General features: G+C 32.2%; 4 protein-coding genes across 9 annotated transcripts in view; 2 read left to right on the forward strand and 2 right to left on the reverse strand.

Annotated features, from left to right (window-relative positions):
• Window positions 1-6,205: 6,205 nt before the first annotated feature.
• Window positions 6,206-9,809, reverse strand: LOC126836673 (GRIP1-associated protein 1-like). Of its 2 annotated transcripts, none has more exons than XM_050570274.1 (5): window positions 8,701-9,809; window positions 7,403-7,741; window positions 7,102-7,340; window positions 6,557-6,833; window positions 6,206-6,443 (listed from the first exon to the last, which is right to left on the reverse strand). In XM_050570274.1, the coding sequence occupies exons 1-5, from the start codon at window positions 8,749-8,751 to the stop codon at window positions 6,237-6,239; spliced, it is 1,113 nt and encodes a 370-aa protein (XP_050426231.1). In that variant the 5' UTR covers window positions 8,752-9,809; the 3' UTR covers window positions 6,206-6,236. The 2 variants fall into 2 exon arrangements, with proteins under 2 accessions (XP_050426231.1, XP_050426232.1); XM_050570275.1 differs by lacking the exon at window positions 8,701-9,809 and adding an exon at window positions 8,036-8,102.
• A 1,179-nt stretch (window positions 9,810-10,988) lies between these two features.
• Window positions 10,989-13,481, reverse strand: LOC126836748 (uncharacterized). Its single transcript, XM_050570372.1, has 4 exons — window positions 13,339-13,481; window positions 12,466-12,595; window positions 12,019-12,114; window positions 10,989-11,661 (listed from the first exon to the last, which is right to left on the reverse strand). Exons 1-4 carry the CDS (start codon window positions 13,363-13,365, stop codon window positions 11,333-11,335), a joined length of 582 nt encoding a protein of 193 aa, XP_050426329.1. The 5' UTR covers window positions 13,366-13,481; the 3' UTR covers window positions 10,989-11,332.
• Window positions 13,482-20,876: 7,395 nt separating this feature from the next.
• LOC126836798 (lysosome-associated membrane glycoprotein 5) lies at window positions 20,877-58,834 on the forward strand. Of its 2 annotated transcripts, XM_050570442.1 has the most exons (9): window positions 20,896-20,992; window positions 21,123-21,354; window positions 33,351-33,457; window positions 37,919-38,033; window positions 40,071-40,198; window positions 40,688-40,804; window positions 43,950-44,037; window positions 51,236-51,433; window positions 55,505-58,834. In XM_050570442.1, the coding sequence occupies exons 2-9, from the start codon at window positions 21,309-21,311 to the stop codon at window positions 55,663-55,665; spliced, it is 960 nt and encodes a 319-aa protein (XP_050426399.1). In that variant the 5' UTR covers window positions 20,896-20,992; window positions 21,123-21,308; the 3' UTR covers window positions 55,666-58,834. The 2 variants fall into 2 exon arrangements, with proteins under 2 accessions (XP_050426398.1, XP_050426399.1); XM_050570441.1 differs by having other exon boundaries at window positions 20,877-21,354.
• Window positions 58,835-63,722: 4,888 nt separating this feature from the next.
• Window positions 63,723-72,089, forward strand: part of LOC126836423 (solute carrier family 23 member 2-like) — a 10,049-nt gene continuing 1,682 nt past the window's right edge. The window contains exons 1-12 of one of the 4 annotated variants that reach the window (XM_050569793.1): window positions 63,723-63,741; window positions 65,332-65,428; window positions 66,508-66,624; window positions 66,725-66,882; window positions 66,981-67,186; window positions 69,733-69,859; window positions 69,959-70,079; window positions 70,253-70,394; window positions 70,893-71,006; window positions 71,104-71,243; window positions 71,524-71,671; window positions 72,003-72,082. In XM_050569793.1, the coding sequence (XP_050425750.1) occupies window positions 65,384-65,428; window positions 66,508-66,624; window positions 66,725-66,882; window positions 66,981-67,186; window positions 69,733-69,859; window positions 69,959-70,079; window positions 70,253-70,394; window positions 70,893-71,006; window positions 71,104-71,243; window positions 71,524-71,671; window positions 72,003-72,082 (1,398 nt within the window). In that variant the 5' untranslated portion in view covers window positions 63,723-63,741; window positions 65,332-65,383. Of the gene's footprint in view, window positions 63,742-65,084; window positions 65,104-65,220; window positions 65,429-66,507; window positions 66,625-66,724; window positions 66,883-66,980; window positions 67,187-69,732; window positions 69,860-69,958; window positions 70,080-70,252; window positions 70,395-70,892; window positions 71,007-71,103; window positions 71,244-71,523; window positions 71,672-72,002; window positions 72,083-72,089 lie in introns of those variants that run through there. The other 3 variants (XM_050569794.1, XM_050569795.1, XM_050569792.1) reach the window with 3 other exon arrangements.

Here is a 72,089-nt window from a genome sequence, read left to right on the forward strand (position 1 = left end):
TACGTAAAGGCTTAGTTAATTATTGGTTTAGTTATTCCTTATTTAACGACAGAAATTTTAGTGAACAGAAATGAATTTCGATAAGCGCTAGTTGATTCGAACGCACGATCACAGTAATTTATGAAAATAAAAATGATCAGATATAGACATTTTCATATTTTCAAAAACATGTTGAACATTTCCAAATATTTCTTAACAATGAAAAGTTTCGTTTTTAACATTTTTACTTTTAATATTTTATGAAAAATGTTTAATTTTGAAAACTTTTTACGCTTATATCTTAAGATGCGTTAAATGATGATTTTTTTCTTTAGATAAATACAGAGACGAGTGGCATAGCTCAAGACGTCGCGATGAAAAAAACACTCCAGGGAATCGAGAGCGAGATAAAAATAATGAACGACACGTTGAAGTCGATGCTGCAGACATTTTCCGACGACAAATTCGTCGTACAGTTGCAATTGTCGAATATAATTGACCTACGGGATTTGCTTCAGCCACTGCCATCGGGCGATTTCATTCATAGCACCCAGGGTAAGGCCAACGAGACAGAGAATCCGAAGGAAGCGATAGGACACAAAGACAACCACATTTCGGACGTGGCTAGTCAACATTCAAAAATCAAAAATGACAATTGCCAGTCCCTAAAATCGAATGCCATACAGATTGCCGGCGAGACCCGTTTGCAGACGTCATTCAAATTAACGTTAATGTACTTGATCCAGTCGGCTATCACAAATTCGCTGCTATGTGTTAAAACAGTAGTACAGAAAATAGTGAAAACGATCAAAATTCCAAGTGTATGTGACTCTCCGACCAAACAAGAAGTGAATTGTATGAAATAATTCCCGGACGATCGATATATTTTAATTTACAAAATAAATTCAATGACTAGAATTAGTTTGAAACTAAAATTTAAGATTCAAATCAAAACTATGCGTTATAATATAATAGCCAAAACTGTTTCAAAAATATGTCGATAAGTTTATCGAGTACAAAGTAATAATAAATTCTATACGTACACGTTTTTGGAGAAATTTCCAATAAAAATACTATATGAATATAACATGTTTGATGTTATTTCAAAGTAAAAAAAAATACCAATTTGTTTGAGTGTACAACTTATCATTATATAAATGTGGTACCTTCAAACGAAAGTAATAACATTTAGACATTAAAGAAAAAGTGGAAATACTTACTTCAAACATATTCCAATATTGAAGTGAAATATTCTTCCACCATTTATTGATATTACAATTTCCCTTTATTTTATTACGGAGACTTTCTGTTAGGAATAGACTTATTTCTGAATAAATCGTCAATACATCCGTAGACAAACCTAGCTTAACTATCCAGTTGGATACTTAACTCTTAAGTACCCTGTGTTCTAAATACACCATCTAAAACATCAAAAATACATTTTTTGATATTTGTTGCTCACGTATTTACTCTTGCTTTTATTTTAAATTATTTCAAAAATAAAATAAAAAATGCATAAAATAATGAGTTGAAAATGTTGTAGTCAAGTTTGCTTTTAAACTATATACCTTATGATTAAAAATTGAACGAACAAAATAAACTTAAGACCGTTTATTAACAACCATGTTTTTGTGTGCAGTTTTAGAGCGATTGATTTTATAAATTTTAATGTTATTCCCTTTGGTTCAATTTTGCAAAACAATAAAACGTAGAATTGATAATCCAAGACCTTTTATATTTTCGTGCTATTTTTTTATTTTACTACATACAAAAACGTTTCTTTGTACAGCATATTTTCTATTATATTTGATATAAACTAAACAAAGCATATTTTTCTTGTTATAAGAACGAAACACCATTTTTGAAATCCATAATAATCCAAACAGTAATACATATAAAAAATATTTATACAGTATACTTTTATTGAAAAAACTAATTAATTTCGCAAAATTAAAAAATTTTTTTATATTATGTTTTGGTAAGAAATTAAAACCTAACGCCAATAAAAATATTTCAGTAAAAATTCTTGTTTTAATAATAGTTCTTTCAATAATGTGAGTTATTTGTAAAACATCAAACCACAATTATACTTATAACATTATAATCCGCCAAAATGTTTACAAAACATTTAGAAAATATTTATATTTCCAAAGTGCCGCGTGACACTTATGTAGATCAAATTGCCATGCCGTATTCCTATATTCTTCACTGTCATTTGAAGTTGACATTCTTAATGCGCACAAAGAGCTTAGAGGGTTCGAAGTGACAAATGAATAATAAAAAAATAAAAACCTCAGCGTATCGTTTAAAATATAATACCTGCCTCGTTGTCATTTGGGAAGACCGATTATTAATGTGATTGATCCGCCCTCCAAGTCGGTCTACAGCTAGCTTCCCTCCCCCCTCTGGTAGGGTGACTTTATTGTCGTTATCATCATTTTTATCCAAACTCCTTTTTAGCATAACGACACTCGGTCCCCGATTGATGACCGCCGAGGACAGTGCGGGTAGTTTTCACACCGATTGGTTTTTTTGCCGTTGAGAAAATTCTGTTCAAGTACACCACCCCCGTGAGTCACGTCCACAAATCTGTTGTCTGGAAAGTTTTGTATTAATTTTTTTTTTTATCGTTGGTTTCTTTTTTCTTGTGTACAATATTTTTGTCGTCAAGATAGAAACCCGTTAGGTATATAACATTACACGAGAAACTGACAAACTCCGGTTATTTTTATGTTTTGTATCAATAGCCATCACTATATTATAATGATCGAAACACCAGATGCTTTAGTGAAAAAGTTTGTCATTTTCCAAAAAAGTTGCGTTTTCTTGTGTTGAAAAAAAAACGATAAAGTAAAAATTAAAAAAAATCAGGTTTTTTTCAATAAACTAAAATGAATTAGTGTTTATTCAAAGAAGGTATTAACTTGGATATAATTAGTAGGTAGCCGTATAATAATATAACTACTACAATTGTTAATTCAAATTTGAGTTCCATACAAAATCCCATTTAGGATGAGATTATATTTAGGAATAGAAATTATAAATATATACAATTTTGAATCGTTTAAAGTTTCAAGTTTGTATGAGGTTCGTCTACGTTATTTATAAAATATTGTATGTTTCTTTAAATGCAGGCCAAAAATAACTCCAAAAAAATTAATCCTCAATTAAACCTAGTCACCTTGTTAGAACAAATGAACCTCGGGGCCTTTTTTGTATAGGGTAATGATTTTTCTTGAACTTCCATTAAACCCGCTTTTAGTCACATCAAGATACAAAGTGTACTGAAATGATTGATGGTGTTCAAGAATAACGTCACAATATATTGTATTGGATCCATATAATAACCGCAAGGATTTATTAAACAAGTATTGGAAACATACATGTTTTGAGATTCATTACTGTAAAGTGCATCTTGTGAGACCGTTTGACACAAAAAAAGTAATGCGGAATACATTGGAGAAATTGATATTTTTTAATTTTATATTTTCTTAAGAATTCGTTGAGTTGTATAAATAATTTTTAAAACCAAGATAAACCCCAACAATTATTGGTCGTTTAAAATTTTTGTTTTTAGGACAGAAATTTTATCATCTTCTACTTTTTAAGCACTACGTATTCAAGACCTGAAAACCTTGTGTGCCAACACAACTTTTTACAACAAATCTTACATTTTATATGAATGTTGGGTTTATTAATCAACATTTTGCGATCTAGGAAAAACTACAAATTTAACAAAAACACAGTCTTGAAGGCAGTATAAGTACAGTTCTGTAAACACTAAATGTTGAACACTACTTTATAGAAATCAGTATATGACTATTCGAAGATATTAATAAAACGAGATTTATTTCCATATTAAACCGGTAATTAAAGCTAAAAATACATAGAATTAAAAATACATTTTTTTTATAAAAATACCGAATTAATTAATATTAATGTTGGCCATTTACATTATTTCATAAAATGTACTAATTTTGACCTGCTCGTTTTACTTTTTCTTTTTAAATTTAAATTTGTTCTGTTTGCAAAATAAAATAGACCAACATAAATCGCGCGTTAATGAAACGACTGTTTTTTTTTAATTATAGTCGTCGAGACACCAGATTTCTTTTTTTTTTTTGTGAAACTTTTCTGCAATTGCAGAGTACCTACTTATCAACGGTCTATCTTATAAATGGAATTACTTTTAAAACATATTTTATTAAAAAATTAAAAAAACAAGTCTACGGAGGTTAATAATAAAGAAAAAAAATTTAATTAAACTAAGATTAATCGCTTACTCGGCCGTATTAAAGTTTACAGTGATTATCAACATATTCAATCGGGGACATTCCCTTATCTTTTTTTCTGCTTGCAAACAATACTCCACTAAAGAAAATTAATTCAAGCGCAAATCTTGGTTGTCTCCTAAGCTGGTTATAATATTATGTATAACTTTCACCAAACCCGTCAGCGCATTGTGTATAGTAAAATATTTTGAATTATATGTATATTAATAAAAAAAAAAACCAGAACTCGTACCAAAGCGTATTATGTATTTATAATTAATAGCAATTTATTATTATAAGAGTAATAATAATTTATCAATGGCTGTGTAATAATAAAATATAATAGGGAAAAAAATTCAAGCGATAACTGCTATGTCGGTTGTCAGCACGGTGATGGCGCCTGTGTAATATTTCAAACCCTAACCTCAGCCTTTTTGGCAATATATTACCATTCCTGCACGGTCTCACATCGACCCAGGGCCAGAGATTGATGGTGTTGTCACTTCGTCCGCCCCATTGCTATGGTATCTACGCGACGCATATAGATCACTTATATATATATATAAGTATAAACACCATATTAGCAACGCACACATTTGTCTTGCTCTGCGACTTGCTTCAGAACACAATAACCATTAGTTCACCTGGTTCAATCAAACTGCAATTATCGTTTAAATGCGAAAAATAGGTACATTTTCATTGGGGGGGGGGGGGTCTATATCTATGTTAGTAAAACGATAAAATGCATGTTGTGTGGATTTTAAAAAATATAAACTATATTGTAGTCAGCGAATGGCTAAATTACACTCAATATCATGCTAACTTCAAAATTACAATAATTGCCTTAGTACAAAAATGAAAATAATTTAGGGCAAACATTAAAATATATTTTCCTTAAGTTTTAAGATTGTTTACAAATCTAAAATAGCCAAATTTTAGTTACGCTTTTTCTAGGAGTAAGTTAGGTCGTATAATTTCAAAAAAGGACCAATCGAGCACACATTTTTTTATAATAATATTGCAAACGTTGACAGACAACTTTTTAAAGGCAAAACAGTTTTGTTTCCAGATAAACAAATATGGCTTAAGGTAATTTATTAATTACTACGGCGAGGATTTCGACGCTTTTCAAGTATCAAAAGAAGCATCAAATACAAAACTTAGAAAATAATGCTTCACATTACCTAATATTGTAATATCTATATATTATTACCTAACTATTATTACTTAGCTATATTTGTATGTTGTTTAGTATGATTTACGCTAATGTATATTTTAATATTTAATATATATACTGCAGTGCATAACGTGGTGCCTGCAGTCCGAGGTGTAAATTTCTAGATCTTTAAGAAGAGTTTTACGACGAATGATCACTCGTTACGGACTGTGAAAGCAAAGTGACTATTGCGATTGTATGTGTAAGTTCTTAATGGACCACGAACTTTAAATAGTTTTACAGATTATTTATGTACTCGACGATTGCGAAAAACCATTAAGCCAAACGCATTTCAAAGGCTTCGTTTTCCAACAACATTGCCGCTGACCTAACGAACGGGGATCAGGTACCTGGCTGGAACTATTACTTATTTCACTTAACTTACACATGGAATTTTAATAACAACCCTATAGTCGTGAACTCGGCTTGCCCACAGTAAAAATTCCAATGTAAATGTTAAACTAACAAAATAAAACTCCTTTATGTAAAAAAAAGAAAATACTACCATAAAGATGGATTTTTGACATTGAAATTAGTTGTAGTAAAACATTTTAAAATCAAATACCTAACGTGTTTTTTTTTTTACTTCGGTGCCCCTGATTGTCAACTAGATTAGAAATCTAAGATTATAACGTTTTATTAAGTAAAAACTAATATTAACAAATTGAATATATAAAATTACATAGTTTAAAGCCACATGTTCAATCTAAACTCACAATTGAAAATCACATTAGGAAAATCAAGTATTTTGGATTTTATCAACAACAGTTTTAAATCCCAGAAGAAGAGGCTGACGAAGAACACTTTGATACGCTTTTTTGAGACATCGACGTCTTAAATTTGGCCATAACCGCGTTCTTTCTGTGCTTTGGTTGCCTTTTCTCTAAATTCTCTGGAATAGAAAAAGGATTTTTCGCCCCGGAACACTCATCGAGTTCCAACGAATTATCCGCTTCTTTTGATTCCAATTCGTCCACCTGCGCAATTGTGCCGTTTTATTAGTAAGGTCAATAACTTCATTAGCAATAAAACTTCATATTTTCTATGAGTTCTGGAGGCGGTGAAGCGATCTGCATAGGTTCAACTTTACCTTTAACATGTCTACAATATCTCGATTCGCCCAAGGACGATCCGAAAAATCGGTCGTGTCGTTTTTCATAAGCATTTTTGGCTTTTCAATCACATCCTGGTGTATTTGCCGCATAAGGGTTATCTGCATTTCACTAGTGTGTTCACTGATTTCGGAATCTTCATGTTTTAGTTCCGGTTTGATAGATTTCCTTGGCACGTTGGTCGTTTGTTGTTCGAACGACTCTTCGCCTATGCAGAGCTCAGCATTTCGAATGGACATCAATTCCTTCCTCGCTCTGTTGACAAAATAAAAATTCAAATGAACCTAATGCTTAGGGCTTTATGTATTTGCGTGTGCTAAATCAATACAATTCCGGGAAGCCGGAACACTGCGACAAATTTAATTAAAAATCATAATTGAATGTACAGTCGTTAATTAAAGTGCCAGCAGTCAATCCGGCGCATAACGTTTTTCCTATTATAATTTTTACTGTAAGTTATTAGTTCAACGCCGCACTAAACCGAGTTAACGAAAACAGTCATACTTGGACTTTTGGTCATTACCCAGTGATCGTTACCAGCTTGGTCGTCACGTTATCGGGAGAACAAGTAGATATTCCACGGACGAAACTCCGCCTTCCACCGTAACTCTTGTACTTGAATATTTCCATTTCGGAGTACAGTTTTTCGTACTTGTCCTTCATTCGTTTCAGTTCTGATTGCAACAGTTTCACTCTGTCCGTCTCCTCGACCAGCCGCTCACGATGATTTTTTTTTTGCAATTCAAGAGCTCTGGATAAACTCTAAAAAATAAGAGACTTTCAATTTAGGCAAAAAATCTATAATGAATGCCCTCCGTAATTACCTGACTTTTTTTCTCCAGCTCTTTGATCACCCCAATGGACTCTTCTAGATTGTTGCTGAGTTTCTCGCGTTCTTCCAACTGCTTGTTCTTGGACAAGTCCAGCAGGTGTTTGTGTTCTTTTTGTAAAGCGGCCAATTCGGAGGTTAGATTTTCGTTGATGGCACGGGTTTGTCTTAACTGGCTGTTCAACTCCCGTGTACGTTTTTGCATCATCCGTAAATCGTCTTTGTAGGTACATATGATATGTTGCAGCGTGACGGAAGTGTCACCGTACCTGAGTATAGTTTGTTCGTAACGCCTATGCCATTCTTTTAGTTGCCGGTTTTCTGCTTTCAACTTCTAAATGCGAAAACAAAAAAATCTTAGTAGTAGGTACCGACCAGTCGATAACCATAAATATGCTTGCCGGAATAAAAATAAAATCTTAATTTAATATTAAAGTATTTGTACAACAATTAATAGAAAATTAGGATCACTTTCTGCCAGAAACTATACACATTTATTTTTAATTATTAGAATGATTAGAGCAATTGTTTGGGTCTTTTTATAATTAATCGAACACTTAAGTACAACCGAATCAAGAAAACGATTATAAAAAATATTGTAATGGTATAAAAAAAACCTTAAAATTACCTCACACATTGCAAAAATCAATCAAAATAGTTCAATCATTATTTGGAGGGAAGATGATTGTTTTTTTAAAAGCTTGCGATTTCCAAACTAATTAAAAAAGTCAAGAAAATATTATTAAATTTTTAGCTAATAAAGTGTTGAACTATTTTTTTTTTACGTGAAGGACTAAAATATAATTTTATTTGGTAGATATTTAATTTTTTCACCAACTATGGATATAATATATAAAAGCATTAAAAACATTTTCTTACTAAAATAAAATCGTCCTACATATAACCACTATAGTAATTGAAGAAATTCCATGAATTACCAAAAATGTACGTTCATGTAAAATATTTATTCTTATTTTTTTCAAAACTACAATAACATAAAAAATATAATAATGTAGTATGTAATAAGAATTCATTTTTCACAAATCGTGTGCTGCACAAAATCTCACTTTATACGGATTCAGCAAAAATAATAAAAGTCTTTTAAATCAGATGTATTTTTGTTCTTGTTACAAGAAAAGAGTTCAAAATTGGTTTTACAGCGTGTTATTTATTTATTTACAATGGATAAAATAAAACAATAACAAATTCAATATTATTCTTTATCGCACAACACAAACAAACGTCTTTGAAACATTTCTCACTAAACATATTTTACAACTTTACTCGACTTACTTTGATCCATGAACGCGATTCGACCAAATCCAACCTCTTTGATCGCAACATCTATGAACTTAATCACTGAAATGATTACTAGCTTCGAGGAAATGTCACACGGCACTGAACGATAACAACAGCAAAGAGAGAGAAAACTGTTGATTTCGTTGCTAAGGCTACTATGTCGGTTATTCAAAAGTACAAAGAAAAAGGTATTAAACGAAAATCAATGATACACATTGCACGTGTTTACCCGGTCCGGACAATATCGAAAAATTAAAAGTACAAAACACAGATAGCTTCTGCCTTCCTAAGCTTCAATACCTAACTAACTTGTCTAATCTTTCTGGCTATTCGCGTTCGTCCATTTACTAAAACAACATGCAGCAAAATCGATTACCTACTTAAGTACGTTACTTGATTATTCATCAATGTTAAATCCAATTAAAATTCAAATCTGGCGGCTACCGGTTCCAAATATATTGTCAAGCAGTTATTACTTAACGAGTCTGCAAACTTGTGTTATGTTCCATTCACTTTAGTAGGGAGGTTTGTTTCCCACAGCCAATTGTCACCCTCTTATTTTCCGTGCGTGCACTACAAAAGCTATAAGCCTGTGGGCCGTCCTTCTGAGACGGTTATTTCTGTTAAATACCGAGGAGTTGTGTTGTATTGTTTGAACAACGCAACGGCTTATTTTTACCCATGCATCGAACCGATGCTTTTTCCTCGTTTTTATGTTTAAATTGTATTAAAGCAAAAAGTGAGAATTGTACAAGAATACTAATTTATTGCAGGCTTACACACAATTGCATACAAACACTGTTTATCGCAGTAGGAACAAAATTCAACAAAATAATGTTTAATGCAAATATTACTGTTCGTTTTTATAAATTTTGGCTCTAATTCGATGGACTAAATATTTAAATTAATAATAAACATAAAGTAAAAAATTCACTGTATATTACCTACATATTTTATGTAGTTCCTTTGGCGGAGATCAGGGGAGCGCGACTTGGGATTCTAAAAAAACTTAAAACTAATCCTAAATTTATTTTTATTTCATCAAATCTCTCACAAAAAAATAAATGTAAGTATTTTGAAAAACATTAATTTTAAGGTTTTAAGTATCCCAAGCCCCCCCTACCCTGATTTCTACCGTTGATACATTAACATTTTGTTCTTAGTACTTAAAAAAATGGGTACCTATTGATTGCCCTATTAAACTAAATAACCATTACTAGATACTGTACAGGCATTAAAAGTTAAGACTAAATACAGCGAACCATTAGAGCATAGTAATATTTCATTAAGTTTGTTCTGTATTGTGTACACGTTTTAGAAACTAATTATATATAAACACTTTTAGACGATACAAACTTTTAATGAAACTTCTCCGTTCAAAATATTATACTATGTGCGTGTAACATGGCTTCTAATGTAATTTAGTAACGTTGGAAACACACCTCTTTAATTGGAAGCGTTAAAACTTTTAATTAACATATTCCTTAGATCGTCGTTTAATATCTCCAATTTTAACAGAAAATTATAAACGAGTGAATGGTTTTTGATGACAAAATAATATGGTGAATATTAAAAAAATAAAAAAACATACATAATAAAAAATTTTCAATTACCAAAAACATTTTAAATATTCATTTCCGGTAAATATTAACGTTTCATTATCAATACAATTTAATCAATATTACCAAGTTCATAACTGTCAATATCGATCAGAGGACTAGAAAAGTTTGAATTTTCACAAAAACATTGTTTTAGCCATATAAAACCATACATTAGTGTTTTCAATATAAACTGTAGATTATTATGAATTTTAATCATGCAAATTAACAAAAAATATTCATTAAAATCAAAGCTGAATGAAAAATATTCCAAAACTTCAATATTATTCATATTTTGTAATTTTTTATTTTTATTTTATGATAGATTTTTTTTTAAAAATGTCTTAGTTTATCATTTTTTTAATAATCTGTTTATTAAGTTTTAATTTTTTTTAAGACTTGAAAATAGTAGAATCTATCTTTTTTTTTTGCATGTCTAAATTTTAAAAATCTAATCTATAAACGATCATATTTAGTTTAGCATTATACTGTATTATATATGTTTAGAAATTATTTGTATTCAGTAATGTGAAAAAATTATAAAACATGTTCAGATATTAAAGTATATAATACATTTTCAAAAGTATGAGAAAAATACATAGTAAATTAAAGGTATAATTTTAAAACATTTCAAAAAGAATAAATTTTACCAAAAAAGATATTATTTAAAATAGTAAAACCTTTTACCTAGGTGAAGGTAATGATTATTTATAACATTTTACATGAACGGTAATAGATTTATAATTATAATTACAATAATAATAATGATAATAACAATAATAAAAATAATGGTCATAAAACATTCTTGATACGTGACGTATAATAATTAAACTTTATATTTAAATGTTCAAACACTACAATTCACCTAAATTCCTATGATAGTTCAGAATTTATTCACTGTTATTTATCATTACAATGCACCAGACAAGCAGTTTTGAATTTTAATTACAAATAAGTATTTGAAAAATAAAGATTTATCTAAAATATTTAAAACATTAATTGATTTTTTATTTGGAATACATTTTTAATTACTGAAGTTCAACTGGAATCAGTACTCCGCTACATGAAAGTATAAATTCATCACCTATTTTCACAGATCCGTCTTCTTGAATTAAAACGTTTTCATCTATACGCTGCATTATATCTTTAGTTGCTAAGACATCCTCTCCGTACAATTCAATAAGCCATTTCATGTTATGTTCACAATCTGTTTTAAAATTCTCTGTAATATTTTCGTTTTCGCACGCTTTCTTTGAAACATATATTGCCAAACTTTCATATGAAATTTCGATCTTTTTATTTAAAAGAAAACAAGGATACTGGAACATCAGATCATCTTCATTTACAAGCGTAATGCCTATAAAACAACTTGATATACACTTTTCGCATAAGTTTTATTTCTGGGAAATTGGTTTTTTCTTTAAAATCATTTAGTTTAGGAATTTATTTAGTTAAATGCAAAGTTTATAACAGTTTTTAAGATAACAAAAAACAATTGTTAAATTCACAAAACATACACGTTTTAAAATGTTTTGGTATTTATCTTTAAAAACACTATTAATTAAATTTAAATTTAAATCTATATATTTTTTTACCCGCTACTGTGTACCTAATAAACTAAAACAAATAGTTAACGATTCAAAGAAAAAAATTCAAAATATTACTGGCTCCAAATAATATATTTGTGAATTATATAACACATATACATACTCACCTTTATTTACTAGGTCTTTAAACGCGCTTTTTTCATCGTTAAAACTCTTAACAAAATTTTTTGTTGAATATTCAAAAATATTTAAATTTTTCATATCTAAATAAAAAAATGTTTTTATATGACAATGGATACTTTTGTTAATTATAAGCAGATAAGAAAAATTATTTAAATTATTCTATTTGCTACTTTAAATCAATTGACAAGGAAATTTAATGAACTAGTGAGAACTATTACAAGACATTCGTAGCCATTACAACCAGTTAAGAGTAAAATACAAATATAGCTTAGCCTGTGATTATACATAGTTTTGTTGAAATATACTTAATTTGTAAGTTAAATTGGTGAGAAAGGCAACAATTTATATATTTCGTGTTTACATTATCTCACTAATTATTTTAAAATAACATTTAGGAACAATATTGTGTACCTATTAATAAATAAAAATACCTGTTTCTTGGTTGGCTTCAGTATTTTCATCATCGTTTAAAGACATTGAGGTCGAAGCTAAATCTTGTTTTGAATTTTCAGACAATATCAGTGATGATAATTCAACGACCAACGCTAATACGAGTATAATCTAAAACAAAAAAGAATGTACCCCATTTAAATTTTTTATAAATTTAAAAAATAACGCAAATTTTTCAAATACATAAACTTTGGTAGTATAAACATTAAACACATTTGTGCTCACTTCGCTAATTTTAAAGTATTTTTTAACATTCAACAGCCGCCAAAATGCTTATTAAAAACCGTTATTTTTTTATTAAAAATGTTTTAGCTGCGCCAAGCCAATATTATATAACAAACCAATGTTCTATCTTTTTTGAAAAACGATTTAACGAAATTAAAAAACTTAATAACAAGGCGTTATTACTCTTGCCAACAAGACATATTTCTATACAAAAAACCCATAACTCACAAACAAATTGTAATAATAATACTTGATACTAATGAATTTATAGGAAATTATTAAACTAAAAATAAAATAACATAATAGCAAAATATCATCTAGGTTTGACCAATTTCCATATTTGGGACCCTATGTTTCGAATTGGCCATTAATGAAAAAACATATGCTCTACTAAAACCATATAATTAATTATTTTTTATGAATTAATATAATTTAAAAAAAGACGTTAGGTAGACCTAAGCTAAGATGTGAAGATAGTATGAAGAAAGAAGTTAAAAAGATAGAACCTGATACCAAATGGAGAGAAGCAGCGGAAGACACGGATAGGTGGCAAAGTTTGTGTTTAGCAGTATGGTCTTAAAGGCCAAAACTAAGAAGAAGAAGAAGAATTAGTATAATTGTTTACATACATAAATTGCATATATTGCGGATTTCATTTTGAACACTACACAAAACTTAATGTAAAAAAAAAATCGTTGTAATATCAACGTTATATTAGCTGAAAAGCGGTTGCAATTGTGTTTTCTATAAAATGTTATACGTCGTTTTTCTTTAAATTGTATTTTGTCAATCCGCGTAAACGTAGGAAGTAAACACATAAGTGCAAGCTGTTTCAATATTGTTTTGTACTCCTGTATACGAAAAAGATCTTATATGTTATTTGTTTAGCCATGATAACGTGTCTGAACTCTTAGTATTCATTACATTTTATTTTGTAGCTGCCGGTTTCTACCTATGTACATTTTTAATAATTTAGATACAAATATTATGTCAATCAATTAACGTATGAACACACATTGAAATATAGCACAGATTTTCTAGCACAGTTTTGTATGTTACTAGGTATATAGTGGCTATTAAAAATGTAATCGTACATTTTAGTGATTTTTAAATTAAGTATACATAGAGTACAATAATGTTTTAGCATATTCTAGCTTTTGCGATGACCGGTTTGCCAAAATTCGGTTACGAAAGTCAAATATTTTGTTCAGTGAAAGGTTTTATGGGAATCTAGATTTCGCTTTCATAATAATATGGAATCTATGTTTTTGGGTTGGATACACAAAAACCATTGTTGCCTTCATACAACTACACATATCTGTATACAATATGCTTTATTGTTAACTAAATCAATAAATTATACTTAACATAATTTATAAGACTTTTTCTTTTGTTCATAAATTACACTAAAATCTTTATAATCTTTATACAAATGCATTGCTATTCTTTTTTAAATTAGTTGGTAGTAAAGTTTATAATTGATGATAAAAACCGTAAATGATATTATATTATACGTGTATTTTGTTTAGATTTTTGCGAAAAAGTATAGTCCTCTTTTCAGAAAATATCCCATTCAGGTGTTATTATTAATATACTTAAGGTAATACATTTTAATGATTTTTAATAAAATAAGGACAATTTAAATAAATATTCAATATTTTAATATTCAATTTGTACAAAATACACACGTTTAATACAAAACATTGGTAATAGAATAGCCGTCTTGAAGTAAGTTAGAAGTATCTGTGGCGCAGTTATGATTTTAAATAAAATTGAGCTTTATAATAATATGTTAACAATTACTGGGTGATTATTTTTAAGTAACAAAGCAATTATTTGTAAACATTTGTTTTTATTTTTTGTCTAGTTCTACTTCCGTTTCACCTTTAGAAGATTTAATATCGGTGGTGATTAGGGCCAATAATTTTGCTTTATTAAAAATTGTACATATATATTTTACATAAGCATTATGACCCATACAAATTATACTATTTATTGTGTTAATATTTTTGTAATAATGTGATTAGTAAGTTTTATTTTATAGTATTATAAAAACCAATATAATATTACTAATGTCGAATTGTTAAGACAAACACTCAGAGGAGATTTTTTAACGTTTACATAGTAAAAAAACGTGTTCAATATTTATCCAATTGCAATATAGCTGGTGTTATTGCAAACATCTAAACCGAGACAACAACAATCGTTCGTATTGGGATTTATGAATTTTGTTAGCGCTTATGACGATTTAACATTGGTAACAAATACTTTTTGCGAAAATCACTTCGATGGGATAAAACTGCCTAATTTTTTTTTTATATGAAAATGCCAAAACGATGTACCGTTTGAATTAATTAGTGTGGCTTTTAAACGATCGCCATGTTTTCATAACAGGTTTATTTGTGTTATTAACAACGATAAACGATAATTATTTAAGAATCTCTGAAACGATTTCATTGATAGCACCATATAGGTAGATAGGACACCAAACCACGCTTGTGAGTGAGAGAGTAGCACCTCATAAATACCATCATAGTATAAACCGAGCATTACATGGTACATAAACCCCTATCTACCGATGACACAACCGATGGCTAATCGGTAGGTGTCGCGACCTGCCGACTAAGTATCGCCATCGTCCATGCCTAGTACACTGCTAGATGTCACTACAGCTATATAGATGCGATGTACTGCAATACATAAAACTATAAACTTAGAGCTTAGTTAGGTATAGCGTTTTAAAAAATATTTGACAAGTATAATATCTGAAATCTGTTAGGTTTATGAAAATACTAAGTCCATGTTCTTGAAATTTTAACACATTTATATACTTATATTTTAGAACAATTTTTTTTAACGAATATGTTTGTAGCCTGGACACCATGGCGTTATTGTTGAGCTCAAATTGAAGTTGTATTTCTAAACCACCCAACCCATATAAAATAATATAGTCAGTCTCCCCACGCTCTTGTAGAACTACCTTTAAATCTCATTGGAATTATCTTGTCAAATAAAACACCTGACGCTTCTCTTCGCTTGATCCAATCGTACTTAATTATCTGTTTCGTATGCTCATCAAGGCCACCGTTGTTTTGTACAAAAGATCCTAAATATTTAGAACTGCCAACTTCGCCTACTACGTCACAGCTTGTCATTACTCGGGCAAACTATTAATTATAAATGTAAAAAAAGAATAAATAAAAAAATTCTAATATCTTCTAAGTTATTGACTGGGTCATAGACAACCAACCAGTCTGTTAAAATATACCAACATTTTCCCTTCTAATAATTACAATATATATATATATAGAGAGAGAAGCAACTTTATTTTAAAAAATCAAGCGGGCTGCCTAAAAAATAGGTTGCCATATAAGACACAGCATACTAGATCAATACAATAGTACATAACACAATTTTTCTTTTAACATTGATGGTAATAATAGTAACACAGGTAAACATAGATTCTTTAAGACAAAAATTAATAAATGAGTAATAAGACTAATAATCCAATAAATGGACGATTGAATAAAAGTTAAAAAATACAACATTTACGTAGAATATTAGGTGGAAATAATAATAATAATAATAATAGGTGGAAATTGATAATATACAATGTGTCCTTCAGGACTAAAAGACACATTTTACGCAGTTCGTCGACTGCTAGACCGTTCGCTTTGAAGAAGTTTATAGTTCATTTTTTTTTAAACCAGGAGTAAAAAGCTCATATTTAAAATATAGAAAAATTGCAGTAAAAGTATTTGAAAAATGAGATAAAATTAATTTTTTATCATATTTAGTTAGTCATGGAATATTACTTAAATTCGATGGAGTTAGAGGGGATTGCTCTCCAATTATCAACTTCTTGTTTGATAGATCATACTTAATGTGTTAAAATTAACAATTTATTAATATCACATTCAGTACCATATGGCTCTGTTAGTTCCAATCCTAATGTGTTAAAATTAACAATTTATTAATATCACATTCAGTACCATATGGCTCTGTTAGTTCCAATCTTGATATTGATTTACATAAATGGTTTGTTAAATTTTAATTTTAGTTCTAGTTTTTCTGACAGTATAGGCAACAAATGTATAAAAGGTACATTTTGATTTTTGGTTAAACAAGTATTTAATGATTTTTTTTTTTTTAATCAAGTGCTGTGTAGTAGGTTAACAATTGGCGGGCATGACATTACATTTTTAACGGTATAATTATTTTGGAAGAAATCATTTAGACCTATAACTCTGTCCAGGACTTCCATGGGAATAAAATTTGACAAAAAAGTTTTGCTTTTGTTTCGATGAATTATTACATTTTGCATTGAATTCTGATAATTGTGAACATTTATTAGACTACTATTATTATTTACAATAGAAATGATGAACAAAATTAGATTTCAATATTGCACGTATATATAAATACTTTTAAAATTATAAAAAATAATACAATGTTGTGTTCAATATTTCCTCAGAACTAAGACAAACCTAAGTCCAAAAATTGGCGATTTTCCGGTTATTACAATTTTCAATGACCCATTGATTTATTTAATTTATCTTAAATTAAAGAATATTTTTGGTAGGTACTAGGTCGGTACTATAGGTAAGCAAAAGGCACAGTAGCAAAGATTATGACGATTATATAAAAAAAATAGTTTCACCACAACGCTATAAAGCTAAAATAACGCATTTTATTATACATACTAAATTAAAACTTTCAGCGTAACGATCATAATTACCGAGTTGTTTATGATACTATAGCATTTGCCGGTAGAATATGTCTAATCCAGTTTATTATGTAATCATTTTAGAAAATTAATTCGCTTTTATAGTGTTGATACAAACTTTTATACGCCCGCGGTATTTTCAAAAAGCGACTATTATGTGTATCGTGTCGTATCGTGCTAAGTAAGCTAATTTTGGCGAATAACTCATCGGCCCAAGGCGCCAAAACTTTTATAATAAGATGATGGAAAACATATCTGAATATAAACTCTAACTTGAGCTAAATTAAACAAGCGGTAAATGTCGATATTGAAGTCACATCAGCATTATATATAATAATATATATTGCAGCTTACATTAGAGACAATATTAAGTTTAATAGATACTATCTAAAAAAAAATTACAGAAAACTTGTAACAACATTTATTAAATGTTGCCATTTTTCATATACATGTTTCGGCAGTAGGTATGTGCCCACAAAAAAAGTTTTTAACTAAATATTTCGTTTTGCGTTTAAACATGTTAATAAGGTTCTTTTACCTATTAAAAAAAAATTCAGTTGCGAGACAAGCAACGTTTACGGCCAATTCCCCAAACGTCACTCAGGTTTCATCAGACTACAGATTCTTAGTAGATATAGTAGGTCATTCTGAGTGAATCAGAATCACATTACTAGATATAGCAATAATATGACGTGCTTACAGCGATACATTTTAAGCAAAGCAATATTATTGTTATTTAAAAAAAAAAATTCCACCACTTCTGAGGAAAAAGTCTTGTGTAATTTTTTGGGGGATTTGACAACGTTTATTGGTAGTAATATGATTAAAGAATAGTTCATACAAACTAATGTTATTTTAAACACATTATTGTAAAAACAATAACTTCTCAGCTTCGCCACGAAACTAAAATGTATTCATATATTTGAGCACTTACAGTGGTGGTATATGCATATAATATGAACTGATAATTATATGAATCACTCGAGTTGATCTGTACTATATTCGATTGTAATTATTTAAACATAACAAATTGATATAATATTTTTTGATTATCACTAAACGTTCAATAATTATATTTTGAATTATCCGTTGTGGTTACTACGACAAGATATTACCAGGCCCGATAATAATGCCCAATCGCTTATACATGGACAATAAAATCGACGTTTACTCATTACCTAGGTACTTTGACCGCAATTAAGAGTTCACAGATTATTATAATATACCACCGTTGAACACGCGATAATAATAATAATGGGCCGTCTATTTTGAGGTATTTCGATTAATTCAAAACCTTGCGAGTAATCCAAGTTGTCCAAGCAATCGAGTTGATCCCTCGGGAAATAATTATATCCTTTGGAAAGAGAATGACCGACTGCGGTACTTGACGTCGTATCTTGCAAACATTTTATATTATAATATATATACATATATTATATGGCCAGTAAATAATGCATTAAAATAACTCTAAACCATGTAGAACAAATAAATGTCCAATTTTTTATAGTAAACAATTATTTAACACGTTTCTTCCGTGTGCGGCGTACAACGCCTGAACTAACATTTAGAATTTATGAAAAGTTTTCAACGTCTTCGCTTATCAGTATTTTGACTTATTATCTCCGTATAGAAAGCGTGAAAAGAAATAATAGTCTCTTCGGATTTTGTTTCTGGTTTAATGTTTACTCTTTAAACCAAAGTTAAAAGTACGCTATTTCCACACATACAACAAGCATATATTTATACGGCTAAGTAAACATTTTTTTAGCTTGGCTTAACTTTTGTAGGTACTGTAATAAAAAAAACAATTTTTTTGTGATGTTGTATAGATGTTCAATTTTGGAGGATCTATACTTAGTGGATATTTTTTCTTTATGAATCGAATTATGGCATATTGTCTACAAACTACAGCGATGAGTTTCAGAAACACTGGCCGAATATAAAAATAAGATCCTAGAGGTCTGAGATTTGGAGTATTTCCTGTAATATTTTTAAAAGCTACGACTTTCCAAAAATTCTAAAGGCTTTTGTAATGGGCTTCGGTTGAAAGATAGATATTGATATTTGTCTATGATTCACTTGTCTATTTTTGACGGTCCGCTGTTCATTCGAGTATATATTGTGATTCTAATATGAGCAATGTAATTTTTTCTATCCGATCTACACTGTTATTCAGGTTAAAGATACATATCAAAATATTTGTATTAATTGTTTATAGTAGAAAAAGTAATTTTAATAAAAACGTGTAAATCAAATGGGAAAAATATGGCTCTATAGAAACCACTCTGAGTGCTCCTGGAAGACAGATATTTTAAACTTAGGAAATTTTAGATCTAGAAATTGAATAGAATTAAAAAATACTAAAATTATAAGCTTAAGAGTACCTACTTAAATATTAAAACAAACCGACGATTAGGGCCGTAAATAGGCAATTTTAAAATGTAATATTGTCTTTAAGGGGGCTCCATACAGATGATTTTTTAAGGAGTTTGTAAAGGCAATATTTAAGAAAAAATTGGTTTAAATAAATTTCGACCATGTCAATAAATTTACCGGTTAATTTGTATAAGCTTCAAGATATTATTTTTAATTTAAATCATTTTGTCTATGAATAAAAGCCATTTTAGTTAATACAACATACATTTTTTGTTCCATCGCACAAGCTCAACCAGTGATCCGATAAATAATATGAAAATAAATTTGAATTTGTCATGAAATTTACTTGAGATCGGTCGACATACTTTTTTGATATCTTATTCCTACTATGTATAAAACACGTTTAAACATTTTATAAAATTTCAACATTTTAAAATAACAGTTAAAATTAAAAATTGAAAAAAGTACCTCGACCGATCCTAAGTAAACTTCATGACGAATTTAAATCTGTTTTTAGATTTCTTATCGGATTACTGGTTAGGCCTGTGCGATGGAATGAAAATTATCTGTTTTGACTGAAAAAATGGTCTGTATGGAGCCCCCTTAACGAGAATTTAAAATATATATATTTAAATAAAGGTGATATTATTTAATTCAAAAACATCTTAATTTTACAACACAAATTTTACAGGACAACCGCAAGAAAATAATTATGTGCGTAACGTACCGGCTTTCCGGACCGACCGACCGACCGGCCGGCCGGCACGCGCTCTGTATGGATAACATGGCGCAACACACTCGGGAGATGCCCTTTGGCGGTACACGCGGTGATGGAGAGAGAGCGGTGGCGGCTACGGCGGCGGCTATCTGTGAAAAAGCTTCGGCCGGCGGCACCACCCTTTGCCGTGCGGTGCGATAGAGAGCGCGCGCGCGCCGCTGCCTCCTTCGAATGGCCGCCGCGGTAGGAAGGTAACGCTATGATATTGATTCGACGCGCCGCCGTGCCGCGCCGGCCGCCGGATTGCCCGTGTGTGTGTATATGGGCAACGCGTGCGATTAACGACGGACCGTCGTATCAATCACACCGCGCGCGTCCGCACAATAGCACACGGGCCGACCGCGCCGCGGAATCGTCTCAAGTACACCGGGCGAGTATTTTTTTTTTTCGGCAAATTCAAATAGTAAGGCGAATTTTTTTCCCCCTCTCAAAAATTAATTTCCCGCTAACGGAATCGGTTTGTTGATAATTATCACGTCACGCCGATAACGACAATTAAAAAAAAAATATATATATTAAAAATTAATAAACAGATTCGCTATTATCACCCGCGAGTCGCCGCCGCCGCCATACGGTTTGGCCGTTAAACCGCATAAATTTCAACAGCGGTCATTCGATTCAGTGGTTGGATTTTGAATCCAAGTCCTTTGACAGAACCGACCGACATATTATTCTCGTTGGACACCACCGGAATCTAGAAAAACCGAAAAAGAAAAACAATGTCGTTCGTCCGACGCGATTCCTTGGTCTTCGCACTGTTAGTAGGTAAGTACGATCAAATTTTAATATTGAACTAGAACGATAAATTTGAATATTAGTCGACATTTTAACGGATAATATTATTATAGAGGTTCAAAGTTACCGTTACGTAACGGCCAATATGTATGTGCTTTGCATTGTAATAATTTTGAAATTTACACAAAAAATTTAAGTTTTCGGCTATTCTACAGTCATATGTCAGAATAATTTCAAAAATTTTAACTAGTATTATCACGTACGAATAATAATTTAATTAATATAATAATATTTTAATAAGGTCAATTTTTTTTTTCGTTTTCTAAATTATACCTTCAGCATAAAATTGATAATAAAAGATAAAAGTGTTTATTAACAAAAAATAACATAATCGCAATATCAGTAGAAATGTATCAATGTTATAATTAAACATATCGTGCGGAGAGTACAAGGTACAAATTCCTAAACCTACCTACCTAGGTATGCCTTTTTTTTTTGTACTTATATTACTGAGTGTTAGTTTTTTTTAACATAGGGTACCCACAGAATGTTTCAGTACGTTTAAAATTGAAAATGACCGTGGTTAGCCGACAGAACATTTTTAGTTGGTAATATATTTTTCGAAAAATATAACGTACCTATATAATTCATTCGGCCAAAAGTAAGTGTCTAACCGAACGTTTTAAACGTGCCAACACTGAATTTATTCGTATACCAAGTGGCATATAATAAGTGGATAGACATCCATAGTGGCGACTTTTGTAAAATGTACACTTAGGTCTTAATAACAGATAACCAGTGTCTAGTGCCCCCCCCCCCCCAAATAAGTATCTGGCTACGGCACTAACATATTGAATAAGCAGTGAACGAATACTGTTATAATATGATATTATTGTAAGTTTTATTGTATTATATTGAATGAAATATAAATTGTTTTTAATACAAACGTTTGTTAATCCACACAAAAATATCGGCCGACCTTTGTAACGACTTGGGTACCTAAACGTGTTCGGTCGACACGTTCTGAAAACTTGATTTATGTCAAATTGCTTTAAACGCTTAAATATTAATGAGAAACATTATATCCGCCGTCATCCTTATGAAAATTGTGTTCGGTGCGTTGTTTGATAAATATTTTAAAACGGACACTGGGCTTGGAAACGGTCCCCTGATGGTCCGGGTCAGTGTACCTACCCTACCTAACTACACGGTCAACCAACACGGATTATTACTATTGTAAATTTTTAACGTTTGTAGGCTAGTCACGAACAAATTGCTTCGAAAACTTAATGAAACTACAATGTTCCACTATAGCGTACAAGGCACATACAATAATAAGATAATTTAATAATGTGCCGAGCGTTGAAATTTCCACAAAATTACTTTGTACCTGGTCGCGAAAATAATAACATTATATTCAATTAACTCGAGAAAATCATTTTTAAAAAAATAGTTGTCAAATCTATTCAGCGTTCAAAAATAGACGATTTAAAGTGATTTGACAATTTTCGAATCCCAAAACGCGCTTTCAATGCGGATTTGTGAATAATTTATTTTTACAACTTTTTGACGTATTGTTTGTCAACATTTTGATTTATAGTCGCATAACTCTGAACTTATAGAACGCAAGCTAACGTGTGTTGCGGCGGAGGAGAAAACTTAGTATAAGTTTATAATAGCATTAGAAAATATGTTAAAACGTGGTTGCGCAACGGATTTTTTGCCTAGTAACAGCCGTTCGAAGTTTTTTAAGTGAAAATTGTAAAGTCGTCGACTCTGGGCGATTTTTCAGCAAAAATATTTCTTTTTTTGGACAGTGTACTTTTTTTAAAACTTTTGTTCTTTTTTAATTGTGATGGATAGCTAGCCCCCTTCTATGTATTATCGCCGTAAACCCTAATCGCGGCCGTTGTCATATCGCTGTTTAACAAAAAATAAACTAATTAAAAAACTTCAACGTTTCGGTTTCAGCGAACGAATACACATAAAACAATTTTAAAAACATGTAGGTACGCCCGTTTAATATAATATTGCATTGGCGTAGGTAGGTTGTAAATGCGCCACGTTAGTTTCAACAAAATAACATTTAATCATCACTAATTATCTATTATGTCGGCCGTCTAAAATTTTAACGAAATTCCGTACAACAAGCGAACGGGGAATAGTTAAAAAAAAACATTTTAACTCGGATGTTAATAATCATAATATTTTTTAGCTTCGACGCGATAGCTGATTGTGGTTTTTATGTATTTTTCTTAAGGGGAACAGAAAGCATAAACTTTTTTCAAATAAAAACTAAGACGTGAAGTCATTTTCTGAAGTGTCTATTGAACCGATTTTATCAATTTTTTTTATTATTTTATAGTTTAACATCTATTTTATGGGGACTAAAAAGCCGATTATTTATTTTTTGTTTTCAAAAAAACTGTACGAGTATAAGCATTTATGTTTTTACTTTTTTATAGTTTTTTTCTAATAAATCTGACTAATTTTCTAATTGCTAAATCAAAAATCGGCCTTTCAGCGCTCATAGAACAAATAGTAGGATTCACATAAGAAAAAGAAAAATTGAAATCCGCCCTATGTTAGAAAATGACTTCTACGAAAGTAATTTTTTATCAAACTTTCGCCATAACTCGGATAAAAATAACTTTAAAAGTATTATAGCCAAAAAAAAACTATATAATTTGTCACCTTAAAATTAGTCGGCATATTAAAAAATAACTACTAGATCAATTTTTATCAAATATTGCCTATCCTTTGCCCCTTAATAAATAGTACTTTCCGTTCCCCTCAATAATAATAATAATTTATTATTGCACTTATTTTTACTCGCTCAACGTCACACGGTCGACATGGATGTTGGCGTTTAAGTTTCCCATCTTAAGAGAGTATGGCGAATCGATAATATATTGCCGCTATCGTTTGATTTCCAGACCCACAGTCGTGGCGGTCAGCAAATTTCGAATAAATCAAAGGGCCGAAGGGACGATGATCGGATGGTAAGGAGAGGGGGAGGTTGGTTGAAGGGGTAGACGAACGCCCACTGCGTGCTGTCGTGTGTGGACAAACGGCAAACTCGGCCAGGATAATACCTAATGCAAATAATAAATAATAGCTACAATGTAAGCGTTTGGCGTGTGGGTGACATTTCGGTACCGGTATCGTTGTCGGAACGTTGACGTTTTAATGGATCGCCGGGATCTACATTGCCGGACGTTTCAGAGTCAATATACATTTTTATTATAGAAAATCAATGTCGTCGACCGCTGTTTCAAATCCACTCGGGTATTATTATACACCTGTGACACAATATATAAACTGTCCTCGCCGGAACGACCTGTGTGGGCAGTCCGCCCTCGGTATAGGAATAGGTACCCCCGAAAATAATGACACGTATAATAGAAAACATGTAATATAATATACCTATATATTTGTGTTAATTATTATTATTATGAGGTACCTACTATAATTATTACAGTGACGAGTTGGATATCTATTAATAATGTGGAAACGTGTACACATTCAAAAGGGCGCGTTTTGTTATCGTGTTATGTTATGCTAAATAATAATAAAATGTAATAATAATATATTAACAATTTGTATAATTAAACCGTTTAATCGCGTAACAGACGGCCCGCACAAAAGACCCAATGGACGTATCGCGTGCACGCCGACGGTCTACAACGGTATAGTATTATTACCGTTATTATACCCTTGTACCTATAAGTACAAGAGGTGAGTAATTTACAAGCACCGTCGTACTTAAAAATTAATTTATTTTACACATAGGTACAAACTCTACAGGTCTTTCGGCCGATAAGATTGCTGCAGTAGGTCGAAGGACTTGAATTAGATTGATTATAGGAAGGGGACTAGGAAATGTGGAGCCTCTTCTCCAAGTACAAATGGCCAGCTGAATCTATATCGCTCACCATCTTTGTATTCTCTCCACACATCTTCATGTCTTTTTATTTATTACATCCATCCGCTTTTCCTCGGCCAATTTCTACCTCTAAATCTCTCTTCCGGGACCTCTCTGTTCTATTATTTCACTTTTAAACATGCCCAACAACCATCTCGATCTGGTCTCTCTCATTTCTTTTGATATTTCAACGGTTTCAAAACTTTCTCATTCCTTATTTTTTCTAACTCCACTTGTCCATCTCAATATTCTCAGTTTACCTACTCTGAAAATAAATATAAAAACTTTTCAACAAAAAAATTACCAACTGTGTTTAAATTGACATGACGTTTTTTTTTTTAATATATTTGTACATCTTTTTGATAGTTTTTTAATTTTAGGAGGATATCGATCGGGCACCCCCTCGCCAGGGATACGTCTGTGTCGATGAGAATTATTTATTGCTTAGATATAAAATACTACCAGATAAATTGATAAATATAACCTACCTCTGGTCTAAATAATGTGTTTAATTCCACAGCAAAAAATGTTGGAACAGTATGTCGGGAACTCGAGTCCACCCACAAAACGGCTGTCACGCGTGACCGTAAATTCCGTACGGGAGACCGCAGCAGCATATTTGGACCTCTATGGTTTGACCTGTTGATCGACGGTTATATAATGCTTTTTCGCCACATACCGAGCTCAGGATAGGTTTCCGATCCTCTGTCACACAAGTGGATTTACTGCCCTAATCTTGTTCCTCTATTGGAGTAATTCCCTGTTGCTATTTCGATGTATAATAATTCCTAAAAAGTCCATAGAATCTATAACATAATTCCTCAATGCGTGATTCGTCTAAACGATTTGCCATATCGGTCCATTTCTCAATCATAAGACGCACATTCGTTCTTGTCAAAGGGTGTCGTTTTTAAACCTACCCGTCGCTCTTTACAATTCACTTATACCGAAATAGATTTATGGAAGGGATGTCATTTCGCAAAGTACCTTTTATTCAGCGCTATCGCATCAATCTTATTTAATGCACAACTTTCAATTTCATACACCGCCGTTGATTTTTTTCACATCCAGACCAATATATATTGAAAAATAATTGAAGAGAAAGAAATCCGTAAAAGCATGAAACAGGTTCACTAAAATAATACAAATTTTATTAAACATTTTGCTAGTAAGAAGTGAAAAAAACGTACATAAATGTGTTTGAAAAAGTGCACAAGTTTACATTACAAAAGGGCCGTCGTTAGACGTTTAATTTAGTAGTCCCATAGCACGAGTCACGTTAATAATATTTCCTGTGTACACCATAGGGTTGAAAATTATCTAAATAATTTATCAAGACCGGACGTTAAGTATAATGAAATATTATCAATTAAGCTGCCAGTTAAAGGCTATGTTTTTTAAAACCAATTTAACTATAAGTTAATTGGATAAAACATTGTAAATTTACTTCTTATTGAAATTATTTTGTAGATATTTTTTTATAAAAGCATTACAAATTATTAGTAGAGTTTTGGACGGCCACAGACAACGGTTCGAGGAAAATAAATAATAACCGGCTATTTATTATGACAAATAAATTAAAGACTTAACTCGAGATTGTATTAATTGCTTTTCCGACCGGTTGGTTCAGTTAAATGTATCTTAAAACTTTGTGTTCCGACAATCGTCTGTTAAATGTCGGAAAACGGTCGGCCATGCGAATAAATGTTACTTAGATTTAGTTCGGTCGGTTTTCTCTTCATTGAGCTAAAAACTATATTTTCAAAAACAGTAAGCACCAAATTTTAAAGACCACACGATGGTGGAATGGAATGAAATTTATACAGAACATTCAAGACACAAAAAACTATTCCTTAATCGAATGAATTTTATTTTTTTTGGATCTAAAATTTTTTTTTTAAACAATAATCAAATTTTTTTTCCTCATAATGCATACATAAACTTTTGGAGGCCCAAATGTTGCCATTATTCGTAAGAGAGCTTTTAAAAACAAGCAGATAACTTGGCCTGGCCTTATATTATTTGGATTTGAAGTTAATGTACAATTTTTTTGAAATATAGTGTAAAAGCTTGGTATTGTATAATGTTTTAACATTATACATCAGTTTAAACAAAATTGTTTTAAGTGAATATTCAATTTTTCCAGCCCTCTGATTACCCCTAACCCTTTAAATGACAACGACACACAAGAAGAAAGTTATGACCATATTTTTTAAAAGGTTTTTTTTAAAACTATGTTTTGGTCGTACCTGATTACTGTGGCGATAATGTGGTTATAACGCAAGTATAATACTAATCGGTGTGTACACACTGTACTGTATTGTATTCGACCTTTTTAATATATAATCGTGTACGTTGTGACCGAGTGTGTTATTCCGAGAAACAAGGTAAAAAGGTCCATACCGTCGGTGTAATACACTAAGACCATAACAAATAAAAAAAGCCGTTAACCGGCCAGTAGCTGTGCAACACCGTTGGCTTTATTCAGAGGCGGCTTTGTCAGTCTAAATCGTTTTAAAGGAAACGCCGTTGTATTATCATTGCATTCGGCTAAATAATTGCACGGTGTAACTTGACATAGGTAAAATGCGATTGGGGTCAAAACACGTTGGTGGTGACGGTCAGGAGGGGGGGGGGGTGAGGAGAAGAAAGAATAGCTTTTAAACTTCTTTGCATCACAAAAGAAAAACGCGAGACAAGTTTTATTTATAGGTAAAACCGCTATGAATAACTTCCTCCCTTTTCCGGGTCAAAGTCGATAACGAGCGCAATATAGAAGCGCTGCCGACGATCATAAATAAACGCATTTGTATTATTAAAGTATAGTTGTTACCATTATTTATCCGACTTGTCTGTGGCGTAGCTCGAAATATATTACACTCCCCATAAATAACCAATGCCCGTTAGCTATATTGATTTATTTTTTATTTTTAGCTTACGTTATGGTTTACCTTTATGAAACCTAAATTTATCGGCGTGCACGCCGGTGGTGAAAAAAAAAAAATATTTATAACACAATATTTTTGTGCAGTCGTTTCACTAGTTTTACATTGGTGTGGTTTGTATTTGGGCTATTTTTTGAAAACCCAAAATTGTTGGATAGTTTTGTAGGTACATACTTGATACTTCCGCAAACTATAAATGCCCCTATTTAAATAACCTTAAATAATTAAATATGTAAATTAACCGTGTTTAGAAAATAATCAAAACGATATGGCGATAAAGTATTCAAAAGCTCGTTAGGCTAGCTGGAGGATAAGTATGCAATGTCAACGGCTTAGCACAATGTAATTGACATGGTAAAAATTAAAAAACACTAACAGTGGCGTCATTTCAGTTTTTGAAAGGGTGAGGCTAACGTTTTGACCGGTCCATAAAACTGAAAAAACCCGAAAACCTGAAAAAACGCGAAGCTTCTTATATTGAATTTTTATAAACTTACATTATTTTATGTGGATAATTTTCGGATGTATCCATGTCTTCGATGTTGGTAGGGATTTTGTTTGTACATATATTGTAAAACTAATGAAAATTGTAAAATAGATACAGACAGAAAATATATTATTATTACAAATATTACATTGTATGATTAAAAAAACTTTTTTTTCTCTTACTATCACAGAAGTAAAACACTCGTTCCCCTTGTATTGTTTCAATTTAACCGAGTCTGAATCGTATACGCCTGCGGTACGTTAGAGTGAAGTCGAAACCTTTGCAATTTTAAATTCATGAATTTTACATTTATTTATGTACTTACCGCAAGAGTTTGCAGACTCAATTACCTAAGCATTAGCCTACTCGCCATACTCTGATGAAATTATATGTTAGACCCGTTGCGTACTACGTCAGGCATATTGATGTTTTTAAGTAAATTAAAACTTTGAGTTTGTACTTCCTTAGAATACGGTTTAGTAAATACATTAGTATATAACTTTTAAAAACTGAAAAATTTGTTTACTTTTTTTTTTGAGCTTGCAATAAGCAACGCTTTAGAATCATGTAGCTTCAGCGTTATTTTTCGGCTAACACAATATTATTAAAGGGGTGGGATAGAATACAACAATGTACTGTTTTCAGCTTTTTATGGTCAGCCATCCTTACCCTACACCGAAACGTCTCTCATATCATTGTCAATTACTTCAATCAAAAGAAAAATTCTAGGTCGACCTCCATTTTTTTTCACTACATGTACACGACTCTACCACTTTTGTGTCGTTCTTTTTAGCACATATTCATTTTTGTTTAATTGCGTCTTTGATCTTAAAAATTCCCCGTGCAATTTGCTTTTAATCTTGATAACTACTTGACACTGTTTTTAACTCATTTCGTCATAAAACAGAGCTAATCATTTAATTGTTCAATAACACTAGTTTTCCCTGGTAAAAAAAAACCAACTAACCACTATTTTAAGCTTCGATGCGATTGATACCTGTATTCTATTAACTCGATTTTTCCTAAGTACGAGCTCTATTGTATTTAATATGCCCACCCACATACGGCAAAGGACTATCAGTTGTATGTATTATGTAAATTATATAGGTACTATGTGTATAATGTAGTTTGCAGTTTATGGTAGGTAATTACATTATTTGAAATTCTCTTCAATTCAAAGTGCAAGCTATATTACACAAAATACATTCATTTCGAACAAAAACACTATATTACATGGAATTATTTGCAATTGCATGTACAGTATAACTAACTCCCATAGGACAAAACGTATGTTTACCATTTGGTTCGTTTCTGCATTAAACCGAAATGTATTTACTAACGCTAGACCGTACTCTAAAAGCTCTCGGCGCTATAACCTTAATAATTATTATTACAAAAAAAAATACAATAATTTTATGAAACGATGCAGCGCTTTATTAATGCACTTTGTGTAACAAAGGCGCGAACGAGACGAGGAAAATAAAAAACAGGCCTTTGAATAACGCATTATTGAGCAATAATGCAAATTCAATTACTTTGATTTTTTTTTTGAAGAATCAATTTCATTGCATTTCGCTATTTGCTTTTGGAATTGTATTTCAATGAATTTACGCTTTGCTATCACCACTAACACAAACATCCATTGCTATTATCAGTTTTATTCGTTGATAATTATAAACGCAATAAAACATTTTTGTTAAAAGGCACTCGGGAGGTACTTGTGTAATGCAACTTGCACCCACTTGTCTGATACAAACGGATGTTAATAAAAGCCTATTTTTACTACATAGGGTTTTGTGTGTCATTCCGGGAATTGATGTCGCAATCAAAATAATTATTATGCTCACCACTTGTATCCACAACCTGTATCCATTTGCGTGAATGTTAATTTTTTTATTACAATCGTGAAGTACTTTGGTATACAGTACACGTTATTCTACTTTGTAACAATTTGTATATTATTACACTGATTTCCAACCCCCTTCGCTTTGAGTCTGGCAATAAAATCAGCCCCCGCGCAAATTTAAAGCAAGAAGCTTAAAAAAGAAAATCGAAGACATTTTTTAATGTACCACTTTATTCAGTTAATTTTAATTCAGATTATAGTTTTTGTGGTTTTTAATGTTTATTCTAATTTCATTTTTATCAATAGGTATAGCGGCGACCGCTAATGATTTATATGATAAGTTAGAGAAACGAGAGTAAAATTTTTATAAAACATTAATTACATCATATGCTCCAATATTTAACAATAATCTTAAAACCATATTTTATCCAAACCTGTCCAATAGAGTTTCCACTATGTAAACGCGTAGGAGTTATTATTTTTAGGTGCCAATTAAGAACTTTTAAACTTTAACTTTCCAGGAACCCCTTTAATACGTGATGCGAAACTTTTGAAAACGTATGACTGTGCTGTACCTGTACTTATACTGTTCCGAAATTGGCATCGAAGCGTTTGACAGTGATTAAATTACTTTGGTGTTTACTAGAATCGCTTTGATTCTACTTTGCTAATTTCTTACTATACTGGGTTTTTGTTTGTTTCGCAAATGTTTATCAGTGATAAAATAATGTAAGAAATATCATAATCATCATAATATTATCATTATGTTGTTTTGTTTTGTTGCAAATAATGTTTTATGCGAGGGATGCGTGCTCTGCAGCATATCGGATGGAATTTAGTGTCATTTGTATTCTGTGGAACACCGATATGTGCCTTTTGATGTTCATAATATATTTCAAATATCAGATATCACAAAACGCAGCGCAGCGTGTGTGACTGTGAGCGCCTACCCGAATAAATTATTATACATTGTACCCGTATAACAAATTGTGACATAGTGTGAGCCATAATACATATTGTAGCGCGTATTGTATGCACCATAACATAAATATATATATATATATATATATATATATGTACGAGGATGTATAGGATATAGGATGTTCTTTGTACATTCGCATTGATTTTCCGCCTCCGACAAAATAGGACAGTGGAAATAGGTACACAATGGCTCGAATTTCCTTAATGCGCGCATACACATACATATATCACCACCGCCGCCTTAGGTCAGGTAAAACTAGGAAGTGCTATTTTGCAATGGCAACTTGATAATAATTATATGTGCCACAGACATAACGCCAACGCTCGTACAAAGTTATAACAGTTTAAACTCGACGTTCGTCTATTGTTTGGTGGTTTTCATATAGCGCATATGTAATTGTATTTTGAATTTTTCAATTTGCTTTAAAAATGACACACAAACTTGTAAACGATGTCACTGAAAAAAATTAACACGGGGATAGACTTAATCTCAAGTAGATGATGAACACGATTTTATATTAAAATCAAAATTATCTTTTTTGATTTAATACGTGCCAAAACAGCTTAACCGAAATTTATTGACTTGAAAATAAATAAAATTAGTTTACTATTGTTCGTCAAAACTAGACGTATAACGTCTTTTTATTGGGAACAACATTTTTGAGAATTAGTTTAATCCGAATTTGAAAATAACTGAAATAGACAATTGTGGTTTGCAATAAAATGTAATTTGAAATTTGTGCATTAGTTTGTATCTCATCAGTTGAATCAATAATTTATTATCAAAAGCTCCAGATGGCAAGTTGAATGAATCAATTAAATAAATTTTAATTTATCCCTCCACGATACAGTGACCATAATTATGTTGGCGAATTTTAGCTTCGTCATTCATGAAAGTCCCTGTTATAAAATACCATCTGTTGGAGGATCCCTATAACGTCAGGGGATTAAAGATGATTCTTCGTTTATAATTGAGGATGACTTAAGGGTAATTTGGGCAATTATGGTCCAAATGCCTCAGAGTTTTGACATGATAAGTCATAGAACTTTCATCTTAGAAGTACTAAAAGTCCGGCTGGTTTATGCTTTATGAGTTATTGTGCATGAATCTGCACTAAAATACCCTTCCTAAGAGTCAGTTTCGAGTGTATGGAAAGTGTGTACTTCAGAATATAATGGGTAGTTTCTTATCGGACAATGTCGTCGTTGAGAACAAACAAAAGGGGGGAGACTTGTTAAATTGCCTAACTCTTTTGTTGTTTAACAACAAAGAGAATGGTGGTGACGTTATCTTTCAATTTTTTTTTTCATATTATTTTCACTTTGGGTTAAGAACATCCAGTTAAGGTTTGATACCTCAGTTATCTCACTAAATCAATTCCGACGGTTTTTAATGGAGTAAAAACACTTTTAACTAAGACAAAAAAATCTCAAAAAAAGACAATCAATTCTCAACATTAAATACACTTCAATATATTTTTTTCAATTATTAGAACGTCTTTCGACATTAGGTTTATTCGCGAATTCGTGTGAGTTGTGAGGTTTTTCATTTTTTTTTTAACAATTCTGAATATTTTTAAATATTACTTTTTGTATCTGTATGTGCCGAGCCCGCCCAATTTTGCTTGATTTAAGCAAAACCGTACGTGTGAATAAAACGAAAACCAAGGCCGTGATTTTCCACTTGTAACGTGAAAATACTTAAATGTGTGTACATGTATTAATTCCTAACTTTGATATTTTCCTATTAAAATCAATAACTGAGCTGTTGTTATTATACAAAATTGTATTGTACTATACTGCTATATTGTATTAAATTGTATTTTTCCATTTCTGTTTTAGCGATTGCATTGGTCGATCATTTTCACATCGATCCGGCGAGCGCATTCAAATTAAACGATCACAATGACGAGGAACTACTGTCGCCCGGGTCTTCCTTTCAAAAATTGGTGAGTAAAGGAAGTATAACGCTAATACCATATTTGAAAAATGGTCAAATTGTATAAAAATTAACACTAAAACGCAAAGACTATTTCCGAGATGTCTATCAAACCGATTTCAAAAATGTCTTCTCGCTAAAAGTTTTAATATCTATTCTATGGGCGCTAAAAGACCGATTTTTAATTTTGGTTTTTAAATTTATTTATGTGCTAGTTAACTACTGAGATATAAATAAATCACTCTCACGAGTGCAGTCTTGTCATTGAGTGACTGCGTGTAATGATATCGAACAACAGCTCTCTATATAGCTCGACGGTGTCTTGTAGTACTTTGATAAAGGCGTGTATATAGCCTAATAATGGTTTATTATTGTGACGGAAACGAGTTCTAGCGGGTACTTTGACTTGCTAATTCGGTTTATTTACATCTAAAGCGAAAGAGCTTTTATATTATAGCGTTTGAACTAAAAATCGCGTCGTCCCTATATTGTGTACTACACTCCGGGGGACTTAACGCGAGCAGTTTTAATGTTATTCTTTTCGCTACAGACACAAAAAAAGGTAGAAATGTGGCGGCGAATGAGCTGCTGCAATTTCCATTATATCCGCCAACTTACAAGAGAAACTGGAAACTTGATTAGAATTTAATCTAAATACTGCGGCAAGAGGCGCGGCAGACTAACCGACCGATAAGAGTTTCGCGTCTGTAATGTTTTTGTTTTTTTTTTCCTCTGGGAAATAATAAAACAAACGTTAACGATCAAGTCGATCAACAAAGCCGAGGGAAAACGCTTTTGGGGGCATCATTAGGATTTTTCTCGCGGATGACTGTGTCGTTCTGTTAACCGTGCCCAACGATTGGTATTCACAAAGCGACTGGGTTTTTCATCCCGGGCACATATGTAAATTTCTCCAGTTAATCCCTCGAATAATAAAAAATAAAAACCACACAAACAGCGGATCTCCGACACCCTCGTCGCCTTGTCCTTTGTGTGCGTTCTTTGGTTAAAAACGACGTCGTCGCCGGTCTGTCTGACAGTGCGGTTAAATCCGTGGGTAAATAATTAAATGAAAAATACACGCGTAATAAAACATAATGTAATACTAGCAATATAAAATATGCGCCTGCACGGGACTTTTCGGCGTCGTGTTTTTTCGCCCCTTTAAACAATGTAAACATTGTCGAGCAATGGTACTTTTACCGTATCCTTCCCCCACATACACACACAAAATCCCAAGCGTACCTGTATATTTTTATAAGGACTCCAAAAAGCAAACGTCGTGTGAAATAAAAGAAAACGTCTATAATGTTTATTTTCTTTTCTTTCCGTAGAAGCCGTTTGTATTATTTATAACAACAAATAAATGTTGTTTCAAAAAATTGTTTTTTTTTTTATTAACAAGCACCTAAATTTAATTCTTATTTTTGATATATTATTATCGTTGTGATCGAGCTAAACATTATTATATGGAATATCGCATGATAGTATAGTGTAATAAACGATCATAAAATGTAGGTGTAGGTACATAACAGCGAAAGCCGGAAATGAACATATTATTATAAACAAAGGCTAAAATCGAAGATAATTTTGATCCTTATTTCGAGTTTAATCAAACTTGATTTACCAATAGTATTTACCGCAAAATAAATAACTTCAAACACATAGCAACTATTTCTTACTATATCAGATATTACAGTCTGCCAAAAAGCGTAATTTTCTTTTGTGGGCGTTCAATTAAAAAACACTAAGTAACATTTTCCAAGGGTCATAAATCATATACGTAAATAAAAAAGTAATTATTTTTCTTTATGGACGTGTCATTGCGCATTTCAGCATACATTTTTATGGGTTATTATGAAAAGTTGCAGACATTTTACAACTATAAACTTACAATTAGTATTTCGAATAATATAATATCGTGTAATAATAAATGCTAACAATTACTCTACTCGGCGCTTATCAAATGAACGTCCGACGAATCTCGGTATTTATTAATATTTACCTCTTTTTTTTTACATTATAACCACTAGGGAAACATCGATCAAAAAATATAACCATGCTAAAACAATAACGCTTTGTATAAAATTTAATGGCGTAATAAAAACCTTGAGTTATGAATCTCTAGACCTTAAAAAAATAAATCGCCAACTTTTTAATTATTTCATTTGCTCGGAAGACTGACTTACGGGAATTTTTTTTTACTGTGTATCGATTAATATTGCAAAAAGAATTTATCCGCAGAAGCCTAATGTAATTTTACCACAAGCTTGTCAGTTTTTATAACGCTAAAAGCTTTTTATTGTAAAATATATTATACGATTTTTTTATTATTATTTTTTTTTTTTTACCTATTATATATTATATAATAAACACCCGTTTATGGCTAACGGGTCCGGGGATGAAAATACTACCGCAGCCTCATCGCCTACGAATGATGCTCACACTACACCAGTTATATACTTAACCGTGTCTGGCGCCATTACTTTTGCTCAAAATGCTCGGTATCAAGTTAAAAGCATATTATTGGATTTCGCGACGACGACCGCATTTAAACGAATTATAGGCCGATAATAACGTTGTGTCAACGTTCAAGTGAATATTATTGTGCATAAACACGGCGGTATAGACGCTATAATACAATACTGTTTGCTTTCCCAGCATGGCACTATTAAATTTCCATCGAACCACATCTGGTCTCTGTTAATATTTGTCTTCGCTTTTCGTTTATTCAATATTATGGAAACCAATAAGTCTTAACCCGTCAGCTGTTAATGATATTAGTTATTATGCGCAGTAGTAAGTGCCAAGATTAAAAAATATCAATGGGACAAAGTTTAGGAGCCATACAAAAGATTATTTTTTTTCTCTTCGACCTCATCCTACATCTTATATTTGTATATTAGTGCAGTCGATCAAATGAAAATTCGGCCAATAATTAATGTGGTATGGACGAGGACAGGTGACTGTTGATCACAGTATTGCTATACCGATTTGTGATGGGAATATCCGAATTATGTGGGTTTGATGGATGATCCGTTTTCAGATTAAATTTTGTATTTATCCAAGCTAATCGATCAAATAATGGTTTTAAATTATAACCTAGGTATAGATATGTCGGGTTGTTCGTTACAGTTTTATTACCAAACATGATTTAAACAACAAAAATTCAATTCAATTATCATAGATAATCCATCAAGTCTAGATTAAAATTTGATTCAAAATTTAAAATCCAGCCTTACTGAATACTTGGATATCATTCTTGTTTATACTACCTATGAAGTGCTACTTTTTTTTTGACTTGACTAATTTATATACAAATTGTAAATAAGAATTAAGTATGTCGATTGCTCGTGACCCACAAAATTCATCTTTAATTGTTACAAATGAAGTCTCTTAGAAAAATAAATAATTTTCAGTATACATTTAATACATAACATTTTCAATTTTAACGAACAAAAAACTTATATTACGAACAAATGAAAATATAAACCAACTTTTTTTTAATATTAATTATATTGCTTACACACGGTTATTTCACTCGTTATTAAGAAAATCTTTAAACATTAAATAATTATTTTATTTAAAAATAAAATATTAATTCTGAATTATTTAATTTCGATCTTCAGCTACATTTTTTTTTTTTTTGAGAAAGCTTTACTAGATTATATACTTTACATAGACCGATCAATGTGTTGAGCTTTACAGTCATTAATATTGACATTCTGAGAACATGATATTTATTTTTTTGTTTATTAGCAGAGGGGTACGTAAGGGGACCGTTTCTCACATTATTCTCCCCCATAAAGAAAACCATACCGTCTGCAGCCATCGAATATGGATTTAATTCAGCGATTTACGTAATCGACTTGCTCTGGGGTCGAGTTGACCTTCGGCCCACGGGTATTGTGACAAGATATAAATATATTATTAGTTTTTTTAATTAAAATAAAAGTTTTATTCTTAGAACGAAAATACAGCTTGTCGTGCTAAACCGGTATTATTAGATACATACATCTGTCGGGTGTTGTTCTTGTTGTTGTCGCTGTGTTGCCCGTGACGCAATCCAAGTAATCGTCATCCCTCATAGTTAGACCAACACGCCCCCGTAGGTTGTGCCGCTAAACTTGACCTTACCACATATTATATAAGTAAGGCAAACGATGTATAAAGGAACAACGATACACCCCGGGGCTGTAAATTCAGCTCTCGCGCCCACCATCGGAATTCTTATAAATTATGATAGTCTTGCCCAGCTAATATCGGCTTACATAAGACCCTCGACCCTCATAAAACTGTCTGGTTTGTTGTGGTCATAAGTGTGGGTGCTGGGGCATAAAAACGAAAATTGACATTTAGGATATTATTAAACACCGTTTTGATGTATTTTAACAGCTGTATTGCGCGTTTATGTGTAGTTTGGGTTCAGTGTGATAATACAATTTTTTTTTTTTATTATTATTCATTTCAGAAACACTCTCCGGTCGAGAGTTTGCTAGATCCCGTCTCCATTGCAGACAAAGACGAAACCCAGCGATCGGTCAGGAAGAGCGCCGTGATGTTCAACAAAGCAGACATTACGACAAGTGAGAGCCGCCAGGATTTTACTTTGTGATAATTATTTCACTAAATATTGCAGACGATTTATTTAGATTAATAAATATGTCTGATAGGGTAAAGGTTTGATTTTTAAATCTAGGCGAAATACATCTGGAGATCATACACAATAAATAATGCAGTTTAGATATTTTGTTAGTTATTCAGTTGACAAAAGATTTCAAGAAAATAACCATTTTTCTTTTTAAATTACCACACTTATATTAGAATATCATTGATAATTCACGGGTTGACGTCAAAACAAATCCGATTTCACCAATCGAAAGAGTATGCAAGTTTTCTCAAGTTTTGTAGAAAAGTATTACTATTAAACTGTTTAAAAACGAGACGTTAGGCAATTTCCGTTCGACATGTTACTGTTAAAAAACGTTCATACTTACTAAATGTTTGGCCTTAAATGACCGCAAATACTATACTATGTCATCTCAATTTATAGTACGTTTAATATCCTCTTAAATGAATTGATACTAGACGTATAGTTAAATTGTTCCACTCTCCCTTTCCTAAACCACCTTAATATTCGTATACGTAATGCGTAATGCTTCCACGTGTGCCATTAAGACTTAATGAAAACGCATGTTTCGCAATCAGTAAAATATAATGAGGATGAAAACTAAAAGAATACGGATAATTACATAAGTTTGTAAAAAAAAAAAAAAAGCTAAATTAATCATTCGTAAAAAATATATAAACATAGGTATACATGTAGGTAGGCTGCAGGTGTTAGTTAAGATTAGTAATTAGTTCAGTTTTAGGCGGTACTCATTAGAGGGGCTTAAACAACCCGAGTAGGTCGTTTGAACGAACTCTCAGGTGTATTTTACGGTAACTCGCTCAATTCATTTACTTTGCAATATTAGCCGGAGCAAATTGATCGGCTTAAGACGATCGCAGCACCCTTTTCGAACAAACTAAAACGATTATCGTATCCCCCGATCATTAGTTTTCCCCCGGGATCGACGACCGCGAAAAGTTCCAAACGAGTCTGGCAATTATTTTTTAATGAAACCTAATAGAGCCGAACGAATAAAACGGTAAATTATCCAATAACACGATGCCATTCGAAAATAAACTTTTATAACACACCGTTAAACACCCTCGTGGGACGATTCGGTCGTATCGTGGTAACGATGATATTATTATTATTATTATCAAAAAGTAGTGCCTTTCATAATGATACATTATAGTGTACAATTCGGTGAATTTGATTTCACAATTTCTCGAATCTCTAACGATTAAACGACAACCGGGTAAAATAATAATATTTTCGAAAATGTATTGTATCCCCAAAAACAGCCCGCTTAACGGGAACAGGTATTGTTCGTTGTTGGCCAATGAAATATATAGGTACTATTAAGTCAACCGTCATTCGCTCCTACCGGATTGCGTTTGTACTCTGCAGGCAACGACGCCGCAGTTATTGTTTTTACTTTCATTATTATTATTATTATTACTTTGGGAGTTAACGCCAGACGTCCCGGGAAAAACCAAACAATATTAATATACGCTTAATCGGATTTTCCACCAAAACGCAGTGATGTAAAACAATATTTTATATACGGTCCGTCGATCCACCCCCAAACACTGCAGTAACGTACCTACATTATAAAATCACAGATAACATTACAGATGCTTGATAAAATTCCTTTGATCACACTGTAGAACAGAAGGATTATTTTTTTGGTCATGCTGATCTGAGATTATTAAAGTTTGTTTACATTTTTAGATTTTTTAGAGTGCATTTTCTGGTTTTATTTGATCTGTGATAATATCGTGTATCTGCTATATCATAAAAAAGTTAAGTTAACGTCGCGCGTTGCATTAATATAGTATAGTTATGTTTATAGTTTTTTAATGTAAAATATCACAACGCTGTAAGCATTCCGTCACGGTTATTGTTATTATTGCTATTATTATCGTCGTCGTCACAAAGCGTGCATTATCTTTATATTACAAACAAAAGGGATTACCGGCGAGGCACTAATTTCTGGTCCATTGTTTTCCAGCGACTCAACCGAGTAATATTGTAGCGTCGCTTTTCCGGTTGAACGAAGAAGAGGGCACCACCTGCATCCTGCTCAGGGTAGACGCCGTCATAGAAGTGAAATTCAAAACAAAACTCGGCTCCGAAGACGTAAGTGCATAACTATATTAATTAAGTTTTGTACGGTAACAGCATCGAGTGAGATGCCTGTGAAGGCAGTGATGACAACGAAGAAATTAATGAAAACTCTTATCGACGATAAAATGATTGGAATGACAATGTAAATTAATTTATCCTCCAAGTCTAAAAACGACGTTTCTTAAAAATGCTTTCATCGTTTATACGTCTAATACAAATATTTTATTTGTTTATGCGATTTTGTACCACTGTAAACATATTTTCATTAAAAATGTCAAACGCCCGTGCGTCGGTCCTACTTGTTTTCCATTTAAAGATAAGATTTCAATAATAATTAAAGCTATATTAAGTTTAATCAATTTTTATATCTATCCGTTCAATAAAACGAGATTAGGTTTATCATGCAATCCTCCATGTACAAGATTATCAATCATAATTCCATCGATCAGTTATTCGATCAGTTTAATATTGCGTTTATTGATTTTATACTTTGATTCGCAGCAAACCGACCTGTATGTTCCTGATGACGCCGAAGTCAGCGGAGACTGCAGCAACGAGGACGATGCCACGCTAATACTCAAATGGAAAAATTTTGTATTCACTTGGTACTTCACAAAGGTAATGGTGGACTATTAAAAAATAAACAAACACGCATTCGGTATGCGTGTTAACCTCATTTATTGTAATACCACTTTTGCGGACAATGTCGGTTGTGTAGACTAGACACAAGGTTACACGACATTCGTTTTAAAAACTTTTGTCCAAAAATGGTTTTCAAAAAATTTTTATGACACACTAGTCGAGTAGTCAACAGTTCATACAACGTAACATTAATACTTTCAAACTGCGTTTTTTTCGTGTGAGCACGTGTTTTCTTGACTTCATCGAGCTTAAGACTTTTGAGATATACACCTAATAAAAAATATCAATTTTTTTTTAAATTAAAAATATATTGTTTCGGTTTTGCTACATTTTTCAGTCTATTGAAAAACAATAAAAACGAAAACCATTAGCGAGTTGCGTTTTGACGAAATTAAATATTTATAACAGAATGCGCACGAATAGCCATCGATAGGTTCATCATTATTTTAGGTTCAGTGGCCGATAGCAATCGGTGTAGGCTTCCATATACGCCCACGTGTGTACTTGGATTTATTGACAACTATATTGTGATGCTAATTAATGTTGCAAGTGGTTTTCAACTGATGTACTACATTTGGCAGAGTATTTCAATGAAGTGGTAGTACCTCGCTGTGCAGGGTGAAACCGAAATCTTTGTGTTTGAAATCCTCAGCTGCCGCTCATTACTTACCCACTAATTTTCTTTAGATCATGTGCCGTTACTCTTGTAGTATTTTATGTGATATCAATTTGGTCGTGCGTTGCATTTACCTCAAGTAAATTAATAACTTTGCGTTTATAGTTTTCCTTTATCATTGTCCCTATATATTTCCACTCGAATATTTTTTGCTTGCCGCCGCGCATTTCAAACTGGGTTTCGTGGTTAAATTTAAATTTCAGAGCATTCGCTTAAAAATATAATTTAAAACCTTCACACCAGCCTTCCTCGTATTATTCTCAATTACTTCTGAAAATCCTTTTCTAGGTCGTACTTTACCTTTTTTCCTGTTCACGAATTTCGCCATTACTCATATTTTTTGGTTTTTATGTTCCTCTATTTTATACCATGTCAAATCTTCTCAATTTATTATCTTTTATTATACCAGTTAGTTGTATTTTTTAGCTACCTATTTCATACATATTCATGAAATTTATTCATTCCTTTTGTAATACTTGACAAATCGTTTGTTTTCTTGTGTGTATTGACTAATGTTTTGTGCTACATAACAGCACTGCCGCTTTCGCATTAATTTCTTTACTCTTATCATTTTATCATTAACCTTTTTAATGGTTTGTCTCTCTTTAAAGTTAAACTCGTTTTTGTTAATTCTTAATATTTTAAATCTCTTAATTGTGCCTTTATTACTTACTCGTATCGCATAATATGTTCAGTTTTTGGAGGTCGTTTGTGTTACTGACGTTTAATTTTAATTATTGTTTGTGCTGTGCATAATATTTCTGATAACACGTCTAGCTTTAGAATTTATAATTATCAAAGCGCAGACGGCTACCGTAATAGCATTTATATCTAAAAGCATCATAGTGACGCTCTTTGCCTGGACTCGTGTGCTTTGATGATTCCGCCAAACAGAGCATTTCCGTTAATTATTAATAATTATAATTTTGACAGCCCAACGTTTGTGTGTGAATTCAATATCCTTTGTACAATCCAGACGTAATTATAGGAACTGATCAATATTATCATAACGTACATTTCTCGTTACTTCCACGACCGTTTTAATTGGCCGAACCGTTGCGAGTTGCTAGCTATAGGCATTAATTATTATTATTGAAACACTTTTGAGTGAGATGCATTAACCGTTGGCGCTACATTCAAAATAGCACTACTGAGTGGGCCTAATAAAGCATTTCGAATGATCACACAACATTATTTTCACCGACAAATAAAGTATGTTTCATTGGTCTATCCACAGAAATGTATATGCGTTGCAACTAGTTTAAAAGTATTTTATCGATTGAGTGCCACAACCCGATCCGGTCATGTAACTAAAGCAAGCAACGAAGCTGTTAATTTCCTAACTACCTGCTAGACTATATCTCCTACTCTGATAAAATTCCCGAGTTTAATTTCGACGATTCTCGCTTTCACTTGATCCGACAACCTTCTAATTTTCCACCATTCGTTAAATGTTTTATTCAATAGCATACTTTCTAGAGTTTTAGGATTATACACCCATGCTGCATTTCTAAATCGAATTTAACCGCCTCGGTACGAGCACGTGATCTTGCATTTTGATGTAGACACATTAAAATGTGCTCTACTTCGAATACCGCGCGCTGTATATTATTTGCTTTACGCTATTCGACATAGCACGTCAGCCAATCGTTTTTTTTTTGTTTAGCTGTCATTGTTGTTTATTAGAATAAACAGCGAATTTTAAAACGTTCTTTGTTTGCTCGGGTTGGCACACTCCATTCCTCTCCCTTGTACGATGCGTATCTGGGAGAAAAAACACCAAGACACCAGACAATCGCCGAGAAGAATAATATTATTTCGTCGTCACCGCACGCGCTTTTCACTATAATGGATGACGTTGTGTCGAGAGACAACAACACTGCTGTGTTTGTACACATTGTACGAATTGTGCGTCAAACAAGCACACCGAATTATGTACTTAAGCGGCAACCTCGAAATTGCGTCCCTTCGTTGGTATTCCGTTTGTATTTTTTTTTCTTTTTGTAACAAAGACGTTTTAATTTCACCACCGTTGATTCTGCGAAAATATTTTATGAAATGCGAATAAGGTGACACATATTTTATCAACTGGGAATATTGTCATAACGGGATTAAACGGTCGCGCGAAAACCAACGCTGTTTATACTGAGAAAACGAATAATGACAGATTTTGCCATTGTTCTCGATCCGCAGCACCCTGCTGCGAAACCCGCAGTGCATGATTATTAAAAAAAAAAAACATTTAATTTATAATCAAAACGAGGCGAATAATTTCGTGTCCCAGTACAGACCGAACACAATTTAGCTGTTATAGTTTTGTGCTTCCGACCCGTTTAACTCGATTTGGCCAGTAATTTGCGACCGCAGTAGTCGACTTGTTGTCCCGACCCAGAAACTATTTCCGGTAAATTACTATACCGGTGCTTTACTCTGTTTTGTTTGCAGACGTTGGGCGGCGAGAGATGGTTCGTTAAGGCTTTGGAACTGGAGATCAACACGGCCGACAAACATTTCGAACATATCAAGACCAGAGGTAAGATACGTGATGAATTAACGTTGTTTTTTTCTTTGCCGTTTTTCCGACATGCACGTCCCATCGGGACTGAGATTCCGCAAAGAGAACCGGATGAACCCTTAAGCCCAATTGCATCCGACCTCGTGGGTGTTTCTGTGGAAGCCCGTGATTTTGCTCTCCAAAGTCTAAACGTATAAACCTGTCAGAAACCTCCCGGCTCAGAGGGCGGCTATTTACAGAATCACATAAATTTGAATGATGAATATTATGTCTGAAGCACTAATCTCGTGAGCATATTATAGTCCGCTCATACCAGCATCCTCTTGGGTATTCTATGTATAGTTCTTTCCAATATTGATACAAATAGTTATAAAAAATTAATTAGTTTAACACCCATCTGACTGGATATTGTTTAATTTATAAAACAAAATGTGATAATAACAATTTAAACAATAATTAAAAATAAAAATGTTTTAGAATTAAAACTAAGAACATCTATAAAATTGTGCTTTTAGTTAAATAAAGTACCATATATTAATTAAAATAATTTTAGCCTCAAAAAGTAAATGAAAAGGTATTGTTTTTACAATAATAAGTTTTAATTTTAATTTGTTTGTGACGGCATGATATCTTCTAAACCTTTGAACCGATTTCTTCATGAAGCAAGTCTATAGATCATTAATAGATATAAAGGCGCTTTATTGAGCCAAAATTTAAAACGTCACCTCTTTCCTTTTAAAATCGAGAAAAACAACAAAAAAATGACATATTTTTCAACTTAAAACTATGGTGTGTTATAAGTCTTTTATAAAATTAGTCAATCTAGTTCTAAATCAGTATGTAATATTTTTTTTACAAGAAACTACCGTTAAACGGCGATAAACCAAAAAAAATACCATAATTCTTTTTCCCTAAAAAGGGTAAAAACGTTTTCTTTTTTTCTCTTTTTCTAGTGATTTTATCATAATTCCTAAAACCTTTGACCTCGTCGATCTCACTGTGATGGCTTTTATATTTACATAAATTTAAATATTACATAAGTTAAGTTTTTTATATCTAACTTAAATAGTATAAAAATTATTAATATTACAATGGTTGTTTAGCTTTTAATTTGTTGTAATAAAAAATTGTATGTATGAATATTGAAGACATCGGTATGGATACGTTTGTTTAGCTTAATATTTAGCTAAACAAATATGGATAAGTATTAAAGAAATGTATACTATAAAGATGCCGTTTTGATATGAAAACTGAGGTAAAAAATAATAACAAACTTTTATTTTAAAAATGGTTGTGTTCCGATTTATATTTTATAAAATATTATAAAAGTTTTGTTCTAGAATTATAATTATTTCGAAAAACTGTAACTATAAAACCAAGTTTCGTGGGAAATTTTATTTCAAAACTTATGGTTGTAACTTTTAAATTAAAACTAATTGCGAATTTTCAAACAAATCTTAGTTGTAATCCTTTTTTAAACTTTAGTACGGATTTTGTTCGTCAATCATTCCTTTAGTCTTCTCGTTGAATTCCTTAGATAAAAACGCCGACCGGTCACCGTGGCTTAACTCTGCTTTACGCGAAAATAATGGTTCGACGGTTTATTAGCATGGTAAGGTATTTAAATACTAAAACGTGGGTAGAACGAAGAGATAATTCTCAGGAAAAGTTTTTCCCTTCAAAGACCGAAAAAGTTTGCCTTTAGAATTTCCGGTTTTTCTTTTTTTATTTCGTTTTAACACCGGCGAAGTTCACCGATTCGAATAAATGCGCAATATCCGTCATTTCATAATTTCTCGGTCCATTTTAATGTGGTCAAATAATAATTTCTTCCAGACGGTTAGCCGAGTTCGTTTTAAAACCGAATTAATAATTCAAACCGTCAGAAAGTTTTCATCGACGACCCGGCGGCGCATTGTATAGGCAATATTACCACTCGAATGCGTTGCAGACGATTTATTTTGTATTTTATATAGTTTTAAATAGCTTATTTTCACAAATCAACAAAAAAAAATGTATTATTTTGGGTTTTTTATTTTAAAAAAAAATTCTCTGGAGACCCAAAAGCTGACGTATGCATAGTGTACTTTTTTGGAGGATAATATATTAACATTTTATAAACTATACAATTAATTTTAATACATTTTTGCATATTTCGTTTCACATAAGACCTACAGGTACCATATTATGTGACACAAGAAAATATATATACACACTTAAAATACCCATAACATGTGAAAATTCAAAATTGTACTTTCTTGCTTTTAGCTTTCAACGCTGAATTTACTCAGAGACTGCACGAATAACAATTGTATAATTATAATTGTGTAATATGTATACACAGATGTATCAAGTAAAAACAGGGTACCTTAGGTTTTAAAATCCTTTTAAAAAAAAATGTATTTACTATACATGTTGCATGAAAATCAAGACAATAATAGAAGACAAATATTGTTAATTAAGCTTTTCAAGTCTGCCAGCATATATGTTAAAAGTGAGTGAAGTAAAATCAAAAAAGGCCTAATTAACATCACTAAGGAGAAATTATGTGAAACAACCCACGTTGTAAATATTTCGTTGTCGTGAAAATATTTAATAAAAATTTATCGTGTTCGGCTGTAATAATTAAGTTCAACGACCAAATGAGCAAAGTACTAAAATATTAAAAGTGAATAAATAACCAAACCACGAGGCTATTATAATACATATTACATTATTCATGATTTTTTCCACTTATGATTATGACTAATGACATAATAAAAAGTTACAATCCTAAATTTAGAGTTTTCAAAAAAAGGTTTATCTACCAATATATTTTTTTCATCCATTATATAAAACATTAATTTTAACAGTTTCATTGTCAAAATACTTTTTAGGCCTTTTTTTAAAAAAATAATTTTTTGTATAATTTTTAATTTTAGTTCTGGCGTGATGAAACAAAAACGTATTGTTACATACTGTACGTTAAATTAATTATCACAGCAAAACTTAAAAATGCATGTAAAATAAAACGAATTCATTAAGTGCCAATATTAATAAAAAAAAAATGTTTTTCTTTGCGTTCAATTGTTGTTAGTAGTGTTACCAAAATCGTTTTAGCACTGTAAACTGCAATCGTCTCGGATTGGATTATATTTCGTTTAAAAGACAAATGCCACTAAACTCGTTTCAAAAATGGACCGATTAAATTAATTAAAAAAAAAAAAAAAACGATGCCGTCTATAATGGAATTGTGTTATTCGTTTTCATTTTATTTAATCTCCCCCCCCCCCCACCAATTTTTTTTTTATCTTTATTGAAATTTAATTTGCTTCTAGCTCTTAATCAAGTTTCTTTTCGTTTCCCCTTCGGTATTAATATTTGCGTCTCGTCCTTTGCCCTTTTTACTGGGATCACGTTGTACGAGTTAAAAAAAAAAAAAAGAAACAACTGTGGTCTTTGAACAAATAAGATTATCTACGGTTCCGGGAAAAAAAGTTTTTAATTCGGTTATCTTTCCGGCCGGTTGTGTTTTTCTTATAATTTCGTGTACTCTCGCCAGCTTGTCCCCAAAACTCGATTTACTTACCTTTGGCGATCTGTTGTCACGGCATTATACAAATATCATTAGCGACAGACGCCCTCCACCCCTCTGCCGCCCCGGTCCGATATTCTCGTTTATTGTAATTAGTATCGTATTGTTTTTTTTTCTCGCACCCCACCCACTCCCCTCGTCGTCGAGAAACATAAAACAAGCGATCGTCGAAACGATAATAATTTACATTTAGATTACATTTAAATTTCTAATACCCGTCCGAAGAGCAAGCAGATATCCTCACCCCCTCCGTCTAGAGTGTTAAGCGCCCCATCTTAGCAGCACATTCGAATAACATTGAAATAACCCTTAGGACACCCCTCTCGTCGCCGGCCCCCCCGCAGGTTGACAAATTAATGAACGCTTTCCCTTTCTTGTCACCTCCAGCCCGACTCGGCCGGCACTTACGCCCACGTTTGGTGTGATCCGTATTGTGTAAATTGTATAGGTCCCTTTTTTATTTTTTTTTAACGTTTTACCCTTTTTGCGCACCATACCATATCCGTTTGGGCTTGCGACCACATAATGTAATAAATTCGCCTAACCGCTAGACGTGCCCCGCTGGGGTGGTTTCACACCCTCGTTGAATCACATACACACATTGTATGCATAACATACAATAATACTATCGCTGTTATCGTTCGTTGCATTAAGGTGTGGTCGTGGTGAAAAAGTGTTATTATTATCACTGATTAAAAATGTTTTACTTTTTATTTATTTCCTTACAAATTAGAGATATTTTTGGAGGTACGCTGATAATAACCTAACCTGATTTTACAGTAATAGTTATGTTATTATTAGTTTCTAGTTAGAATAACTCCAAAACAGTGTTAATCTACAAAAACTGATGTTATATTTTGAACCATTACCATTATCTTAGTTTTTTCAAATTCGGTTTATTTAAAATTATTTCTATAATTTTTTTTTTAATATTATGCGATTTTATAATTTTGCGTACCTACTAAAATGTGTTGTACTGATAAAATACCCACTAGTCAATTTTGAACACTTAAATTTGGAAACTTCAAAATCAAAACTAACACAAGCGTAAAATTAATTGGAAAACAATTTAATTAAAAAATTTATTTATTTTCTCAGGAGGTTTTTTTTTAGTGAATCTACGTGGGACACGTGTTTTGTGATTAATTTAGGTGAACTCGCTCTATGATGTTTAACGCCTACTGTGGATTTTTTTAAGACATTTCTATGTACATTGTTTTTCCTCTTATGTTCGTTTCGAAGACGGCTGATTATTGTTGGCAAACAATACAGTTATTCTTATTGTATTATTTTTGTTCCAATTCGCCAGTTTCGAATCGCCAAGCGTTTTGTCTTTGGTTTTTTTTTACACCGAAGAAAGGTCAGGGGAAATTGTCCAAATAACATTGTCCAGTTTCATGTCGTACGAGTAAACATAACTTTGTAATATGTTTGGACCATTTATACAGTTCTAACGCAATTATTTTGTCATTCTCGTTGGGCTTACGCTGCGGTTTTTATGGGATCCGTAATTAAGTTTTCGGATGGATTCGTTTGTCCCTCAACGACGGTATACCTATATAGCCCTACTGGAGCCGGACGGCATGATCCTTTTATAAGCTACTTTAGCTGTCGGTCAACAAATTATTCGTCCCTCTTTACAAAAAAAGAAGAAGTAAACGATCGATCGACGCCAATAAAAACTATACTGTTGGACGTTATTTAAAAAAAAAAAACGCAAACCGAGTAAAACCCGTATTGTAGGCCTTTTTAGTACCATATAAACGTGGGCATCGGCCAGAGTCTGTCCAAACATCACCTGTCGGTTAGATTACAGAAGACAATAATATATATCACGTAGTAGATAGTAAACGATGACGTACAGAAGACCACACCCTTAACAAAGATGCGCCGGAAAAGATAAAACGACAACATAATAATAGTAGGAAATATATAATACAGCGAAAACGATAACAAAGGATGTGTGCCGATGGTATTATGTTATAATCCCTTGTACAACATTTGTGTTTATTTTTCTTCCTGTACGATAAGGCCTGTGTATTATCATCTGTTCTTTTATTACCAACATCCGCTATTGGTTAAATAATGAAATAAATTATTAATGACCCAACCGCAACGTGTCGGTATTATCTACATAATATAGTAGATTGTTTTTTTGTTTTTAAAGAGATCATTTCTTTTTTATACAAAAAATTATAATATAATTTACATAAATACCTCAATGTAATAATTGAAATTAATAAATGCAATAGAAAGCTTTGACTGGAGCGTGATTTTATTAATTGGCTTAAAACCATAAATGGTCAAAGTGTCTTGAAACGTTTAACGGTACAAAAACAGCTTTTAAAATTACGTTTAAAAGTTTGAATTATTGATTTTAATTAAGCAGCACTTAAACAATATTAACCAACTAACGAAAATGAATATTTATTATACACAAAACTAAGAAAGTAACGAACATAATATTATATTAGCACAATTAAATAAAACAATCAGATTAGATTTAAAGTTTATTTCTAAATGGTCAGTATTCTGTTTCGAAACATTTGCTCAACATCCTTTGCAACAATAGTTCGGTAAAATTGTTTTAAAAGTTAAAAATTAAGGGCGCTATAAAACTGTGCAAAAAGAATAACTGCAAAATGTCGGGAACACGCACACGGTGTCAGGATAAGCACTGATAGTTCTAAGCGCTGACTTTTCTATTTATTTTGTCAAAACTTTTCATTTCTCCGATTTATATCACACAAGCGAGGTCACACACCTTATTACTTTCCTTTTATACTTTTTCGCATCATGTATGTATCCACTCAACGCACCTCCGTCTCCATTAATAACAACCATTCATTTTTTCTTCTTTCGCTTTTCTTTACACCACTTATTTTCTTTGACAGCTGATACTCCATTTTACTTGTATTTCTTTAAAAACGCTCAATCGTAAAATGCCGTTTTTTTTTTGCAAACTTCCTCTCAGTCCTTTTAATTATGTTTCTACTGGTCGCTCACACATTTTTACTAGCCATCGAATAGTGTTTTCTCAATTTTTTAATGAGACTTTGAAATCGATTTTTTAATGAAAAGAGTAATATTAGAACACCCGATAGAGCCGATGGACGTGGGTTTATCACGCGACAACCGTAGGTGTAATAGCGTTGTATTTGTAACAAAACACTTTATACAGTACTAAACGTCAATATTATTATCTGTTATAAAAAACACCGTGTTTCAAGTGTTAATTTGACACGAGTATGTCTTATGTCTATCGAAAATTTGCGCCACGCGTCATAAGTTTGTTTTAACCTAACCTGAATTTGTGACATTAAGAGAACAGCGATGATCAAGTGATAGGGGGGAGAGGGGAATAGAACGAGAATAGAGGACAGGGGTGGATAATAGAATAGGGGAAGGTAAAACAGAAAGTGGGGGGGGAGAAAGCAATACATTTTTATTTCGAATTATAATAGATAGAGTGATGAGTTGGAGACTGTAGATAGAGCGAGGGGATGAAAATGAACCTGAACACGTATTTGATGTGACAGGGCGCGGTTCATCTGTTATATTAAAATTCCTTCTTATAAGACATATTCGTGATTCAACGTTTCAGGAGAAAATTGATTGGTGTTTATCTTATTTTCTCCACAGACAAGATCGTGAGATTGTCGACGACAAGCAGCTACAGCGCACTGTTGTTCATGACGCCGGTCGGCCAATCTTATTCGTGTCAAAAGGAAATCAGCGTTGTGCTCAGCGACCAGAACGTGCCCACGATAAAAGGCTACGTGTTGCTAAGGGCCTTCACCGTGCAACCGTTTATATTCAAAAACGACGAATTCGGTCCAGGTGAGTTACACTCAGCACATTATGGTACTATACTCAAACCGTTTGTCCGTCGGATTTTTTTTTTAAATACAATAATCAATTCATTCGCGGGTGCGGTTATGATGACGTGCGCCAACCCCGCTGAGTCCTATATAGTTTTTCTAGAAAAAAAAAAAAAATTATAATATTTCATACATTATACGAACAGCTGTCGCTTTCAATCCTTGGAGCTGTGAGTGTACAACGCCTACGCTTTTCGTTTTGCGAACTCACCGGCTAGCGTTACAAAAAAAAAAGAAAAGAAACGATGGGTGTGTGGGGGAGAGGAGAGAAATAAACGCCTCCGCATCGAATCAAAAAAATATAAAAAAACAGTAAAAGTTGTGAGTTCCGACAAAAGCGCAAAACTTTAGTTGTTAAGCAATTCCGGACGTCACGAATTTCGTGTCGTATTCAGCGATCCCGGAAATGAACTCTTGGCAAAAAGGTCGGTAATATTAGTTTATTTCCTTATTCGAAACGGCAGCGAGTCCCATAAATGTAAGGACGGCGGTGTACATTTGTATTATGCGTTTCACCATAAACGATTTACGCCGGGGGAAAAAGCAAAACCGTTTGATTGGAAAACTTATCTCGACACGAATGATCATGTTATAGTCACAAAAACGGAAACGAATCGAGTTTTTAAAGTAAATACTTGAAGATAACTTGACTCTTGAGTCAATCGACATCGTGTTTCAGATGCTGTAAGAAACAACAAATCGTCCACTTACCTTTAATGGTCGCTTTAAGGGGATTGCCTGCGGTCTGTTGTTTTGACGTTTTAGACCAAAAAGCCAGACGAAATTTTGGCTACTTAGAATGTGCCGATTTAAATTTCGTAAAGATATACGATTTCTTTGGCAACTTAACTAGGTTATAAGAGAGCCGATTTTCATTTAAAAATGTCAGTTTCTTGTAATTAAGTAGAATAGAATGGTCCTATACGAGGTAGCTCTAGACAAAGATAACAAATCGATTAAAATGTTGGTAGTGTTATGAAATTGATTAGGTTAGAGAAAGGAAGAATTCACAACTGAAAGGTAATGGAATAGAATATGAGTTATAACATGAAAGAATGGTATGAGTAAAATGTGACGTTTTATTTTTAAGAAGTTGAACAGACATCAGACGCCATGGGGTGGGAAAATATGGCAAGTAGTAATATTCAATAACCGAGTTAATATAGCTTAGATTATTATTCTACTGTGCCGCCTTTCATAAACGCCGGTTGGGATATAAAACGCGACAGTTAATTAAAAGGCCTACGACGTTTAATAATGTTTTTTGGTCGTATAACGTTAATTAACTCCTAACGTTGATCCGACTCCCTCTAAAAGCGCTTTATACATCAATCGCAACACGTTGGAGACATTTCGCTCGAGTCATCGAGTAAGTGAAAAATAACACAAGGCGCAGTAGTAGTAAGAATAATGGTGCGGAAACGAAGAAAATAGTCAAAGACAGTTGAGGGTTTTTCCGTAGACCATATTGATTGCAGATTGAAGTATAACAAGCGAAAAAAAAAATTAGAAATATTTAGTGAAAAATACTAAGACTAAGCTTTAAAAAATAAACTACTATTATAGGTGAATTACGTACAGCCAGGCTGGGACTGGATTTAATTTGTAGGACTATAAAATAAAGCGACGGAATAAGCCGATTAATATTGTTAATGGATGTTTAACATCATGCCGGCAATTGGTTCACTCGGGGCACTGACGTTTTCGCGGAAATTCCACTTAGGTCGCATGCTGGGGACGTGAAACTTAATAAGATTATTTCAATAATCCAAAGACCGGATGGGTGGTATTCTCTATGGACTATATTTATTGAGGAGTTACCGTCGTTCGAGTAGCTCTTTACACGCAGTAATAATATTCACCCGTCGTGTCGTCATAATAATGTTATAACCTAGCGAATCGAGGCGTCTATGGTAAATCATGGTCGTTAACCGCTTTTAACCGCACAATTATTAGCTATCTTAAGCGTGGAGTTAATTAAAATATTATAGTATTGCCCTTGTTGCGGTAATTAGACAGTAAAATTTCGGTTTAGCTCATAAGAGATTGACCTGCCAAATAAAACTTGGATGATCTTTCTTTGGGGATACCTAAAGGAAAAAGTTTTTAAACATCGTCCACACAACCTGGAAGAACTTAAGATGAGAATTAGGGAGGAAATAATGGCCATACCCATCCGAATGTGCGGACAAGCGGTTGAAAACTTCAGAAATTGCCTTCAAGAGTGTATCGTTGCTGACGGTCGCCATTTTAGTGATGTAATCCATAAAACTTGATGTAAGAAACTAGATTTTCTATTGAGTCGAACAATATAAACCTCATTTCTTTAAGTTAAGTAGTTTTTTTTCTGCAGCCTTTCAAAACTGATGCATATCATTTGCCCCATCCTGTATTATTGAGATTGCTAAATGTTTTGATTTTGATTTTAGTTACCAATTTCCCAGTACCCGTCTTAGAAAACGTCTCTACCTAGGTTAATCCATCAGAACTACTTAAAGTACGTCAAGCTCTAAAAAATACAATAGTTCACCATGGAATCCAATCAAGATTGAAGACTCTTAAATTTACGATAAAACCAAAACAAAAAACCGTGGACAAATGCATCGTAAAATTGCCTGCTTTTCTGTGTGATAAACCGTAGAATCAGACTTTGCTTGTTGTTAGTTATGATAAATAACTAACATAAAAAGATTGATTCGGTTTTCTTTGAAAATCGTTTTATATTAAATAAATAATTCATGCATCTACGCAGTATTTTTTAGCTTTACCGTCAAACCGTTCCGTTGCTCAAAACTGTCCGAACTAATAAGGCACAAAATCATTTTCAGTGGTTTCTTTCCCGGTTAGTAAATCCCAACGTAATGATATTAACCATGAAGTCAAAAAATGTCGGGCCTTAAACTTTAATTTTATTTGTTTCAGCACAGTTTCCCAGTTATAGTCTGTTCTGCTGTAGCTTCACCGACGTGACTTACCGGTGTACCACGATTTTTTCCCCATTGTTTTCTACCCCATCGTCCCCTTGCCACTAAACCATGTAACCGCATTAGCAAACACAGGTCCTCCCCTTGATCCACGGCCGCCCCCAATGAGTACTACTATTTAAAGGGATAGTTTTATAACTTTTATCCGACCGCAACGTTATAGTTGTTCATGGAACAAATTTCATTAGACTTTCGACCATTATCATCCGACTGTGGTGTTTATGTATGTTTATTTTTCGTAGGCCGCATCGCAATTAAGACATCAATTAAACAACAGCCGCTGATATAAAACGTTGTTTTAAAGTGGAAATTCGTATGACGACATTAAATAATACATATTTTGTCATAATGTTATTCAACACGTTTATCATGCATTAATTTTATAGCGATTGTTTGTGACTAAAATGGCAACAGCTGTCAGACTGTTTTCGTTAAATGAATACATTTTTTTTCTAGTAAAATTGACATTACTTTTTGTTGCTGTGAATTTCCTGTTTGTGAAAGTTCGCTGTCTGAAAATTATTATTATTTTTTTTTTTAAATAGTTGCCAACGTATAAACTTAACAGCGACGGTGTAGAAGTGTTATAATTACCGGTCGACAAATTGTCGTTGGCTAATCATTGCTGGCTGTGATAAGGGTCAAATCAAAACGCAATTTCGTTTTCTAGTAATTCGAAACTTAATGTTTTCGATGAAAAGAGGTGTGATTTTATCTTTTATGAAGACTGAGGAATACTTAATATACGATTGAGATTACTGACCAGTCGAAACTGCGCGTGCATTGATCTATTATATAGGCTATCGCGTTCAATGATTTCCATCGGTATTATCGGTGACATTAAGTTATCTGGATGAAACATTATTAGTAATTTTCATTTTAAGAAAAAGCGAAATTTCCCGACGACATTCTTGCGCAAAAGCGATTGGTCGACTTTGTAAAAACATGTTTCGAATGATCCAAAGAGTGTACTACACTGTACGGTTGTTTTGAATAATTTAACCAAAGACTAAAGGTATTTAACAATTACTGATTTTTGTTTACAGCATACCCTTGTTCGCCCATCGGAGCCGGATCCATGAGAAACGAGACCGTTCCGTTCATATTCGGAGTGACTTTGGCCGCTGTGGCTTTGCTCACGGTCGGCGGATACGCGGTGTTCAGACACTTCAAAATCAAGAAAGTCCAATACGACACTATGGAGTAAATCACACGACCGACCATCGTCAGATATAACATTCTTATACCTAACGCATTTTTTTAGAAAATGCTCTCACCTACATATTAGTTTATACCTATACGATTTTACCTTTTCTAGATTCCTTTTGACAACTATAATTTTTATTAAAACACTATTATTACCTATTATCACTATTTATATATTCGATTTTTAACCACAGACACTCACACATTTACACACGTTATTCCTCAAAAATCACCATCACTTGTAACTATTTAATTATTATTATTCGCAATTAAAATATTATCGAAGATCAGTTATAAAAAAAAATATATATATCAACAATACGTTTATCAATAACAATGCTACGCAATAGTTTACCATCGTTATTTTCTCCCCCTCGTCTATTCTATCAAACCAAGGCGGATTATGTGATAACAGCTACAAAATAGTTTCACAATATTTGTTTTTACTCAATTGACTTCTTTTACGCTTTTACCATACCATTTGTAAGTAGACTTTATCTCTACCTTATTAGGTTTTAGTGCGGTTCCTTTTTTCGACCCTAACTGTCGGTCGAGCAAAGGAACAGCACTATTCCGTACTAATAGTAATTATCGTCAATTAATAGTAGAATATAAAATAATATTTTAACTATATAAATGTAAAAGCACGTATCAGCTCGATTTGCGCTGTTTAATATTGTCTCAAGACTTAGGTGTGCACGGGGGGCAAGTAAAGATAAATTCGAAGCAGTAATTTATTGTGTGCGCGTTCAACTCCTGATAGAATACCATAATGGCATCTTAAAACTTAAATAATTAGATTTTTATCTACGGCTATTATCACGCCGTATAATAACGCGTGCCGTCGCACCATGTCGAAAAAATATTACTATAATTATTATCATAATTTTCTTTCCAGTACCTTTATTGTACAAATTGCTAAACTTTCAAAGGTCTCGACCTAAATCTAACCATATCTGATTCGGCATTTTGGGCGACCGCAAACGCCCCTTAACTCCATACACTTTGAGTCCTCTTGGATTTTATCGTTTTATGTCATACTTTTTAGCGTTTATAATACTGTGCACCGTGTAGATTAGTTAGGAGTGATTCCGACCGCCACGCTGGTGAACGCGCACATTTCTATCAGCTAACATTTTTTTTTCAACATAAAACTTAACAAGATTTGCGTTTGTTGCAAGGACCATCATTAGTATATCTAACTTGTATTAATTTTACTAACATACTAGTAATAATCGTGTATTTAGTTAAATCTAAGGACTTCTAAGACGCCTCTAAAGCGTTTCGGTCGATCTAGTCTAGAAATAGTACTACTATAATATTATATAGGTGTGACATACATAGATGTCGGTAGGTACTAGCTTTTTATTTATAATCCACTGGTCATTTCCCCCCCCCCCCCCCACCATATACTCCATTAATTATTATAATATATCATTATCTATTCATAATAATATGCTCGTTGTTTTTTTTTGTTGTTAATTTAAAAAAAAAGAAAATAATTGTCATTTGTTCGTCACCGGTTTGTTTTCAATAGCACTCGCACCGCACATGTTTTATTAAACTTTTTACTTACTATATGATAATGATATTGTCGTATTCTATCATTCGTGTTTTTATTCGACAGAGCAATAAAATTAGATCTAATTTTAATATTACTCGTATTGTTCCTATAAGCGATGATATCACGTCTTAATACATTCGTATTGTATTGGCTCTACTACATATCTTACACGTCTAGTCAATAGCGCACAGGGTAACGTCAACCTAGACCTCCTACTGATTAATAGTATGTCTCATAACATACCATATTATAATTAAATGATCAATGGTACCCTGTGTAACTCGTGTTCTCGGTTTGTCATATCGCACACATTCTATTACATAAGATAATTAACGGTAATATTATAATACTTACATTATGTTATTGGCATTCTTGTATGTTTTTCTTTTTTTTTAAATACAAGTAATTTGTGTTAGAATTAAAATGTATGTATAATAGTGGTCAAGAGCATAATATGTCCCAATGCCATATTGCGCACGGTCACCATTATCTTATTTAACAACAGATTAATTCGTAATGAAGTGGATTTTCGATTTTTCAGTAGAACCGTTAGAAAGTATTCGACTTACAATCACCTTAAGCAGCCCATGTAGGGGCTATGCCATCAATATTAGAAAGACCTCCTCCCAAAGGTTTTAACATAAACTTCGGAATTAGCAATCTGTTTCTCCATTCATCATATCGAATCTCATTGACATAACCTCAACATAATCTCGTTTTAATAACGGTAATTGCAATTTAAAAATAAAATAAGGTAACACAAAACACATGACGGTCGCATGGTAAAAAATCCACTATAAACATGTACGATTGATAATTTTGTTTGTTTTTAATTGTATCATTATATTGTTGCATTGTTTTTTCTTTAACAATTACGTTACAAACGTAATACTTAATATTTAATTGAAGCATGTAATTATTTATTTATTATTATTATTATTATGTATTAATGTAGACAAATACAACATAATGATAGTACATGACATTAATCATAAACTATTTTAGCGATTCTTAATTACAATATGGAAGTAATATAAATTATATTATACTTAACTTTGAATATTTAATCGTTTACGTGTTGTCATATTACAAACTATTATATTAGACATTGGTTTATACTTAGAACATATATATATATATTATATCAATTATTATTACTATTCATTTAAATAGGTTTATAAATTATATATAACATTTAATTTTGTCAACGTAATGCATATCGACGTCCTCGTCTTCCAACACACGTTAAAAATTTTGAAAAATATTATTTTTGTTGTTTCTTTTTTTGTAAATTTGAATATTTGTACTCGAGTGTCTTTTTCCTCTATCGTACTTAAGTAAACATATTATAAAACTATATAATATCATATGTACCTATTTATGTATTGTCGTTATTAGAATAATTATTACTTATCCGTAACGTATTCTTAGAAACCTATATTTATATTTACTATTATTGTTATTATTACAATTATGTTTGATCTATTCGTATTAAATTAGTATTACGGTAAACTACTACCCCTATTATTATTATTATTATCATCATTATTATTATTGTTTACACGACATATTATTACTATAATAATAAAATGCACAATATTTGAAATTGCCCGTTCGTTGTTTTTCTTTTGTACCGTAAATGGCTAATCAAAGTGACGGTAAAAAACAGCGACGTTTATGTTTTGGACGAGGTCATAATGTTGTCATTCAGCATTTAGAAAATTCTTTATTTTTAATGGAAACGGTAACCGCTATTTATTAAGGGGCAGCGAATAGGCAATATTTGTTAAAAATTGATCTCGCAACCATATTATATATGCCGACTAAATTTAATGTAAAAAGATATTAAGTTTTTCTAGTTTAAAGTTATTTTTCTCCGAGTCACGGCGAGTAATTTTCCGGCGTATCTATTGGTGGACGGATTTCAATTTTTATTTTTTTTTTTATGTGAAGCTCACAAATTTCTTTATAAAGGCCGATTTTTTCTATAGCTATTGAAAACTTAATTCGATTTATTAGAAAAAAAAACATCAAAAAGTAAAAATATAAACGTTTATAATAAAGGTCAAAAAATAGAAATAAAAAGTCGTACTTTTATCCCCCATCGAAAACATCTTAAACTTTATAACAAAAAACAATTGTTGAAATCAGTTCAGTAGACATTTCAGAAAGCGACTTTTTTTTTAGTCTCTATTTGATAAAAATTGGCAGTTCCTAACAGCTATAAAGTGTGCCGAGACTCAATCGCTTATTATTAGCTATGCTATACATCAGAGGCCTAAACAATTAAACGGCAAACAGTAAATTATTAATGCCGACAGCGTACAAGCTCTTAAAATTTAAACTTTTTGATATTGTTTTTAATTAATAATTCCACCGCGTACCCGACTTTGTGACGCTTAGATAGCGTTTCGGTCCACGTGTCGCTCCCTTCTCTCCTTCTTTGCCTTTTCCTTTGACAAGCCCTTAAAAAAATGTTTTCGTTAATCTACTATCAAAGTATAACGCATCGCCTGACGCAATCAAGCGTGCCACCGATTTGCTCAAATAGCTTCTCGTAGTTTTAGAACATTTAATAGGTATGTAAATAAACGGTTGTTACTCGTGGCTAATTAAGTGCAATATGGAAAAGCCTTTGCCGGGGTACGGACCGTGCTTAAATATTTTAATAGCCGTAATGGGTTGTTAAATCTTATCGCCTCACACAACAGCCATAAATATTAATATAATTTCTTACAGTAAGTGCAAAGATGACGTTAAAGTTGTCTATACAAATACAAATAACGTGAAACAAATAACACATTTCTTCTGTATGTCAAAATGAAATGTGTTTTTTTTATTGTAGTGGTGTATTATTTTTAATAAAACGACATTAACAGTGCAGTAGTGTCGCATATTCGAGAACTGTTGAGCAGTCGCGTTGAAAAAATGGTACGCGTTAGTGGTTTTCTGTGTTTGTTCACTATTTGGAAATTATGTATTCTGCCATTAGTTATTGGCACATACGAACAGACGGCCCAGATAACGGCCATACTGGCAAATAAAGGTTGGCCTATGCAGGAAAATATCGAGATTCGAGAGCAGGGAAAATACTACAGTATGCATGGCTTATTCAAGGAACCTAACAAGATAACACCTGAAAACGCAAAAGATACTATTCGGCATGTACATCAGTTTTTAAGTTGTGAGTACGCTTTATTTTTGAAACGATTATGTGATTACAAAATAACTATAGGGCAAGAGTGCATAAGGATAGATAACCCGTCTAAACTTTTAAATTGCCTAGAAAATCATCTGCAAAAAGTCAAGGGTAGCTACTCTGTAATACTTCGAATGATTGGAGCTCTCTCGTATTTTGTCAAGTTATCACCAGACACCACGTTTAACAGGCAAGTCATAGAGATCTTAGAACATTTAAAGAGATATTACGACAGTAATGCGTACAACAATTTAAAATACTTCCATCGTGATGGAAGCATAAAATCATCGAAAGTTCTTATTCATATCCAGGACATAGTGGATTCAATGACTACCGTTGTAAGATTGCTGCAAATGTTTTTTATAAGTAATTGCAAATTGACGTCAGACTGCGGAGCACAAGACGAGACGTTTTTTTCCACGTTAAACATTTATTATAACTCTGATATGCAGATGACTACTTCAGAAGAATCTATCAATGAACTAACCCAAACAATCGATATAATTTTGAACAAAATTGTTAAGATAAATTACGATGATCTTGGATTTTTGTTTGATCCGATTTCGAATACTACAAAAGTTCAATGTTTAAGCTTCGACGATAAAGTTAACAAAATCGCACTAAATGCGGAGGAAGCACGTGTCGACCAATTAAATGATTTTCTAGCGCATTCCATTTGGTTCTCTAAGGATTATCTTGGGAATGATTTGGGTATTGTAGATTCCCAAAAGACGTTCAAAGTGAAAGATTTGTTTGAAACTAGTTGTAAAACACAAATTGTAACAAACAAAAACTTTGAGCATAAATTTCGACAAGCACACCATGCTTTGAGTTGTAGGTTGGCACAAGAGTTAAAAGAGTTTATTGATTACATTAGAGGTAGAGAACTGCAGTGTAAACGAACGTTAAATTTATTTTCGTCTATAAATTGTTTTATAGACTTATTGAAAACTATCAAGAAAAGTGAAGCTTTAATAATACCCATGAAAGAAGCGTTTTGGTATTTGAACCAGATATCACCACACTCGGTATATATAACGAATATCCCCGTTATATTGGATTATATCAAATGCTTCTTTGATAAAATATTTTTCAATGGTTCATCGTTGAAAAATGTCAACTTTGATGTGATCTTTAATGAATTATATTCTATGGAGAATCACCTGTCTTTTATTGAAGAATTCTTGCGTTTATTCTTTGGGGAATTTTGCTGGTCGGTTTTGAATCATAAAGCATTTGGAGGAGTTTCCCTCGCTACATCTAACGTTCAATGTGTTACGGAGCCAGATGAATGTAACCATCCAAAAGATGCAACATATATTATAAAATATTTTATTCAAAATAATACCAATCGTATTTCAACAATTTTCAAGAAGTTTGGTTTTGAATATTATTCAGAATCGTCGAAAGTCATACTTGAACGAAATACAACAAGAACAACTGTAATTAAGTAGTAACTAGACTTAATGTCTGAATTATTCATCGTTTAATAAGTATAAAATTGTGTATAATATTATAAGAAATTAGAAATAATTACTACTAAACAGTTTTTTGTTATATTTTATTCATTGTTTACGTTAATCATTGTTATCAGGCTTATTACTTATCTTACTACGTTTTGCTTCAAACAATTTCCCATAGAAATAACTTGAATAAACACTGTTTTTTTGCCTGAACCCACATTGCTTTTTAACTACTACACCGATTTGAACATATGATCATAAATCTCCAATCAAAATTACTTTACACGATCAACAATTAATAAGTTGCTATTTAAAATCTAAAAAAAGCCTCAGCAATATTGCGATAATTTCTCACTTTCAAATTTGGTACCTATGCTACACATTTGTAAACAAATTATCCTATACTGTTATGGTTTTTCCTAAACTTGTAATCCGTAAGTGCTTTAATCACTCTCGAAAATATCAAAATTATCCACACTGACAAATATGCTAAATGCGACCACGTCAAACTCACAAAATCCGTTGTCCTCGGGTTACTTAATAACGATTTTATCATTAATTCGCAAAATCTAGTAATCATCAATCGAACGAAGCCTTTCTAAATATGCACCACGACGATATTAATTGGCCAATATATAAGTCAATCGTACTGCAAGTGCTTTTCTTATATTCATATGTATATATATATATATATTTCGTTTGATATAAATGCTGTAAGGTATCGTCTTCAAACATGTTTCTTATCTTTTCGACAAGGTTCATTTGAGCCGTTGCAAAGAACAGTATTGCTGCACAGTACAGGTTGGTTATATATATATATATATATATATGGAAACAAAATTAACACGAGACAAATATAATGATCACAAAACGCGACCGTTACGGATATTCCTACAACACCTCTTTCGCGTCGTAGGTTAATGAGATAATATAATAGGTATTATTATTATTAGCCGTGTACATACTACAGGTGTACAGGGTAGAGACAGCACGTTGTTTGTCCGTCCAACGTAATTATGATGTTATTCACGTCTTCGACGACCTCCTTTTCGTGATTACCACAGAGTGTGTTTTTTTCCATGAACAAAAAAATAATAATAATAACGACCGATGAAAATACCGGCGCGTTTAATCGGTCGTGTGCGATTAAATTAACATTATCATCGTCGTCGCCCGCTCTCCGGTTTGCCAATTCACGATTGATACTAATTCGTGTGTCCGGCCGTCGTAAATTAAATGGTATTGTCGCGGATTAACGAGAAAAGCGTCTCGGTTAAATAACAATATTTAAGTATGTAAATTAAGAGATGCCGATGGATTTACATAATACACAGTGAACCCATACACACACAAAATGATATTGTCCCACAAACATCAGCGAAGGCGATGGCTAAGACGTTATTTGTCAAAAATAAAAAAAGCCGGGCGTTTATAATTTTTTTTTGGTTGTTAGTTTTTTCAGGCCCGTTAACTCGCTCGCGCATTGTAATAATATTCAACTAGTGCGCGTTCACAGTTTTATTTTTATTTTTTGTACGCGATCGGCGTTGTCGGTATAATAGTAATTCTGACACTTTGTAGGTTTGTTGAAAGAAACATGCGACTTTAATAAAATCATAACGATAACATTTTATTTTTAAAAATATATTTATTTTAAAAGGTCATCCTATCCAAGGTAGCGTATCCAATCTCGAAATGTTTTTCACACAGTTGTACGATTATCATTAAAATTTCTAGGTTAATTATACACTTAATACTTTTTTCCCCTTTAGGTATATTGACATATTATTTCATACGCTTTCAGAAAACCAGAACAAATATTATTACTCACATAGTGACAAAACCTATGAGGTAAGAGTATTGTCAGTTTTAGTTTTTTTGCAATCAAACTGATGTCATAATTAATGTGCTTTTAATTTCTACGCTGACTTTATAACTAAAAAATATAAATTATATCTCCTAAAAAAACGGTAGCTTATGTCGATTTGATTAGTACAACTATAATATATTGAAATGCAAACAATACGACCCAAGAATACAATTATTTTTGTGTTTACATATTAATAATTTGTGCAGTTATTATAAGCATATAAATTACCGGATTCGTTAAATTGAAACCGAGATAAAAATTAAAAAATACTCCAACTTATCTGCATTACCCAAGAGACTATCTCTTAAGTAAGTTGGATGTTGATGTAAAACCAAAATTATTGTTATTATGGCATTACACACTAAAAAGATGTCGTCTGTATTCGTTTAAAGTATCATTTTATTATGAAATGATAATTCATGATAAATGATAAATATGTTTCTCAATTGCAGTTTTTGGAAAATTAGAGTGAGCAGTTGACCGGACATTTCGTAAATTTATATTAATAAGATCCTTGTCTGAGGATTCTGAATCATATATTAAACTAAAATCTTTAAAGTGTGTTAAAAATTGCCGGACCCCTACTTGTTACCATTAAAGTAAGTTGGCAAACTATACTTGAAGAGCTCCAACCATGCGCAAGGGTCGCATAATTTTGACTTGTTACTAGTTCAAATGGGTTTTCTATCTTTTCGGATTCATAACCTATTTTCTTTATGTAATTACAAAATTGCTAAAACAAAAAGCGCACCCACAACTCAAAAACTGAAGAACATGACAATTTCTTCCTGAACATTTTAAGGTGCATATAGGGTGTTATCTCGTTAGGTTTGTTGAATAATTTATGCGCAGCGTGATATTTTTTGTTTACGCAAATCGCTATATGTTCCTGCATAAACTAACCCTTATTTCCTAGTAGAGCCTTTATCTGGGCGTAATGTATGTTTGTACTTATAACTAAAGATAGATAACACGACCAAAAAGTCAACAGCACATAAAATGGTCACGTATCATTTGTTTTATATCGTTACTGTCCATTGGTTATTAAACATAACAATCTACTATATTGTTGTAACTTATGAACATAACTGCTGCACATGAAACTAATATTATGTTAATATAAAAAAAGGGTTTAAAATAAAACGTATATAAAATATGTTTGTTATATATTAATCGCTTCATATTAAGATAACTAAAGCCTGCACACCATATTTACACAAGTGCTTGCTTATCTACATTTATGTAGGTTATGAAAATTGTAACTATTTTTTCATGGTTTTGTAATAGTATTTAAATTAACTGTTTTGAGTACGATACACAATCTATATACTTATATCTTGTTGGTGAGCAAATAGTTATCATACCAATAATTTTTTTCCCAAAATAAAAAAACAAATTTTCTTATACTTGTCGGTCATATACGATATTATTATAACTCAACCTTTCAATAGGCATATAACATATTTCACAAACAATTAAGTGCTCTCTAATGTGTTAATATCAACTGCGATTACTCACAACAAACACTTATTATTGTTAACTACTATTAGTCGTTATTGATTTTGTTTTAGTGCATAGAATCCTTCTTAGCTGATATGAGTCAATCCGCAAAATATTTAGACTATGGACGAAACTACCTCGCACGTGCATCTAAACACTATAACCAAAGTAAGTTGGATTTTTTATTATTATAGTATTGGAGATTCAGTCTTATTGTTCAATTACATGAAGATAATAATTTATTATCTAATAGCCGCTGACATCATTTAATATGACACAATTGTTTGCTATATCAGGTAGGTCTGCATTAAAAAACTTAGACAACTGAAACAATAATTACATGTAAATAATTCATAAATTAAAAAGAACTTGGTATAATTTAAGTTGCAAACTGAGTAATGACTTTTTGTGGTCAACCATAATTTGCGGTGAATAGGAATTTAGAAAATTCACTGATGGAACGATAAAAAAATTATATGTTTATTTTAGATATCAAGAGAATTAAGAATTCTGTTTTAGGTATTTTCTTTTACTTTATCGAGAAGTCAAACGACCACTAATATGTTATTTTTATGTACTATGATTTTTATTTTGGTCTGAGAATATCTATGTTGTTTTTACAATTGTAACGGGTACATTCGGCCACCCCTTACCACTAGTACATATTTTTAAAATATTTGTTTTAAGATCAAAAACCATTACCTACTTAAAATGTAAATCATCCTTAAGGTCCAGTATTTTTTTTTCATTAGACGCCGTTTATCGATACTGCTTTATCTAGAGAATAGTGTACATCAATTTAACAAATTTTTCTATTTTTTTTAAAACAAGTTCTAAGCCCCGGAATTTTAAGATAAAAATATATACATTTTTTCAATTTTATAGGAAAAGTGGTGCATTTTTTACATTTTTATTTTATAGACTTGCTACACGAAGAAGTCGGATTATTGGCTTAGCATTATCGTTGGTCTGATAAAAATATATACATAAACAAATAAAAATAATACCAATCATCATTGTAAAAACAATACTTTCACATTTGATAGCTCCGAAACGGATCTAAAAATTAAATAAATGTCATTGCTTACATACAACATTGTTGTACCTCTTATTTCGTTCATAGTTCAATTTAAGCCTTTATGTTGAACTTTCCATAAATTTAACATTACATATACCTAATTATTATGCTTTTTATTCGAAACGGATGTAAAGTACACAAAAATAAGATTGTTATTTTAATATTTCAGGAAAATGGAGAATTGTCGACGATTATGATGAGTGATCAACAATCTGAGGGATTGAAAATAACTTACGGTATTGACGATATTCCACCATGGTATTTATGTTTGTTCATGGCACTTCAGGTAAACAAGCAAATATGTGACTCGATTTGCTGAAAACATTTTTATAGGCATATACCTAACCTAGAATATATATATAAATATACAAAACCACATTATACAGCATTATCTGACCATGATAAGCGCAATAGTGTCGATCCCATTCGTCTTAACTCCAGCGCTGTGCATGAAGGACGACGACCCAGCACGTGGACATATTATTTCAACTATGATATTTGTAACGGCTATTGTGACGTACGCTCAGTGCACGTTCGGTTGCAGGTCAGTTCACAAGTTCGCAAAACGACTTGATCACATTACAACCACTATTGGAAAACTATAACGACCATATTATTATAAACGATATCGTTTTTCAATAGGTTACCTATCGTTCAAGGGGGAACTATATCGTTCCTGGTGCCGACATTGGCAATATTGAACCTACCCCGTTGGAAGTGTCCAGCCAAAGAAATCGTCGACGCCATGACACCCGAAGAGCAACAAGAACTGTGGCAGATCCGCATGAGAGAACTTTCTGGAGCCATAGCCGTTGCGGCGTTGTTTCAAGTGTTCATAGGACTTACCGGCAAGTGTCGAGTGTAGCAACAATAAATCTTAATTTTTTTTGTTTAGCCTGTTTACCAAGGTCATGTTTAGTTACGTGACATTTTGTAGACTTCCCGATTTAAAAAACCAGGATCGGCCGAGAAAACAATTCGCTATCAGGGGCTCGACTGGGAGATCAAATTTGTATTTAAAAATACTATTATAGTATTCTTCATGAACGGTGTTACATAATACCAGATCCTATTAGTAGTAATCTGGACTTTTCTCAATAGTCTACTGTGTTCAATGTCGAGGGTTACATGCAGTAAAGGATAACCAAACGTAGCTAACGTTTTCTAAATTAATTCAAAGATAACTCATAGAATTGTTGGTTATTGTCAGATTACAAAAATTAATAAATTCATTGTATACAATAATACATAATATTAATGTTATATTTCATTAATTGTGTCATTAATGAAATATATTATTGTTTAAGAAAACTAGTTAGGTTAGGTTTGTACATATTATATTTAAATAAGAAAACATTACAATTTACAAAAAACATGAGAGAGCAACAACAACTGTGGGGTACAACGTCTTACCATTGAGTATATATTGTCTTACACAAGTAGTATATATAATTTTTAGGTTACTGAATGACAGTTACAGTGTGACCATACATAACACCCTTACATTAAGATTTAAAAAATTTAAGTTGACAAGTAGAATTAGGCAGTAAATAATAATTAAAAACTCTTTTCTGCTTCGTAACGTTAAAGTCAAAAATCAAATATATTGAAAGTACTCTTTAGACTTGTTAAAAAAACAGAGCCTCAAACGGATTAAATAAGCCATAAGGTATAAAACAAATGCTGTATATATTATATTATGATTGGATGTTTTTCGAACGGTTTTTAACAATTAACAACAAATTATGATTCGGGATTTCTTTATCATATTCAAATCAACCATTCTTGTAATAATTCTTGAGGAATTTTATTACATCCGTGCATTTTGTTTATTAACTCCAATAATTGTATGATGATTACGAACACCTTTTCTAATGTTGTATTATTTATCAGTATTTTGTTTATAATTAAAAGGTACAATTCGACCATCTCATCTTCAAGGTGTTTGAACGTTCTTTGACCTAATTTTTTGGACTTTTGATCAATATCATTACAGAATTTTATTCCATTTAGCACACACCATATGAAAAACTCGTGGAAATCATCTATGATGGCATCCAAATAATCTCTGGTTTCTTTGATGAGGTTAAAAGTTTTTATATATCCGTCAAATTCTTTTTTGGCAAACTCGCTTTCATTCTTTTCCAACCATTGTGGAAATTTATCACATAATTCTTTAACGCATGAATAAGCTATATCCATTGGATCATTTTGGAATAGAAAATTGAACACATCGCTCAGGCTAGGCACATCTTTTATGAAATTTGCTAATAATATGCCTAAACGTTCACTAATCGCACTGACTAATAGACCCGGACCTTTTCCTTCAAGAATATCCGGTAAAACTTCAAACCCAAATTTTTGTGTAACTGGACTAGACTGAAATCTGATACAATAAGTATTACCTTCAGCAACTGCCCGGTCAATAATAAGTTGCCATATTCTGAATATATCCTTCCAATCATCTAACAGATCTCCTGGTGAAGTCTGGTAAGTAAATGATTTTACTGTTTCTTCATCAACCATTTTTTTTAAGACGCTAACTGAAGAACACTGAACATATGAGTTATGACGGTTAGAATATTTTTAAACTATCTTGTTACAACATTACTATAGCAATTTTACTACAATTATATTGAATCTGTTTGTTGTTTTATGCATTTGAAATTAATACAACACTTTTAATAAATATTAATCGTTGGTATTCAAAGGTGATGGAGTGCGTTAAATATTTTTCATTATGAATAGGTAAAATAATTGAGAAATATAAAATTAAAATAATTGGGAAGTAATTGGATTGCAACGTATAGTGCTAGGTATTGTGAAATTAGCCATTTTAATCTAACATTGACTCATAGTTGACAAGGGTATTTTTTGTTAGAGTTACCAACTGTTAGCAAACCTGTCTTTAAAACGTAACTAAAGAAACCGAACCATCATCATTAGACTTTGATTAAATATGTTTGGTGTAGTAATAATAATATTTTTACATCTAAAAGTAAAAATTAATTTAGACTTTAGAGATTTCTTTAACATCTTTGGAAAGACGTTAAAGAAATATATAAGGGTTTGTTAATCAGTTTTATCTGACTCTTATATTAGGTAATCATCACATTGCATGATAAGTTATTTGACGGCTATTATGACAGCATATTTCATGTGATTGCAAATTGTTAGTTGTAAAGTTGGTATGTAAAAGAAAACAATATAATAATATAATAACATAAGGTAAAACCTTATCAAAACTTGCAATTACAAATTGAGACTGCAGCTAAAAAACCTTTTATCGAATTATTTTTATGTTTGGTATAATTGAAGCAATTTTAGTTGGAGACCAATCTGAGCGAAAACAAAAACGGAAATAAGAGTGTTTTTTTTCATTTTGGATTTTCAGGTCTCGTTGGTAAAATAGTCAAATACGTGACGCCACTTACCATAGCGCCCACTGTAGCGTTAGCTGGGATGTCACTATTTCACAACGCTGGAATTTCGGCGGCTAAACATTGGGGCGTATCCTTAGGGTATTAAAATATATAGTAAATAGAATAGCGTGTCAAAAACAAATCCCTCTCTGCCGATTGTATGCTATAATACAATGTAGTTTGCTTTTCATGTGACAGGACCATCGCTTTGCTGACGTTGTTCTCGCAGTTTCTGACCAACTTCAAGTGTCCGTTTCCGTGTTACGACAAGACCCGAGGTTTTCGGTTTTTGTGGTTCGATCTGTTTAGACTTTTCCCGGTGAGCATAATATATTTTTTTTTTTTACAAAACAGACATCAAGACCGTTGAGAAATCAGTGGTCTATAGCTCAGATCCTCTGTTACAGTTGATGCATTACTTAAACTATTAATTTCCTATTGTTCTATAATAGCCATTCAATTATAAGGAAATATCCAATTGTATGATTACAGGTACTACTGACCATCATGATCATGTGGATTTTATGCGCCATACTAACCGTGTACGATTACTTTCCGGACGGTCATCCGGCTAGGACCGATGTTAAGATGCGCATTCTCGAGGATTCGGATTGGTTTAGGATTCCATACCCGGGTACTAGAAATAAAATCAGAGTTTACCATTTTGGTCAGGAACTATCCTGGCACAAATTTCACAATTCAAAAAACATAGGCAAAATAATTGACCTTAATTTCTAAAATGAACATATCATTATGCTTGATGAGGCTTTAGTGTTCTTTTTCTCCTCTGACGATTAATACTTAACATATATCACATACATAAACGTTTCTAGCGATTAATAACTAAACCACTTAATATGATATCTCATGGATATTTTAATAATCTAATTTTAAAATATATAATATAGATAAAAAATAAAAAATATATTGTTTACATTTCATTCTAGCGGCTGAGCTAAGTACAACTTAAAAAAAAAAAATCTAAAACTAGGTTTAATTATTGTAAAATTAAGTAGGCACGTAAAAATATAATAAATACTATTATTTTCGATTGACGGACTGTTCTTCCCAAAACATTTTTAAAATGTATTCATAAGTATTATTACATTATGTATTAATTTTGTCTTTTAAGGTCAATGGGGTTGGCCGACAGTAAGCGTCGCAGGAGTCGTGGGAATGTTAGCTGGTGTATTGGCTTGTACCGTCGAGTCAATCAGCTATTACCCAACTACTTCGAAAATGTGTGGTACGTTAACTATGTGCAAAGTGGCGGTTAAACGCGCTTGTAAATATTTGAATACTGTATTCAACACTGTAAGTGTACTGTAAGTTTTATTTTTCAGGAGCTCCACCGCCCCCAGCTCACGCTATTAACAGGGGCATCGCCTTTGAAGGTATAGGAACCGTGCTAGCTGGACTTTGGGGGAGCGGAAACGGAACGAACACGTTTGGAGAGAACGTTGGTACAATTAGCGTGACGAAGGTAATTGGTTAGGTAATTAAACAACTTGGAGGGCAGAAAGATGTTGATTGACAAATCTGCTATTTTAAAAAAAAATTTTTCCGCCGTGAAAGAAAGTAATTTAAGGAGGACTAGGTTTGCTGACTTCAAATAGCCAGGAGAAGTAACAAAAATATCATGTAAACCTTTTTAAGTATAATAGTCTTGGTTTTTCGGTTAGGTTATCGATTTCAATCAGTTTTAAGTCTCATTTATGCAAGTTTTAATTATGGAAATTGTATAATAAATGTTTTTATTTTAGATTGGAAGCAGACGGGTAATACAGTACGCTAGTGGACTCATGTTACTTCAAGGAGTGGTAAACAAATTAGGAGCCGTGTTTATCATTATTCCCGAGCCTATTGCCGGCGGTATGTTCTGTGTCATGTTCGGCATGACAAGTGCTTTCGGTAAGTATATTGAATGCCCAAAAGAATACAATTTCTAATCTATAATAATAACAAAGATTAAAATAAATAGACACTACTGTCGTGGTTTTCAATTCTATATCTTCCAACACGTTTTACTCCAAATCCATTACCTTTCCTAGTGATAGGCAAAATCTTGATGATATTCCAACAGATTCCTATAAGCCATGATTATTTTCTGAATTTTATAGTACTGATCTAATTTGACTATATTTATATTATACTGAGTATTTACATATAATTTTAAGTTAAGTGAACAAAATTAATTGTCTCATGTTTTAATTCGTATAATTTCGATAAAAAAATGTTTTAGGTTTGTCGGCTCTGCAATATGTTCATTTAAATTCTTCGAGAAACTTATATGTACTCGGGGTTTCAATATTTTTTTCACTGGTGAGTT

Source organism: Adelges cooleyi, unplaced genomic scaffold (assembly GCF_023614345.1).
Source record: "Adelges cooleyi isolate 19-005CV unplaced genomic scaffold, UGA_ACOO_1.1 ACOO_flye_CR_arks_rails_tigmint_CR_PRNA_247, whole genome shotgun sequence".
NCBI classification, from domain to species: domain Eukaryota; kingdom Metazoa; phylum Arthropoda; class Insecta; order Hemiptera; family Adelgidae; genus Adelges; species Adelges cooleyi.

What these genes read in the sequence shown, in the direction of transcription:
- LOC126836673 (XM_050570274.1), bottom strand. Translation starts at nt 8,751, where the DNA reads ATGTTGCGATCAAAGAGGTTGGATTTGGTCGAATCGCGTTCATGGATC. An exon ending in AATCGCGTTCATGGATCAAA is followed by an intron (nt 7,742 to 8,700) that starts GTAAGTCGAGTA and finishes TTTCGCATTTAG; the next exon opens with AAGTTGAAAGCAGAAAACCG. An exon ending in ATATTGTAGACATGTTAAAG is followed by an intron (nt 6,444 to 6,556) that starts GTAAAGTTGAAC and finishes ACAATTGCGCAG; the next exon opens with GTGGACGAATTGGAATCAAA.
- LOC126836798 (XM_050570441.1), top strand. Translation starts at nt 21,309, where the DNA reads ATGTCGTTCGTCCGACGCGATTCCTTGGTCTTCGCACTGTTAGTAG. An exon ending in TCACTTGGTACTTCACAAAG is followed by an intron (nt 40,805 to 43,949) that starts GTAATGGTGGAC and finishes TTTTGTTTGCAG; the next exon opens with ACGTTGGGCGGCGAGAGATG. An exon ending in CGAACATATCAAGACCAGAG is followed by an intron (nt 44,038 to 51,235) that starts GTAAGATACGTG and finishes TTTTCTCCACAG; the next exon opens with ACAAGATCGTGAGATTGTCG.
- LOC126836748 (XM_050570372.1), bottom strand. Translation starts at nt 13,365, where the DNA reads ATGAAATCCGCAATATATGCAATTTAT. An exon ending in CCGCAATATATGCAATTTAT is followed by an intron (nt 12,596 to 13,338) that starts GTATGTAAACAA and finishes TTTTTGTTTTAG; the next exon opens with ATTATACTCGTATTAGCGTT. An exon ending in TAAAGACCTAGTAAATAAAG is followed by an intron (nt 11,662 to 12,018) that starts GTGAGTATGTAT and finishes GTTGTTTTATAG; the next exon opens with GCATTACGCTTGTAAATGAA.